We start from the raw sequence: 72,089 nt of genomic DNA, 5'->3' as shown, positions 1-72,089 counted from the left end.
TGTTTCCAGAGGGTCAAGAAGAAAGTTTTGGAGGGCATAAGTAACATCATGTTTTTTCAAGATGATATCTTGATATATGGGAAAGGAAATGAGGAACATGGCCGAACATTGGTGGAGGTTTTAGAGAGATTGAAGGCGAAGGGACTAACGGTAAAAAAAGAAAAATGTCGTATTGGGGTAGAGACAGTTTCTTGCTTAGGCCATGTAATATCTGGTGATGGTATTCAACCAAAATTGGAACTAGCACAAAGTTTTGTGAATGCCCCAACTCCAAAGGATAAGGAAGAAGTAAGGTCATTTTTGGGCCTTGCTGAGTTTTATTCCAAATTCGTCCAAGGATTTGCTTGTGTGACTGAGCCTATTAGAGCATTGTTGAAGAAAGGGACACATTTTGTGTGGTCTAGTGATTGTCAGAAGGCTTTCAATGAGATTAAGGTTGAAATTGGGAAGATGCCTACTCTGGGGCATTTTGATGTTAACAAAAAGACGGTATTGACTACTGATGCTAGTCTCAAGGGATTGGGTGCGGTACTTTCTTAGGTGGTCCATGGAGAACACAAGACAGTAGCGTTTGCATCCAGGGCTCTTAGGGGAGCTGAAAGTAATTATTCTTGCATTGAGAGGGAGGCCCTAAGTATTTTCTGGGCTGCACAACATTTTACATTTTATTTGTTGGGAATTCCTTTCCTAGTTAGGACGGATCATCGTCCGCTTGTCCAAATATTTTCTTGCAGACATAGTGAACATATCACGCCCAGGATTAAACGCTGGAGTGAAGGTCTGCAAGAATATAATTTTCGGGTACAATACATACCTGGGTCCAATAACAAGTCTGCAGACTGTCTTTCTCGGTTGCCTTTAGTGGAAGTGGGTGGTGACAATGATGTTGAAAATGTGTGTTGGGTTACGGAGTCTTCTATGACGCAGGAAGCATGGACGGATGGTGTGGAGAGAGATAAAGAATTGGGATTGTTAAAGTTGTGGGCTAACCAGGGCTGGCCAGATTACAAAACGTTGGATCAAGAGATGCGAGCATATTGGTCTGTCAGGGATGAACTTTCATTCATAGGTGGAAATCTTATGAGGGGTGAAAGAATTGTTCCGCCTGTGGAATTCAGAAACAAAATCATAAACACAGCTCATGAGGGACACCTAGGGAGAAGTCTTACCAAGGCTCGGGTGAGAGAGAGATACTGGTGGCCTAGCATGGATCGTATGGTTGAAGATGTGGTCAGAGATTGTGTGTCCTGTGCATCTAGTGATAAGTCTCATGTTGTTAGTCGGGCACCATTATCCCCTGTTGAGGTTCCAGATAGAGTTTGGTCAAAGTTAGGACTGGATATTGTGGGGCCTTTTGAGTTGTTGCCATCACATGAGCGGTTTGTCATTTTGCTTGTTGATTACACTTCTAAATGGGTAGTCACAAAATGTGTTTCCTCAGTGAATACGAGGACGGTGATCGATTTCTTGAAGGATGTTTTCGTCTCAGAAGGTGTGCCTAAGTTTTTAATTACTGATAATGGGGTGCAATTTGTATCTCATGAGATGCAAGAGTTTCTCAAAGATCACAACATCGTGCATCAGAAAACGGCACTGTATGCACCTCAAGCAAATGGGTTGTCAGAAAGAATGAATCGTGTGGTGAAGGATTGTGCACAGCGCTGCCTTAACTCTAGGGTTTCGTTTAGTAGCGTGTTGAGGGACACATGGTGGGCACACCGTACGACGCCTAATGCAGTCACTTAAGTGTCGCCTTTTGAGGCTTTGAGGGGAAGGAAGGCTAAGTTGAATCCATCTTGGCTGCCTGTGAGCTCTGGTGTGGTGGTTCCTGTGGAAGTGAAACATAGGAGAATCTTGGATTATCAAAACAAGTATAAGGTGAGTTACGACTCAAGGATGCGAGTGAAGAGTAAGAAGTGGAACATTGGTGATAGAGTGATGGTGAAAGACCCTAGACACACACTGAAGGGGAAATCTTCGTTCATTGGTCCTTTTACGATAATTTCTATTAGGAAAAATATTGTGAGAGTGAACACTGGTTGTGTGTGGAGCATGTCCAGGTTGGTGAAGTGTTTGAGGAGATCCACGGATCTGTGCCATCCTGTTGGGGATGGGTGGGGGGTTGGAGAAAATGCTGATGATGGTACTCTTGCTCGAGAAGAGGAACAAGTTATGAGTAGAGATTCTGTTTTCAGGAGAACTACTCGAAGAAGTGGGAATCTTCCTGTTAAATTCAAGGACTATGTTATGAAATGAACCTTGCATTGTAATGGGGTTTGTAATTTTTAATGCCTGTTGTTATCTTTTATTTTGTTCTGTTGTCATTGTTATTTTAGTTATTTTATGGTGAGGGAGATGTGTTGTAATCTGGTTAAGAATGCTGCTGAGCAGAACTATGGTATGTCATAGAATGTTGGGGTGGGGGTTTGATCATTACTGGAGGAGCTGAGCTGAGGCTTGACGGTTGATGCTGGATCTGTACATCTACTAATACATCTCCATTCTGATCAATCTACTAGAAGGAGTCTTATTATTACAGATTTTGTCCAGGATACTGATCTCAGGGCGCGAGACTCGGGCAGAAGAAAATAATATTTTTTTCAGACATTTAATTCGGCTTCTGCCTGGGATTGGGAATGGTACAGCAGTACCTCAATTTACATCTGGAGATTGGGAAGTATGTCAGAGCTAAAAGGAAGGCAATTCAGATGGCATTTATGGATTTAACCAGTGCCTTCAATAAAGTAATTTGTATGAAGCTCTGGTTGATCATGGAAGCCGTGGGGGTTGAAAAACTCCTAATTATCCTGCTTCGACAATTGTATGAAGACACAAACACCGGTGTATGTTCTAGGTACAATGTAGAAAGTACAGAGTGAATTCAATCTACCTCAGGGATCCTTCTGGCTTCCTTTCTCTATACCATTGACTTAAATGACACTTAACCAGCCAGGGAAAAGACAAGCCACAAGAAGGTAACCCTGGTTTTATTACACGCAGATTGTGCTGCCCTTTGATCAAGTATAGCGATTGGCCTCCAGGTCCTGTTAAGTGACTTATTCTTAGCTCTTGAGTATTCTACAAGGTATATGTAAGCAGTAAATCATCTGACATACAACCCTCTCACTGGGTTGAGAAGCCAGTGTGGTTGTGAGACGACAGGAGAGGTGTGAGAGGCTGATGGTGTACAAGAGGCTCAGGACATGTCAGTGACCTAATAATGAAGTGGTCAGGGGCCGAAGATAAAAAACACTCTGGACCTCATAAATAACACCCAAATTATTTGACCACTCCGAGTGGCTTCAAACAAAAAAGAGGTAGAAAATACTTTCTTTGTTTCCAATAGAAATAGCACTTTCTTCGATAAACCTGGAGATAAACTGCAGTCTGTTTTTTTACAGCAGACATAAAAAACGAAGCAAGAATAGACCTGTCATACACTTGTTAATGGCTTCATAACTTCTGAGTTCTTCCTTTGTGCACAGCCCAGATTCTGCAGACAAACTCTAATGCTTGCATGGGGTCAATCTATTGCGAAAGTTTGCTTAATATTCTTCAGAGAAAATTGCAGTAATGCTTTCTATGAAGGGAAACAAAGGTAGCAGATAGATCGCAGTGCCAGCATTAGATATTTTCCAGGAAATAAAATGCAGATGGGCACTAACCTGTACTAATCCTGCCAGAGACAACCTTGGAGATGCATAATGCATAGGAGGAAAAAGTCCCCCTGCGTCACTGAAAGAAGATCCCAATCCTGCACTAGAATAACTTAGGGAGACAACATTTAGGAGAAACTGTGAATAAACCAGGTTGATCGCGACTTTGTAATGAAGGCCACAAATGAGCATTTAAGCTGATGCTCTTTGATCTCTATTTTCAGTATGCCATGTGCTGTGCATCTCCTCTCTTATTGTCTTTGTTAGTCCTCAATGATGTACTCTGTCGCGTGTAGTAAGAAGCACCCTCCATGCATCAGGGATCAAAATCTTTAACAGGGACATCACTGGCTGGTGGGCCAGTGATGTTTTGTGGCTGTGGTAATGCTGCAAGCCTAACCCTCCATTTCCCATTTTTGGCTCGAGACAGCTGAGAGAATGAGGTTCCTCTCTGCAGTCATGGGCAACGCTGTTTAGGCTGATCATGCTGGGGGCGTGGCTGGAGCAAGACGGCACATATCAAGGCTGGTGGAAAGTTTGAAGCCTTCAAAGTAAGTCAGCTAGAATGCTCAATCAATATTCATGTGATGCATCACTTCCTGTCACACGATCCAGGCAGGTATAGAAACAGAAAATGGAATACCAGATTTTCAATTGCTGTGTTTCCTGCGTTAGGGAATGTAGTGGGCGATGAGGAGGCAGCCGTTTGCATGTATATAAAACTTTTACACTGAATTTATAATACATGCCGAGAAACGGAAAGCATATTTTGGTAAAGCAAGGGCATGTTAAGAACTCGATCAATCAATCAGGGGTTTGTGAAGTGCACTACTCACCCGTTAGGGTCTCAAGGCACTAGGGGGGATGTGTGCAGTTCCATTGATGTCATCTGAAGAGCCAGGTCTTGAGGTCTTTTCTGAACTGGAGCAGCGTTGGGCTTTGCTGGAGGTGGAGGGGGAGGTCGTTCCAGGTCTTGGCTGCGAGGTAGGAGAAGGACTTTCCACCCGCTCTGTTCCTGTAGTAGCGTGGGATAGTGGCCAGGGCGAGGTCGGGTGAACAGAGGTTTCTCTTGCGGGTGGGAAAGGAGAGACGGTTGTTGAGGTATTGTGCTCCGATGTTGTGGAGGGCCTTGTAAGCATGCGTGAGCAGCTTGAAAGTTATCCTTCTTTCGACGGGGAGCCAGTGCACATCACCGAGGTGTTGGGTGATGTGGTCGTGCCTGGGGATGTCGAGGATTAGTCTGGCTACGGCATTCTGGACAATCTGGACCTTGTGGAGGAGTTTTTTTGTTGATTCAGTATAGAGGGTGTTACTCTAGTCTAGTCTGCTGGTGATGAGGGTGTCTGTGACCGTTTTCTGCATTCAGAGGGGATCCATTTGAATGTTTTGCGGAGTATGCAGAGGGTGTTGAAACAGGCTGTGGAGACAGGTTGATCTGGTAGTTCATAGTGAGCGAGTCCAGTATGATACCGAGGTTATGTGCATGGTCTGTTGGGGTGGGTTGGTTTCCGAGAGCGGGGGGCCACCAGGTGTTGTCCCAAGCTGAGGGGGGGAAGCCAATGATGAGATCTTCTGTTTTCTCTGACTTGAGTTTCAGGCAGCTGTTCTTCATCCAGGTTGCGAAGGCTTTTATCCCTTCTTGCAAGTTGTGCCTGATGATGTTGGGTTCTTCGGTGAAGGAGAGGATGAGCTGGGAGTTGTTAGCATAGAAGACGATGTTGAGCCCGTGGTTTCTGAAAATGGTAGCGAGGGGGCCATGTAGATGTTGAAGAGGGTGGGGCTGAGGGAGGATCCTTGGGGTACTCCACATCTGGTCTCTGTCGGTTCTGAGAGGTAGGGCGGGAGTCTCTCTGTGTTCTGCCTGTGAGGAATGACTATATCCAGTCTAGGGGCTTTGCCAGTGTTGTGTAGTCTTGTGGCTAGTGTGTGGTGGGAGACGGTGTCGTAATCTGCAGATAGGCTCAGGAGGATTAAGCTGTTGTTTGGCCCTGGTCGAGAGGGTGTGGGTGTCGTCAGTGGTGGTGAGGAGGGCAGTCTTGGTGCTGTGGTTGCTGTGGAATCCGGATTGGGAGATGTCAAGGAAATTGTTGGCTTTGGTGAAGTACGCTAGCTGGGTGTCAACGGCCTTTTCGATGACTTGGGCTGTGAATGGAAGCAGCAAGATGGGCCGGAAGTTCTTGAGGTCCATCGGGTCTACGGACGGTTTCTGGAGGAGGGGGTTGACTTTGGTGTGCTTCCAGTCATCGGGGAATGTGGTTGTCTTGAGGAAGCAGTTGATCGATCGACGTAGCTCGGGTGCTAGGGCGGCTCTGTGGAAGATGTAGGGCAGAAAAGGGTCAGAGGGTGCTCCTGAGTGGATGCTCTTCATGATCTTTAGGGGTCTTTTGTCGTGAGCAGGGTCCAGGTGAGTACGGGGTGGGAGTTGAGGCTGTGCAGAGGTCTTGGTCGTCGAAGTTGTTATAAGGTGTCTTGATCTTGAGGTGAAAGAAGGAACTGAGTCTGTCGCAGAGGTCTTGGGGGGTTGGGACGTCTGTTGTTTCGCTGTCTGGTTCGGCAACTTCCTGTATGATGGAGAAGTACTGAGCTACTTGCTGCCCAATTCAGATCACTGACAGTTTTGTCCACTAAACCAAGATTACATGAAAAGTGTATGTACTATACTGTGGAATAAAGGTGAAGCCAACAAGTCTTCTGACAGTCCAAACTATGGTACAGGATGTGGGAAGAATCATTGAGACAGTGGGGCATATTTTCAAGAACTGACCCATCAACATCGATGCATCAGATTTCTTGCGCCAGACGCAAATGCCCTAACGATGCAATGGATGCGCTGTATTTACGATACAGTGCTCCATGTCGCAAGGATTCACAGATGTGTCAAAATTTCTGATGCATCTTTAGGCGCTAAAGTGGCGTATTGCTGGAGTTGGTCGTAAGACTGATGCAACTCCAGCAATGCGTCAGAACACAGAGGTGAGTTCCATGTTAAAAGTTCTGTGTCAATCCTCATGCCTGGTTTGAGGACTGGTAGGTATTTTGACACAGTCAAGTTAAAGAGTAATACAGTGAAAAGTTGTAAATGTCACTGCGTCAGTTCTACGTGACATTTAACGTGGGAACTCCTAACCTGCATACGTTGTAACTGGCGCAGGAATGTGACGCAGGCATCTACAAACTGCCGCATTGGGCCCAATGCGTTTGTGTCTACATTTGGAGGAGTGTGGAGCACTGATTGCGCCGCCGCTGCGTCAAAAAAATATATAATGCTGCAGCGGTGCTTGTTCCTTGCAAATTTGTCCCATTGTTTTGGTAAACATAAACTGGCAGTGACCTTTAAAACGTTTTGGGGAACAATTGTGCCAGACTAAAGATAGGTGTCTGACAAAGCAGGTCTTTTATAGCACCTTTTGGAATGGGTAATTTTCCAATGCAGGTATAATGCACACAACTCATCATTACATTTAGAAAAGGGCAACAGATTTTTCGAGCTAGAGCATTACCTTGCCGTCAGCAGATAGGCCGCACCATCGAAGGAAATAGCCGAGGAAATTGTATTAGGTCTAATGTAAAATGCCGTGAAACGATCGCACAATAAGACATAACAGCACTGATTAAACATACTAAACAGAATTCAGAAATTAGTTTCCACATTCACAGTAATGAAGCTATCGTATCCTTCAATTCAAAAATGCAATTAGAAGAATGCAATGGAATAACAAGGCATCAGTAAAGCACACCAAAAGGACCATTACCTTTTTTTCTATTAAAATTGTGGGAAGGGGCGTGTTAAGGGATGGGGCATAGAAAAGGTTCGTGCAGAAAAGCAATAAAATGAGGTTAAGGAGACAAAGTCTCAGGGTTTCCTTAGTAGGAGGGCGGGTACCCATGCGGGGTCGGTTGACGTGAGACCAGATTCGAGCAGGCGGAAAAACTGTAAACGAAAACTCCACATCAATAAGAGATTTAGCAGAATTTTATTTCCAGCTTCTGTGGTGGAAACAGCATGTCGCACACGGTTGATTATCAACACCAGCTCCCGGTGGCAGGTGATTCGTTGTTGCAGCAGCAGAAACCAAGGCAGGCTACATCTTTAACTGGAATTGAATGTTCTCTGTCTTTAAGTGAAAGCTCCAGTGTTGTTGGGCAAATAAATTTAAACCACTTAACATGGCAGAGAAGGTCAGGCGAGCTTATTAAAGTGATCATAGCGTTACGGCTATTGCAATTGACCGCTGTTCTCCAGAATCACCAATAATCAGGGGCCGCGAGCTGTGTTTGCCGAGAAAGGTCATCATTCATTTTTTGCGAAGCATTAATATCTTTTGTTTGTTTGGCTCAACATGAAACAGGAATCGATAGAGGTAATTCACAGAGCAATTAGCCCCTCATCTGTCAACCGCGTCTGAGTGTATTTAACAAAAAAAAAGACCTGTGGAAAGCTTTCAAAGGAGGAGAATGCCTGCACAAGCAGCGATTTGTATTTATATATTATAGACGACACAGAGTGTACGTATCTGGGAACGTGAAGTGTCGAATTATTGTTTGGAAAAATAATATAGAGCTTCACCCGCAACGGGCGGGAAGTCTGTGAGCTCACAATGCGGGGCTGTTCATTGACCTGTGGCACGAGACCCTGCTCTAAGCGTCTCGCGCGGAAGAGAAGCACGCGGAATACCTGGACCCAGGCCCGAGCACAGCTCGAGTGAATTTATTGAAGATAGCTTACTATGGAAGTCTTCAGGAAGTATACCCTACCTTGAATTAAATGGTTTTAACCTTTTCACCCACTGCATTTCGACAGATTTGCCCAGCCGAAATGTATCCTGCTGACATTGATGTGAGGAAAAAGCTGACCATCCGATTTTACAGCCAAGTTTATAATTCTGACGCAGGTATTTGATTGGTTGACGAAGTCGAACAAGGCATTCGTAACCTTAATGGAGGCCTAGCACAGCAAGAAAGCTTTCCCATGTGCTAGCCCCACATTTCTTGTTGTTGCATCCAAATGAGGGTGTGAGCTATTGGTGGACAAAGAGACCAGGTGCTAGAGGGCGTAGCCAATGACACAGACACACAAGGGACTGAAATGGGCAATTAATGTGCTCATGGCATGGGCAATTATCGAGGCGATATAGACATTTAATGAGAAGATGACATGAAAGAAGAATGACCTGATAATGTCAATCAAAGAGCTAAGGCGGTATCCGATGAACAAGTGTCCTGGCCATATTAGGAGCTTGCCGGAGGAATTAATGAAGTGAAGATGAGGTAACTAATGAACTGATGATAAGAAATATTCATAAGCTCTGATGGTACACTTAATGAGCCCCCGGGCAATTAAACTCCCTAGAAGACAAATGTATAGTTAACTTGTAATGTTACATCAGAACTACAGTTTTAATGCCACTATGGTGACTTGTGGCACCAATATGGACATTAAACAACACCACAAATCACCAAAGGAAAGACATTAATATACACATAATATTTAAAATATTTCTACATGGCCATTTTGATGAGCAAATATGTTAAAATATGTGTGCCTTCTTAGCTAGGGGCATATTATCAAGCCAGGCGATACAATTATCGGCGCTTTAGTGGCAGAAAACTGCCGCTAAAGCGGCGACAATGGGGTTGATAACATGCCGCAGAGAATTCCCAGAGAAGCCCATGTTGACACCAGAACATGGGCTTCTATGGGAATTCTCTGCGGCATATTATCAAGCCCATTATCGCCGCTTTAGCGGCAGTTTTCGGCCGCTAAAGGGGCGATAATTTTAACGTCGTTTCTTGATAATATGCCCCAGAGGAAGCATGGATGAGTGGGGCATTTGAAGAGTGTGTATTTATAAGTATTTATCAATTTTCAGTATTTTAGGCAGTTCATCCCGAGTAAGAAAACAGCAAGTTATGATACTTACTGACACTACAATGGCTGACTATAGACTTCAACTCAGCCACCTTTATTAAAACACATTTAGGAGTGTTTAATAAAGGGTCTTTCCTTCCTCATTCTTACAGCAACTGCTAGCCAACCTCAGAGGAGCGTTGGATGTGAAATTATGTGCTGCTTTAAACCTCTATGAACAAATTCACAGCAAGTGAGATCACATTTCCTATACCCAATGACATCACAAAAAGTGATGTTTCATGAATTTTGACCACAATGAATCACAGAAAACATCACTAAGTAAAAACTACAGCAAGTTTAAGAGTAGCAAAAAAGTAATTAAGCAGATAAAAATAAATTTTAGTTACTGCCCATTTATTAACACTGGTACAGTTTTGACATGTTGATTTATTATTTTATTTAGGAGTTTTACGGTGCTCAACCTTTGCTTCACAGGATGATTCAGTGCGCTTTACATTTCGCTGTACAAGAAAAAGGTTTTTGATAACAGGAGTCCAATCAAATGTGGTTCGAGACTCTTACCTGATATGATTGTCTCACTATCCCAACTATTTAATTTAGTATTGATCACTCCCTTAAAGTGATTCTAAGTCTTCAGCCGAATAATGTCTTGAAGATTTCGGATTTGAAGGTGGATAGATGCTACTGTCAGGATGGGATTTAAAACGTTCTATAGTGTGATAGACATAGATTTCCATTCATGTGTCACCCTCTTTCAATTGTATAAACGTGTGCTGTTGGATAGGTGTGTGTTAGCTGATCATAGGTTCTTGGCTGGGGCATTCTTCCAAACTTCTTTTGCCGGATTGGATTTGAGGGCTTTATTTGGCTCTGGGCAATGAGAAACTGCTAACAGTTTTTAGTGGCTACCCTCAAAGTGTGAAAGACAGCTAAACCCAGCAGTTCGTCAAGGTGAGCCGGCGCCGGGAGAGACGACTAGTCGGGGATAAGCTCACCTTGACGAATGTTTGAGTATAGGGAGCTGTCCTCGCTCCCCTGCCAGTTCAAGCATTGTTTTAATAAAACTCGGAATCTCACTGGGAGTAAGTTACTCAACCCACTAGACCTGAGCATTCACTCAGATTGCAACTACTCTCTACTCCACAAGTAAGGAGGTAGGGAGAGTGGACAAGGGATCTATTTTTCTTAGTCCTGATGAAAGCCGGAAACATCGCATAAGCTGGCTGATACTTGTCGACAGTTTGCAGATTGGAGGGGTAGGTGGTTCATTAAAGCCCACCATACCACCATCTACTGGTTTTTGAATGACCTTTGTAATCTGACCAAGGAGTCTATCATTAAAGGGTTTTCTTAGAGATCCCTTGGTCAGTTTTAAATATTTTCTCTGTACCCTTCCTTTGATCCCGCACTGTTTTTCCATTTGTTTGTTATGTCTCCCCCTCCCTATTGCTCCACCTCCAGTTTTGTCTTGCGCGGAGGTGTATTAGCAGCCCTATGAAGAAGCATGCCACAGATTTCTGTGGGTGAGGGCAGTATTAAAAACCTGGGTGTTTTTTCCTCTATATCACAGCGACATTACCTGCACAGCCCCATTTCTATGTGTGTGTAGACTTTTGAGGATCCCCCAGTTAATCAGTAGTGGGAACCGGGGACCCTGGCCTTAGCAATTTCCACAGTTTGAACCTGAAGTCGAATTGCAAAGATATAGCAACAAGTATACATCAAATACACAAATTATTAAATGTTTTATTAAATTCACAAACAAAATAATTGACCAAATAAAAAGGTTAATGTTTATGGAAAGGTAGCAATTTGCAAATTTTGGTTCTCTTTGTAAAAAAGATGAAGCAATATGCTACACCCTAAAAGATCACACTGTCTTTTTTGCTCCTAATGAATGCTCTCTTTTTGTCGGCACATACCAGTGCTTAAATTGAGATCATAAAACATCAATATCAGATTATGTTTGCTGTTCTTGTGCTGCTGCCACAAATTAATCTAAGGATACCAACTTAATTTTTAGCCTTTTATTTCAAATTTCTTCAAATTTACAGAGCGTTTTAAATTTTCCATTGATCTTTTTATGTATGTGTACCATTTAATCTGCTAATATTTTTACATTTTCTACACAGTTGCACACCTCTAAATAAGCGCTGCGGACCCCAGGTTAGCTGCTGACCTAACTCCTATTGGTGCATTTCACATTTAAGTGAAATTACAGTATAATGATGCAGGTAGTACACCTGGGGCATAAAAGTTAATGTAATATTTGGGCTGCAGTGGTTCATGGAGGTGCCTTTACAGCATCCATATGAGCAACTTCAGCATTGACATTTGTATGAGGTTGAGGAATTTCAGTCATAAGTGATGTTTTTCCTCAGTGCTGTAAACGGCATGCTGTAATAGCTGTTATTTCATGATTCATATTTATGAAAATGACCATCATTACTGCCATCTGAGGCCTGAGCATGTAGGATGGATGTACACTTGATAGGTGTCTGTAACCTGAATGGTAGCTTTAATCTGAATCTGTGACATCTGTCAAACCTGAGACATAGCTTTGCTGACTGTGGCCAAATACTAGGAGATCTGTGTAACTTCACATTTCCTTATACTGCCCCTTCCTATTTTCACTCATGTTATGATATAATTGACTAAGCCCTCATCTATGTTAAGGTGGGCAGCCCAACAATCGCCAGTTCAACAGAGGCCCTGTCATTGGATCAGCTCCCCTGGGAGAAGACCACCACCACAGTAAGACACCTCTGCCAGTCTGGCAGTGATGCCTGTGCTTTCAGCGCACCAGCTGGTTGGGCAGAAACACTGAAGGCACAGGTGAATGATGAATGGGTGGTATAGTACTTGTGTGGTTTGCTTAAAAGAAACTGCCAAAGCAGGATGGAATAACCTTTTTATAATGTAATGTGTAGTGTGTATCCTACTTGCCTCTGTGCTGGTACTAGTGCGTAATGCTCTGCATGTAGAATATGGAACCGATGAACTGGTTTCCATTTTAGGAAGTTAGGAAGCACTTTATTTTATCCTGCAGAGGTTTCGACAGAAAGAGGAGCTTGGTGATGGGCTCACCAGTTGTTCTTCTTACTTGGCATTTGTGGTCGCAGCAGTCCTTGTTGCATGAAGTGATCAGTGACTCGCACTCCCATACACCACAAGCGGCTCTCCTGCCACAGGCTGCTACAATCATTTTCTTTGTTTTTCTTCCTTCGACCTATGGTACGATAAACAATGTGCTTGGTGATGTGCATACCGTATCATATATTAAAGTCACCTTTGTGTATTTCTATTTGCATTTATTTTATTTGGCATAGTTTGGTGTGTAGCGTGGAAGAACCTGGAAGCTTTTCGTTTTTGGGTTCTGCAATTCTTTTTTGTGTTCAGGTTAAGGGAGACATTAAGCAGAATGTTATGCCTCCTCCGTTCTTTATAATGAATCCTGTTGAACCACCTATATGGTGGAGGAAGTGGAAGTCTGTATTTACTTCTTGTGGAGAGTTTGACGCACTTCATTAAGTGCAGAGCGAAAGATGTCTCTACTACTACATTGCTTGGGTTCTGAAGGTCAGGAAATATTTCAACATCTACCTGATCTCGCACCCAGTGAAAGTAACAACTGGAATGAATATGAAATTTGCCTAAAGAAATTAGACCTAAGGTGTCCACAGTCTTAGAGAGGTATCAATTTGGCAAATGGTTGCAATGATCTTTGGAGTCTGTAGAGGTATCCATGACTATATTATGAAAATCAGCCTTAAATGTAATTTTAGGGGAACAAATGAAGAACGTTTGAGAGACCAACTCATGTTGGGGTGTTGCTTAGAGATGCAAAAGAGTCATTTTGGCAAAAGGACAATCCCTCACTTACTGAGGTGGTGATTATGGCAAAAACTTATGAACACAATTTAGCTTATGTTGATGAGATAAAAAAGGGGTGGTGTGAATGGAAAAGACATTTCTGTACAACCTATCAGTCATTACAATAAAAATGATGATCAAACAAATGGTCAGAATGAAAAAAAGTTTTTGTAAAGGATGAAAAAGAAGTAAAGAAAGGTCAGGGATGATGTTACAGATGCAGGGAGGTTGCTATTTTGTGAATTATACAACTATGTGGATTGTAAGTCTATTTGCAAAGCTTGTGGTAGAAAAGGACATGTAACAAAGTGTTGCAGAAACTCCAACTTGAAAAAAAAGGTGGCAGAAGTTGTGTATGGTGAGGAGGATTCTTCATGTGATGAGTTTGTTTCACAGGTGAAGGATGGTACGAATGGTCCTGTGGATGTGGTGCAGGTTGATTGTGTAACGTTCTCTGTGCTATTCAATTCTCGGGCAAAGATCACTTTGTTTCCCAGGGAATATTTTTATAAAGCCTTAGCAGTCAATGTCAAACTATTTAAGCTGGACATTTGTGCAAAGGGATATGGTGGTGAGCCCATCAAACTGTTGGGCTATTTCAATGGGTCAATACAGTTCAAGGACAGGTTAACAGCAGGCAAGATTTGTGTCCCCATTTTTTTTTTTAAATATCTTTATTGCATTTTTCATCATTTCCATGAGACAAGCAAATCAAGCATAGATGCATGTTACACATCCTACAAGAAATAAAATGTATCGCTACGTCATTGCGTACTTCACTCCAGGCGTTACCTCTCAGTAACCATAGCGCTATATGTATCTACGTTGCAGGAGTTGACGTGCTTTAGCAGACTAGTATGGATATATGAAACCCACGCATACTGTCGCCTCTGATTGAGGGGCAAGATCCGTCCATCACATATGATTTCTCCCAATAATAATTAATCAGATGCAAAACATGCCTATCATTACAATGACGCAAGGCCCATATGCAATACAATTGAACATCATCATCTGTTGCAAGATATCTTCATTTTTTAACAGTTAAACCACAACTGATAAATATAAAATAAAAGCAAAAGAAAAAGAGATATCCAATACATAAAGGAGCATGTATCTTGCGTTGTATGCGTCGTTCAAATTAGGTCATGTCAGGGGTCGTGTGCATTTAGCGGAAGTGAGTTGCTTTTCCTGGCTAATGCACAGTTGCGTGGACACTAAGGTATCTGGCATCTGCAGTTGTGTCTATGGAATGTCATGAGGGGATGTGGGGTCATTGCCTAACTTGACAGCCATGGCTGAGGTGTCCTGTGAACGCGACCCATCCGTTCCACCCAGGCAGCGCTTCAGGCATCATCTTCCACCTGTTGCATGGGTGGCGCACGCGGTGCCGCATTGGTTTGTATAAGGGCCTTCAGAATATCGTCGCAAGCCTGTGCGATAGGAAACTTACGCAGCCCAGCCGTTTCTTCCCTATGAAGAACAGTGCTTTCCGCCTGTGCCCAACTTTATAAGGATTTCAAACAGTGGGGTGTTTCCAGAGGGTCTTTGTGTTTCCATATCTTGGTTATCAATCGTTTCGCAGTGATTAAGCCTAAATCACAGAATCTAGAGCTTACTTTGTTGGCTTTTGTTCGTTTATAAAAACCCAGAATGCAAACCTCCCATGTGTTTGGTACCTCGGTGTTGGTGCTGCTTGTGAGAGTTTCTATTATCTTGTGCCAATAAGATTTGAGCAGGGGGTAGGACCACAGCATATGCAGTAGGTCAGCATCTAGAAGATGGCATCTCGGGCAATCGGATGAGGTGATGTTAAAGTATTTATTGATCTTGTCCGGCGAGAGATACGCTCTCTGTAATATATATGTTTGTATAAGTTTGAAGCTTGAGTTGCGTGGCATATGTGTGACGCTGGCTAAGACACATTCCCAGTCTTTATCTGTCCAGGGTTGACCTCTATCCTCAGTCCATCTCGCACGGAGTCTCTGTGTTGGTTTTAGAACGTGTGTGAGCAGGGCCTGCACTAGCCAGTGGATCACATGTGATCCCTCCCCCATCACATGCAGGTATTGCAACTGCTGATGTGTCTGCGGCTCTATTGCCAAATCTCCCCATTTTAGTGTTAGTGTTCGCATAATGGCTGCATGCAGGAGGAACTGACTCACCGGCAAGCCAGTATCTGCCAGCAGGGATTCAAAGGGCAGCAGAGCACCGGTGTCTCCACTCCTGCCTCAGCACTACGTCCGTTACAAAGTCTCTGCCTCTGGGTGTCCCGACAAGTGGCAGTATTGGGGCATAAGGAACTGTATCTTTTGTTAGTTGGAGGCTTCTCCGGTAACATCTATGGGCCAATTCTAGATGTATCTGTGTCGGGCGGGGAAGTTTCGCCAGTGGGTGGAATAAACTGTAAATTTGTGTCTGTGTCCATGAATATGATTCACTCGCAGTATCTACCAGGTTCTTGCCGCTTAGCCCTTTTGCGGCCCGTTGTAGCTGCGCAGCTAAGTAATATAATTCTAAATGAGGAACTGCCAGGCCCCCACTTTCCGGTGATGCATACAGTTTCTGCAGCGCTATTCTGGGCCGCCCCGCATTCCATATTAGACCCCTGATTAACCCTTCCAGCTCCCGAAACAGTCTCACCGGAGCATATACCAGAAGATTTGCAAAATAATACAATAGCCTGGGTAGTACTATCATCTTAGTTAGAGTGATACGACTCATCACGTTGAGCGGCAGAGTGTTCCAGAATTGTACCTGTGCCCGTATGGAGGAGATGGCACGCACCAGGTTGCCTTCCAGTATGTCTGCCGGGGATCTGTAGATGTATATGCCCCGGTATCTGAACATGTTCGGATACCAGGCAAGCGCCGTCCCATTAATTATTATATCAGTCGCGCCCACATCCTACCGAAAAGAATAGGCTACAGATTTGGCCCAGTTTACCTTAAGGCCCGAGACTTCCTTGAACCTACGGAATATCTCGGATATTGCTGGCGGCATAACATGCAAGTCCCTCATATACAGCAACAGGTCGTCAGCATATAGAGTCACCGAGTAGAGACCATCTTCCAGAGGTATGCCCCAGTCTGCTCCGCTTTCTCGCAGCATAGCTGCCAGAGGTTCCATGGCGAGGAAAAAAAGCAATGGGGACAGCGGGCATCCCTGCCTAGTTCCACGTCTGACCCTAATTGCGTCAGATATGAGATTGCCTGTGCGGGCCCGTACTATCGGCCGCTGGTACAATAATTGCACCAGTTGTAAGTACCCGTCTCCTAAATCGTATTTATATAGCACAGCTGCTAGGTAGGGCCACTCCACCAAATCCTTCTCCGGGTCCAGTACAAAGCATCCAGAGCATGGCCAATTCTTCGTTGCATATTTCTGAACTCTAAATAACCTGCATATATTAAGAGAGGTGCTCCTGGTCGGGACAAATCCATTTTGATCGCTATGGACCAAAGCTAGTACAAACGGAGCAATTCGCTTAGCTAGGGCGGAGGCAAGGATTTTATAGTCCGTGTTCAGCAGAGCCAACGGACGATAGGAACCAAGGATTTGTGGGTCCCTGCCTGGTTTCAGGAGGGAAATCAGTGTCGCCTAATTTTGCGTGAGTGTAAGAGCCGAGTCCTCTAAAGCCGCTGCGTATACCCGCAACACCTCCAGTACTAATATGTCGGAATAGGCTTTAAAAAATTCAACCGGTAGTGCGTCCGGGCCCGGAGATTTGCCGTTCGATAGTGAGAAAACCCTATCTCGTATTTCGTCCGGCAGCAAAGGAGCACCCAGGTCATTTTGCTGATGCTCTGTTAGCCAAGGCAGCGTCAGAGCAGAGAGGAACTCCTGTATGACCGCGTCTGTGACTCACAAGCAAGACCTATACATCATGGAGTAGTGCTCTCAAAGACATTGTGAATGTCACTTTGGGTATGCACCTTGTCGCCATGTGCATTTTGTATAGATGTCACTGGTGTGGTAACTGTATCTTGTCGTATTAGCCACGACAGAAGCTTGCCAGGTTTGTCTCCCATATGATGGGTGCGCGCCGAGTGCGCTGCATAATTCAAATTGCGGAGCCGGTCAAGTAATCTGGAATGCTCCCCTCTGATTCGCGTCAAAGACCCATCGTCGCTCTCTATTGCCTCTTCCTCCCTTTGGAGCAGATCCTTTTCAAGGTGTGTGAGTTCAGTTTCCAGCTGCCTGCGTATACCCGCCTGTACACTAAGACATTCACCTCTAACCACTACCTTAAACATGTCCCATTCTACTTGTGGCCTTGTGGCCGTGTCAGTATTTTCCTCAAAATATTGTGTAGTATGTGTGGCCATCAGGTTCCGGAAGGGTGCATCCAGTAACATATCTGGTTGCATCTGCCAGGTTGGGATTGGCGGCCGGGGGCGTTCCCACAATACCTCTAATATATGCAGGTTGTGATCCGAATGTGTCCTGCCTAAATAATAGACTACAGATATATGTGGGAGTAGCTCCTCCGACAGCATGTATCGGTCTAACCGTGCATGTAAATCATGAGCACCGGAGTAGTAAGAATATACCCTGTCATGAGGGTTACGGTGTCTCCAGACGTCTCTGAGATGCCATTGTCCTGCTCAGTTAATCAGTGCCTTCATGGCGGTGTGTGTGGTTGCGCCCAGAAGGGGTCGATAGGAGTGATCTAGTGAGGCGCCTCAAGTACGCTGTTGTAGTCTCCCCCCAGAAACATAGGTATGTCATGCCATGGCGCTAAGACATGCGACATATCATCAAAAAAGGCTGCCTGGTCGGTGTTGGAAGCATACAGTGATGCAATCATGACCCGTTGGCCATCCAGAGTGCCCCTCACCACCACATATCTGCCCTCTGTATCTGTCAATGATTGCGTGATTTTAAGCGGGACCCCTGGGCGCACCCAGATTAGCGCGCCTTGTGCATATGCTGAATATCCCGTAGCGTATAATTGGCCACGCCAGCGGCGGTGCAAGCGTTGGATTTCTGATTTGGCCAGGTGTGTCTCTTGTAAGAGGGCTATTTGAATGTGATGTCGTTTAAGGTATGACTATATTTGATACCTATGTGAAGGTGTGTGCATGCCCCGCACATTCCATGTACCAATCTTAAGCGGAGACATATTTTCTAAAATGCATTAAGCGACCAAAGCAGTCCAATAGTTCTATACTGCGTAAACGAACCAGCAATGCACAACTTTCCCAACATAATGACTCTTGGCATTTTGTGTAGTGTGAGATCGGCATACAATAAAGGATATCTCATAATAAACCAAAACAATGACATAAACATAAGGAATTCCAAAAGGGCGATGGTGCAACAAGCAATTGTCCAAACCCCCGGGGGGTGCGCTTCGTACTACGTACATGTGATTTACTAAATATGTGTACAGTGCTTCAGAGGCTCCCCGTCTGCAGGCATGATACAATATAATGTAAGCAATCTATGCATCCCAGTTCAGGAACACCCGCTAGACGAGCAATGCATACCGGTATTTGTGCTGCAGTGACCAAGCATTAGACCAAGACCCTCCCCCCTCTCCAATAACATGATCCCACTCACCGCTCCATAAGGGACTCGGAAACCGTACAGCGGCTATTACATACAATCTCAGCAGTAGCGACTGCATACTTCTATACATCACAATACCTTAGTTTGCAGTCCAATCAAGGATAGAGTCTCGCAATGTTCATATGATGATGTCAGCTGTCTGCGGCGTGACGTCTGGCTGCTCAGTCGAGTCCTGCGAGTTTTGCAGTCCATATACTCGCTCGTCATCACTGGATAGGTCGCGCTGGCTGGAATTTGATGCGTCATCAACCCCCAAAGAACCGCTGATCTCTGCTACCGCCTGCAGGGCATCTCGCTGTCCACTAAGAATCAAGTCTGTATGTGGTCCCATTACTGGCGAGGGCGGTGTCCGAACTCCTGTCGTTCTTCTCTCTCTCCGCCGGTGGCGGAAGGGGCCCACAATTTAGGCAGAGTGGTCGACGCAGAGGCGTCCCGAGGTCCCGCAGCAGTAAAGGTGTCCAGTCAGTCTTCTGCTTCCTCCGATGTGGCAAAGAAATGCGTCTTGTCACCTGCCACCACTCGCAAGCGTGCCGGGAAGAGCAAAGAATATTTCAGTTCATTTTACTGAAGGCGTTTCTTCACTGCCATAAATGAGTGCCTTTGCCTCTGCACCTGGATGGTATAGTCCGGAAAGAACATTATTTTATGATTGTCTATTTGAATATCTTGCAGCTTCCTGGTTTCCCGTAGGATGGAGTCTCGATCCCGGTAGTTGAAAAGTCGGAAGAGGGGAACAACATTTACAACGCAACTTTTACAACGCACTACACTTACAATGCATTTTTTACAACGCAACATCCATTACAACGCATTCCATTACATAGCATGACACTACAACGCATTTTAAAAAACTACCTTTACAACGCATTCCATTACATCGCATACTACCTTTACAACGCATACCATTACAACGCATAATATTACACTACACTGTCCAACACTTACCCTACTGTTGCACCCCCTGGAGTTAGAATAGTAATTTTTACCCCTATACTATCCAACACTTTCCCTACTGTTGCACCCCCTGGAGTTAGAATAGTAATTTTTACCCCTATACTATCCAACACTTTCCCTACTGTTGCACCCCCTGGAGTTAGAATAGTAATTTTTACCCCTATACTATCCAACACTTACCCTACTGTTGCACCCCCTGGAGTTAGAATAGTAATTTTTACCCCTATACTATCCAACACTTACCCTACTGTTGCACCCCCTGGAGTTAGAATAGTAATTTTTACCCCTATACTATCCAACACTTACCCTACTGTTGCACCCCCTGGAGTTAGAATAGTAATTTTTACCCCTATACTATCCAACACTTTCCCTACTGTTGCACCCCCTGGAGTTAGAATAGCAATTTTTACCCCTATACTATCCAACACTTACCCTACTGTTGCACCCCCTGGAGTTAGAATAGTACTTTTTACCCCTATACTATCCAACACTTACCCTACTGTTGCACCCCCTGGAGTTAGAATAGTAATTTTTACCCCTATACTATCCAACACTTTCCCTGCTGTTGCACCCCCTGGAGTTAGAATAGTAATTTTGACCCCTATACTATCCAACACTTACCCTACTGTTGCACCCCCTGGAGTTAGAAAATTAATTTTTACCCCTATACTATCTAATACTTACCTTAAATGCAATTTAATATTATGCGTTGTAATGGTATGCGTTGTAAAGGTAGTATGCGATGTAATGGAATGCGTTGTAAAGGTAGTTTTTAAAAATGCGTTGTAGTGTCATGCTATGTAATGGAATGCGTTGTAATGGATGTTGCGTTGTAAAAAATGTGTTGTAAGTGCATGCGTTGTAAAAGTGTGCATTGTAACGACATACATCCATCGGAAGAGCATGGGCCGTGGGTTTGATCCCATGGGGGGTTCTCGCAGGGACTCGGTGTGTGCGTTCTATGACAAAGTGAGGCGAGAGGGTTCCTTCCGGCAGTAGGCCTTTGAGCCAATTTTCCATGTGCAGCGTGGGCTCCCTTCCTTCCCAGCGTTCCGGCACACCCACTATGCGCACGTTATTCTGTCACGCCCGCCCTTCAGCGTCCTCAGCTCTGTCCTCCAGGAACTCCACTCGGTTGAGCAGGTCTCATACATGTTGGTCTGTCTGGGCCACTTGTGGTTTGATGTCAGTTAGCGCAGTTTCCAGGACGGTGGTGCGGTCTGTCAGTTTCCAGTGATCGGCATGTAGATGAGTAAGGTCGATTGCCACCTTGTCGATTTTAGATTCCAGGGAGGTGCGGGTCTGATTGATAGTTTCTTCCAGCCGTTCCATCGCAGCAAGCACCACGTCCAATTTATTCGCCGTTTGATCTGCGTGTCCGTGCTTCGCCATTTTGTCTGTTTTAGGTTTGGGTGGTAGTTGTGGGGCCTGGGTTCCTCCCGTCCCGGTCCGCGCCCGGGTGCCACCAGACATGGGTCGTCAATATCGCACTCCTGTGCCACTGTGTATATAGCAGGATTTCACGTGATGTCCCTGGGGCGTGTGCTTGACAGCGGGGCCTACGCCGATGTCAGGAGATCATGAACGGCAGTAGTGACTGTCTCACAGTCCAAGACTGTGGTGGCAGGGCGCCACCGCTCCGCTCAGATGTGTTCACCTCAGCTTAGTCACCAGCTGTAGCTCAAGGTCATTTGAGTTGCTTCTAGCGGCAGCAGCGACGTTCGCTTCAGGGAGGGGCAGGTACAGTGTGCGTCTTTGGCTTAGTTGTCAGCAGGCACCAGCCAGTCTCACTTCTGGTCACTTAACCAGCCGTCTCGCACAGGATCATGCAGGCACAGCACGCCAGTTCGGAATCATTTTTGTGTCAACAGACCCTTGACTACCAGGGTAGTGGTGTGCACCCCCACGTCGGCGTAGATTTCTGTGAGCAGTATATCAAATTTACATCCACGCAGCCAGGTAGCAATATCTCAGCAGGCTCACAATCGCCGTCACTCTCAGGCACTAGGTAGGGCTGTCGCAAGTCGCCACCACTAACTACCACTCAGCTCTCACATCAGCCCCAGCATGGCGCTTCTCACCGTATAGCCACAGGTGTGGATCAATACAACACCGCCGCCATCTACAGTGCCTCATGTGGTGTCCCAGAGGGCATAGCCAGGCCAAGTCCAGATCTGTGGGTTCAGCAGGTAGCTCTGTAGTGGGGGCTCATCTCATTTGGGAAAGTGGTGGGATCAGTTGTGGTTTTTAGAATCTGAGTAGTCCCAGCACCAGATATATTCCTTTAGTCCCAGCACCGGCTATCAGACCGCCCGGCGGACCTACGTGGCAGCCACACGTCGACAGATCAGTGGGGGCCCCAGCCGTGCCGCGGCACACAGCGATGCATGGCACTCAGGATGGTAGTGGGGCGGGCAATCACAGTCTTCCCCCGTATGCGGGGCTCCCCCACAGTGAATCGGGCGCATGCAGCGATCGCGCCTGCCGCTTCACCTCACTTTCCGGTGCGGCTGGCGATCTATGTAGGGGGTGCCACGCAGCTGCAATATGGAAGTAGCCCAACTGGGGCCGCAGCCCCACCTTATCCTCCGCTGGTATTTCCATGCTCCACAGCGGGGCAATCAGCGTACGGCGTCCCACATCAGCGGGGGCCACAGAGCACGATCATGACATGAGGGCAAGGGCTGAGCGAACAGTCCAGGCGGCGCCACTGCACACGGCGCGCTCCCACTTGACCAGGTAGTCAGCAGCTGACCCAGCAATCACGGTCAGCAAAAGTCAGGTGAGGGATGCAGTGGGGGCCTGATCTCGCCACGCCTTACATCTGTCCCGTTAGGCGACGACAGGGCGAGAATCCACAGCCCATCCACGTTAATGTATTCTCACTGCGCCATTTGCTGCGGCCTTGTGGGCGGAGCCAATCCCCGGGCTTGCCTGATGCTTGCCTGCCAGTGGGATCGTGCCTCGGCCGGCTCACCCGGGTGATGGTCGCGGGATGGGACCCAAACTGGATAAAATCAGCAACAAGGGTCCAGGTCCTGCTCCTGCTTTGTTTGCGCCCAGCAGGGGCTCCCGAGGGTGTCTACATATGGACTGCTGGGCCTGTTTGGTGGAGCCTCCGGCGGAGCTCTACCCGGGCACGTCCTCCTCCATCTTAGCCGTAGCCACGCCCCCCAAGATTTGTGTCCCCATGAGGGGTGACTCCCTCTTCAGTTGGCTTCACCAACACCACTTAAACGTTTATCTTGATCCCAATAAAGCTCCTTCAGTAAGACTCAAGCAGGTGGAAGAGGTTGGTGCTGTAAGCAGTGCTATACCACACTATGAACAAGAACTCTCTTAAGTGTTCCAGGATAAACTGGGGTGTTTGAGAGATTACATGTACAAAATCAGGTTGAAGAAAGGGGCGCAACCGGTGGTGAGCAAAGTGAGGGGTAAACCATTGATGGTTAAGGATATGATGAAGGTTGAGTTAGGAAAACTGGAAGAGAATGGCATAATTGGGTAGGTAGATGCCACAGAGTGCAGGTCCGGTGTCTAAGGAAGAAGTGATTACATTTCTTGGGATGACCAAGTATTACAATAAATTTGTTTGTAATTTTGCAGAAAAGACTAAGAATATGAGGCTGTTGATAAAAAAGGTACCATGTTCAAATGGAATGAGGCGTGTGAATTGGAGATCGAAGAAATTAAGCAGAATCATAGGAAAGTTTCATGTCTACAGAGGTGTGAGCGAGGTCAAGAAACAATCATCATGTCTGATGCCAGTGCAAAAGGGCTTGGTGCAGTATTGCTGCAGACACACAATGGTGTGGAGAGGACTATACTTTTCATTTTAAGAGGGCTAAAGAGTGCAAGGTTGAATAACTCTGTTATCGAGAAGGAGGCTCTGGCAGTGTTCTGGGCCATACAGGAAATTAAGGAAGTTTGTTTGAGGCAATGAGTTTATGATAAAAAGGGAACAAAAGCCTTTTAGAGAAATGTTTGAAAAGAAAGGATTAGATGCTGTCTCTGGAAGCATTAGACATTGGGTTGCTGCTTTGCAAGAAATTCAATTTGTCATGACACATGTACCTGATGTCAAGAATAGCAGTGCTGATTGTTGGTACACAGTGCTGCTATTCAATATGATGTAGGAGCTGAGGATGAGGATTTTGAAGTGTGTGTGACCAGAAAGAGAATCTTTAAGGAACAAGAATGGGTAGACGAGTTGAGGAAGGATGATGTCATTCAGCAGGTGTTGCATAGAAAAAGAACAAGTGAGGTGGTCATAAGAAGGATCAGGATCTTTTCCAAGGATTTTGGAGGGTTAAATATGAGCTGTCCATTCATGGTGAAATACTTTTAAGAGGGACCAGGTTAATACCACCATCTTCTTTGAGGGAAGGATTAATCTCGCTAGTGCATGAAAGTCATCCTGGGATCTCAAAAACCAAGGAGAGACTCCATCTAATGTACTGATGGCAGGGGGTGGATATCCAGGTTGAGAGAGGTGTGAGAGAGTGTGTGCAGTGTGCCAGTGCTGAAGGAACCTTGACGAGGGGTAGCCTTAAACGTTTTAGGCTTGATGAGGCACTCCAGCAGCAATAAATATTTCATTGATTTAATTGACATGTATTCAAGGTGGCCTGAGCTGGGGATAACCAACTCAGTGGAAATAGGTGATATTGATTAACTTTCTGGAGCAGCTTTTTGAAAGAGAAGGATTTCCCACCTCTATTTTAACGGAAAATGGTGTTCAACTGGTGTCACGTGAGATAGAGAAATTTCTTGGGGACAAAGGCATCAAACTGAGGAGTTCCACCCTTTATCATCCTGAAGCAAATGGTATGGCGGAGAGACTGGACAGGGTTTTAAAGGAAACTATACAACGGGCTGTGGCAAGTAATGTATGCTGGAAGAGGAAAGCAAGTTCTAGGTAAAATTAATAACTATAGGATCACCTTTTGAATTGTTTAAGAATAGGAGGGCGAACACTTTGATTTGTCCCTCTTGGGTGAATCACAAAGGGGGAGAAGGAGTGAGTGTGGATTTTAATGCATAAAAGAAAGAAATGAGAGAAGGCAAAAAGAAAAGCTTTGCATGACGGTCGGGAGGCAGTAAAGAAGATGAGGATTAAAGTTGGTGATGTGGTCAGAATCAGGAATCCCCTCTCAGGGTGCTCAAAGTCTCAGTCAAAGTTTTCTGCCCCACTTAAGGTCATAAAGGTGTTAAAAACGAAAGAGCATAGGATGTGTAACATGGGAAGAGTGGTGAAGATCAGGAATGGGTCGGTAATGTTTGAGGAAAACTGGGTTGGTGATAAGATGTGCGTTGAGTTAAAAAAAGAAGTGCAGTTGCTAGTGTAGTGAACATGGCGCGATGAGAATTTCCAGGTCACTAAAAAGACCTGAATATCTGAAGGAGTTAATTTAGTTTTATTATTTTCTTCATATTGTAAATTTTATTTAGGAAGATGTAATTCATTATCTGTTGTGTTAAGAAGAGGGAGATATCTGCTAACCTCTTCACATTGTAATGTGAAGCGTGCATCCCACTTGCATTTCTGCTGGTAAGAGTGCATTATGTTCTGCATGTGGATTATGGAACCAATGCACTTGTTTCCATGGTCCAGGAATGTGAGTATTTGAAGGAGGGAGAGGAGATGCGAATCGAGCAGAGGCAAGTGTGGAGGCTGAGGTCTATGTCTGGAACTTAAATAAATGTTCAATCAATCAAAGCATTTATATAGCGCACTACTCACCCAGAGGGTCTCAAGGCGCTGGGGGAGGGGGGTCCGCTACTGCTCGAACAGCCAGGTCTTGAGTTGCTTCCTGAAGGCGAGGTGGTCCTGGGTCAGGCGGAGGTGGGTCGGGAGGGAGTTCCATGTCTTGGCGGCGAGGTAGGAGAAGGACCGTCCCCCTGTGGTGGCTCTTCGGATGCGGGGGACGGCGGCGAGGGCGTGGCCGGTCGATCGAAGCTGGCGTTTGGGAGTGTAGAAGTTGAGGTGGCTGTTGAGGTATCCTGGGCCTTGGTTGTGTAGGGCTTTGTGTGCGTGGGTGAGGAGTCGGAAGGTGATTCTCTTGTTGACCGGGAGCCAGTGCAGGTCTCTCAGGTGTCCGGAGATTTGGCTGCGACGGGGGATGTCCAGGATGCGTCGTGCTGAGGCGTTCTGGATCCGCTGGAGTCTCTTCTGGAGTTTGGCGGTGGTTCCGGCGTAGAGGGAGTTGCCGTGGTCCAGACGGCTGGTGACGAGGGCCTGGGTGACCGTCTTCCTGGTCTCGGTGGGGATCCACCGGAAGATCTTACGTAGCATGCGCAGGATGTTGAAGCACGACGAGGAGACGGCGTTGACTTGTCTGGTCATGGAGAGGGAGGAGTCCAGGATGAAGCCCAGGTTGCGTGCGTGGTCTGTTGGTTTGGGTGCGCTGCCTAGGGCGGGGGGCCACCAGGAGTCGTCCCAGGCGGAGGGTGAGGATCCCAGGATGAGGACTTCCGTCTTGTCCGAGTTCAGTTTCAGGCCGCTGTTCTTCATCCATTCGGCTACCTCTTTCATCCCTTCGTGAAGGTTGGCTCTGGCGGTGGCGGGGTCGATGGTGAGGGAGAGAATCAGCTGGGTGTCGTCGGCGTAGGAGATGATGTTGAGGTTGTGCTGGCGTGCGATGTCTGCGAGGGGGCTCATGTAGACGTTGAAGAGGGTTGGACTGAGCGAGGAGCCGTGAGGAATGCCGCAGATGACTTCGGTGGCTTCAGATCTGAACGGGGGGAGGCGGACTCTCTGTGTCCTTCCGGCGAGGAAGGAGATGATCCACTCCAGTGCCTTCTCCTGGATTCCGACGTTGCTGAGTCGCTGCACTAGTGTACAGTGGCAGACAGTGTCGAAGGCCGCGGAGAGGTCTAGGAGGATGAGGGCTGCTGTTTCTCCGTTGTCAAGCAGTGCTCGGATGTCATCGGTGGCTGCGATCAGGGCAGTCTCGGTGCTGTGGTTGGCCCGGAAGCCAGACTGCGAGAGGTCGAGGGAGCCGTTCGTCTCGAGGAAGGCGGCCAGCTGCTTGTTGACGGTCTTCTCGATGACTTTTGCAGGAAACGGGAGCAGCGAGATGGGGCGGTAGTTCTTGAGGTTGGTGGGGTCGGCTGATGGCTTCTTTAGTAGAGCGCTGAGTTCGGCGTGCTTCCAGCTCTCCGGGAAGGTAGCGGTGTCGAAGGAGGTGGTGATGATATCCCGCAGGTGGGGTGCGATGACAGCGTCGGCCTTGTTGAAGACGTGGTGAGGGCAGGGGTCGGTAGGAGATCCGGAGTGGATGGAGTTCATCGTGCGGACAGTGTCATCGGTGCTGATCAGGGTCCAGGCGCGGAGGGTGATGGTGGGGGGCGGTGGTTCGGTCGTGGCGTGCGTCGGTTGAGTGCTGAAGCTGTTGTGTATGTCCGCGATCTTGTTGTGGAAGTAGGAGGCGAGGGATTTGCAGAGGTCTTGCGAAGGGGTGATGTCGTTGTTTCCGGCGTTGGGGTTGGAGAGCTCTTTAATGATGTTGAAGAGTTCCTTGCTGTTGTGTGCGTTGTTGTCCAGTCGTTCCTTGAATGCGGTTTTCTTGGTGGCGTGGATGAGTTGGTGGTGTTTTCGGGTGGCGAGCTTGAGGGCAGTCATGTTGTCCGGTGTTGGGTCTCTGCGCCATGTTCTCTCGAGGGCTCGGCAGTTCTTCTTGGAGCTCTTGAGTTCGTCGGTGAACCATGGGGCTTTCTTGCTACCGGGTCTGCTAGGCGGGGTCTTCAGAGGGGCGAGGTCGTCTGCGCAGTTGCTGATCCACTTCGCGAGGTTGGTGGCCGCCTGGCTTGGGTTTGTTGCGCTGGTGGGAGGGTTCATGCTCAGGGAGGTCGCGAGCTGGTCGGCTGTGATCTTGTTCCAGCTTCTGCGTGCAACCTGTTGCTGGTGGTGGTGGATCGTGGTCCTTCTGAAGCTGAAGTGGACGCAGCTGTGGTCCGTCCAGTGGAGTCCGGTGGTGTGGCTGAAGGCGATGTCCTTGCTGGATGAGAAGACGGGGTCGAGTGTGTGTCCGGCGTAGTGGGTGGGGGTGGCGACCAGCTGCTTGAGTCCCAGGTTTGCGAGGTTGTCCAGCAGGGTGGTGGTGTTGCGGTCGCTGTTGTTCTCCAGGTGGAAGTTGAGGTCCCTGAGGAGGATGTAGTCAGCAGAGAGGAGGGCGTGCGGGCTGATGACGTCGGCGATGTCTTCGCTGAATTGTGTGCGTGGTCCCGGGGGTCTGTAGATGAGGGTGCCTCTGAGGGTGGTCTTGGGGTTGATGTGGACCTGTAAGTGCAGGTGCTCGGCGGGTGCGAGGGTGTCGTCGGTGTTGGTCGTGATGCGGATGGTGTTCCTGGGGATGATGGCGATGCCTCCTCCGGTCTGGTTGATGCGGTCCCTTCGGATGATCTTGTAGCCGTCTGGGATGGCGATGGCGATGTCGGGCGCTGAAGAGGCGTTCATCCAGGTTTCCGTGAGGAAGGCGACGTCTGGTGAGGTTGTGTCGAGCAGGTTCCAGAGCTCGATGGCGTGTCTGTGGACGGAGCGGGTGTTGAGCAGGATGCATTTCAGGTGGCTGCTGCTGTTGCTCGTCTTGGTCTTGGTTGGTGCTGGAGTAGTGCTGGTCCGGATGCAGGTGAACTTGCAGGCGTTGCAGCAGAAGGGTCTGTGGGTGCGTCTCGGGGTGGCTCGGTAGCATCCTGGGATTCGGCCGGCGTTGAGTGCGTTGAGGGTTGCGGCGTCGTACGTCTGGCGGGTGGGCTGGGGTCTGCGGGGGCCAGGGGTCCTGGCGCTGGGCGCGGGCCAGGCGCGGACGGGCGCAGACGGGCTTACCTTTGGCGCACCTTCGGCGCTCAGTCGGCGCTCGTGCTGCGCGGTCGCTCTGGGGGCGTCATAAGAAGGGGGACGAGAGGGCGGGTCAGCTTGGCGTCGGGAGCAGCTCGGCCAATGGGCCGGTGGTGGGCGGGGCCTGTGGCGAACTGCGGCGGGAAACTGGCGAGCGGGCGGCTCTGCTGAGGCTGGTCCGCTCGGGGGGCCAGGGGTGCGTCTGCGTCGGAAAAAGGCGGCAAGGCTGGCAGGCAGGAGCAGGAGGCGGCAGGAGGAGCAAGGGGGTGACCCGGCCTGGTGAGAGGCGCAGCGGTCACTCCCGAGCACTCCTTGCTGTCCCCTTAAGAAGGGGGACGAGAGGGCGGGTCAGCTGGGCGGCGGGAGCGGCTCGGCCAATGGGCCGGTGGTGGGCGGGGCCTGTGGCGAGCTGCGGCGGGAAACTGGCGAGTGGGTGGCTCTGCTGAGGCTGGGCCGCTCGGGGGACCAGGGGGGCGTCTGCGTCGGAAAAGGCGGCAAGGCTGGCAGGCAGGAGCAGGAGGCGGCAGGAGGAGCAAGGGGGTGACCCGGCCTGGTGAGAGGCGCAGCGGTCAATGTTGTTGGATTTACATCTTCCGTGCACTGAACTTTATTTCACAGGAGTCTCAGAAAAAAAAATCAATGGCCCAAACACACATAGGGCCTAATTACGATATCGCCTCCGACCGACACCATTTTGGGAAAGGAACCTTAGGTCGGCGGTTCTAACAACCCCATTAGGATGAGACCGCACATTGTGCGGTCGCAAACTTCCATTTTTCAATGAGAGCTTGTGTGGCGGGCTGAAATCGCCCGCAGCACAAGCTCCCATTGAAAAATGGAAGTTTATACACATCCATGCACCATGTGGCAGGCACCTGATGGTCCACAGGCCCAAATGTGGAGGGCCCAGGGGGCGAGAGGGCCCTGCTAGGGGCCCCCAAATTCGTTTTCCGACAGCCAATTTATGTCGACGGCAGGATTATGGTGCAGTTCCGACTGACCCGCAGACTCCTTGAGTCATCAGAACTGAGTTGGATTACCCTGGCAGTTTAAACTCCGACCGCCGTCATCCTAATGCGGTGGTCAGAGTTTAAACCTACCATGTCGGTCGGAAAGGCTCCGACCAGAGGTCAGAGGCTTTCCGACTGACATTGTAATTAGGCCCTATTTGTTTTCTCCTTCTGTGTCAGGGCCTTTTATTGTTATCCTTGCTGGCAGGCAAATCTACTGATGTCCGGTGACCTGGCGACCTAGTGTTATATGGGCTGCTAGATCAAGGATTTCTACTAATTGAGCTAGCTGAGGCTCCTACAAGAGAAACTTTGCTGCATCCTTACCTTTATGTGGAGCATTGGCAGATGGGCATTTAACATTTTCTGGAGTTTGACCGCATCTGCAGACTCTGAATGAGGCCATAGATAATCTGCAAAAACAGGGCAAAAAATAAACAGAAGGTAACAATACAAAGAAGTTGCTATAAACAGCTTATAAATTCCAGACATCTATGTCAAATTGCCTCGTCATATTATTTAAACTGCCTTTGAAACCTCTTGCTTCTTAACCATTGGTTTGGGAAGTTGCACTGACAAATGCATTGTTTAGACACCGAGGGCCATATTCACAAAGATAAGTTCACTATTATCTTGCTATTAACAAATTCCAAATGTAGTTTTACACATAGTATCTTCATGACAGCAGAGACTGTCCTATCTTTTTACACGTGGAGCTCTCACTTCTTTGTCATTCATCTGGGCTAATTAGGTCACAAACATCTTCAGATAGTAAATTTTAAAACATCCGTCTTCATTGTTTCTCTTCGACTGACCTTTCTGTTCACCCCATTATTTCGAAATAGCACTACAATGTGTGCCTTTTTTGCTCATCCATGCTTGATTAACAAAGTCATACTTTTCTATTTCTCCCCTTTTTTAAACAACTCATAGAAGTGCACCAAAAGCAGACATACCTTACAAGAGCAGCCTGCCATCTTCTCACCCTGAAGAAAATCAGCTCGAGGATGCCATCATAGAAAGCCATCCTAATTGGATCACGCACACCCGCGCCACTGCAGTACAAATAAGGCCTTCATCTTTTTGAGCTTAGGTCATGCATTGAAAAAATGATTGCACAGAGCATGCTGTGTAATTAGAGAAGCCCCCCAATCTCCCAGTGAATTATCACACAGGATGACAACTTGTTATCACCAGCACTATTCTTCCAGCCTTTTCAGTTAAAGATCATTAAGTTAAATTAGGTCTTAGATTCTGCTTACCACATCTCAGTGAGCTCTTTAATCTCATCTTCTTCTTTACAGAAAATTGTGCGATTACGTGATATTATTTTAACTTGAAGCAAAGGTTACATCACCAGCCATTTTCGGAGTGGAATGACGCGCTTGCAGACACATAGCTTGCCTTCGAAGAAAATTGCCCACCTAAACTAAAATAGCAAGTGGTGAGGGCTTCGTTTGGCATTTGTCAGAAATGGGCAGCAGTGTGTACTGTAAATCTGAGATTCCTAGTTCCTTTCTGACACATCCTGGAACGCTTTATGAAACAGTTAGACAAAAAACGGAGGAGCGTCTGTGTCTTTTACGCCTTTTTTCATCCGCCGGAATATGAGGATTATTTTGTCTCTCATGATTTTACAAATCTTCTATTTCATCCTTTAGTTCCTGTACATAGGCAGTCTAATTCCTAACTTGTTTCCTAAGAAAGGTTCTGCCTTATTCAGTATGAGTGGTTTCTTTTTCCCGCTCATCGATACCTTGACGTTTGGTTCAATGTGATAGGCTATCGCTAAGACAGGTGTTTTTGTTAAGTTATCAGCCTTAGTTTCAGAGAGGTACATCTGTGTCTTGTTTTTTGAGCTTGGATCAGAATATGCATTTTTCACACTTCGCTCATGCCCTGCTTCTTCCTTTGCTGAAATAGTGATTCGTGCTGGACAACAGCTTCCATAGATTATTGCCAGATAGAAGTATTTTTTTATGATACTGTGGGAGCAACTGAGTGAAACTCGCGTTGACAGGCTACTGCCACAGCACGATATGGCTCTCTTATCAGGCCTTGTTCATAATATTTCAATGGGCTGACAGTTATTTGGCTCGTAGGGATGTTTTTAGCCAGGAGATTCTCATAGGTGTGTCTTAAGTAAGTCTTTCACTCTGATTTTGACTTCCGAATATGCATTGTTTAATAGTGCCTCAGGGCACCATCTGGGCCTTTATAGTTCTTGGCACCCTGAGAGCTACTGAGTATCCCACTTGTCTCATGAGAAGTATTATCATGCACTCATATTTTTCCATCATTCCAGCTGTTTTAGTTCCCATCTAGACTTTTATTATCTAGGCAATACGTGATCGTAATGCTATTGGTGACCATGTACCCATTCTCAGAGAGGGCACCTGTACTGTCAGCGGTTTAGCTACTTGTATTTGATACTCCTGATAACTGTGTGTCACTGATCAATCATTGGGTAGGTGATCACTGAATGAGTGCTGAATACTGGTAGTGCCTTGCTCAGAATGATTTTGAAGTAAGTGTCAAGAACACTTGCCATGCTCTTTGTTGCCAGGAAGTTTCTTCCATATTTTCTAATGTCCCCATTAAGTGCATGGACTGCAACAGTCTTAAACTCATGAAGGATGGCAGTCTTAAGAGCATCAGTGAGGCTACATGGTAAATTGCTCTGCTCCCCTTTCTGTAGCTGGCATGGCTGACATGGTATTTCATCCCCATCTTCTTTAGTGCACCCAGGACAGCCAGTGTTGGAATCCACCGAAACAGATCGCTTGTTCAAACACCACCCACCGCCTCAAGCCTCGGCAAGCAAAACAAGGAAGTCTGGTGCTGCTGTTGGTGCAGCCTTCTGACAGAGAGTCTGAGCACAGTGTTTTCCATTGTGTGTTTCCATGATGTCTCATCCTGTCTCGTTTTAGGCTAAGCACCATTTTGGGGGCTTTTTGACCCAGGGCCGGATTTAGCGCTGGTGGCGCCCAGTGGGACAATCTGTTTTAGCACCCCTCCCCCCCCCCATGACCTCCTCCACAGATTTCCTAACTACCACCTGGCAAAAAGGCCCCTCATCTCTCCATAGCCTCTCTCTCGCATACATTTCATTTGTTTTAAAGCACTGGTAAAGGCTGGTTTTACTAATCCACACAGCTATCCACTTTAAATACAGATCTGTTCTTTGCAACATGCATATTAACCCTTTGTGCTACTTTATGGCGAGTCAAAACTGCCACTCAACAAAACTCCTGTCTCTCTCTAGCAGGAAGATTAATCAAAAGAGTTATCTTGACATTTTTATTGCTGCCTGAAATCTGGATGCACAAGGAGCTCTGCATCAGCTGCTCTTAAATCATAATTTATTGTGAAACACAGTGCCCCCACCTGAGGTCAGCGCCTCCCTCCATCATCTATAAACATAAAACAATAATATAAATTAAAATTAAATAAATATATATAACAAATTAAAAAAAATTAAATTATTTTTAATCTTTTTTAAATTAATTATATACTACATTAACTAAAATAATACAAAACACATTAGATAGCGGAGGGAATACAATTACTATTCCAACTCCAAACAGTGCAACAGTAGGGAAAGTGTTGGATAGTGAAGGGGTTAAAATTAGTATTCCCACTGCAGTAATTGCAACAGTAGGGAAAGTGTTGTCTAGCATAGGGATAAAAATTACTATTCTAACTCCAAACAGTGGAACGGTATGGAAAGTGTTGGATAGAGTAGGGGTACAAATTACTATTCCCACTCCAGTGAGTGCAACAGTAGGGAAAAAGTGTTGGATAGCGTAAGGGTAATAATTACCATTCCCACTCCAGAGAGTGCAACAGTAGGGAAAGTGTTGGATAGCGTAATAGTAAAAATTACTATTCCAACTCCAAACAGTGCAACAGTAGGGAAAGTATTGGATAGTGGAGGGGTTAAAATTAGTATTCCCACTGCAGTAATTGCAACAGTAGGGAAAGTGTTGGCTAGCGTAGGGATACAAATTTCTATTCCCACTCCAGTGAGTACAACAGTAGAGAAAGTGTTGGATAGCGTAGGGGTTAAAATTACTATTCCAACTCCAGAGAGTGGAACAGTAGGGAAAGTGATGGATAGCGTAGGGATAAAAATTACTATTCCCACTCCAGTGAGTGCAACAGTAGGGAAAGTGTTGGATAGCGTAAGGGTTAAAATTACTATTCCCAATCCAGAGAGTGGAACAGTAGATTAAGGTGCCGATTACGATCCGGTAAAAACCGGGTACGAACCGTCGGACGGAGCATATTCTCCGTCCGACGCGTACCCGGTCTTCAAAATTTACAAACAAGGAATTACGATTCGCACGGGAACACCATTTCCGTACGAATCGTAAAAAAGCCCGACCGAATAAAATAAACCTACAAATGCGATCCGGGAAAGCGCCGACGTGACGTCGGGACACGCGCAGCCTGCCATTCACGAACCAGGAATTACGATTCGCACCGACGTCATCCCGCACGGTGAATATTTTCTGGCTGCCAAAAACTGCCGGGAAATCAGGACGACGCGAACAAGGACCACCAGTACGCGATGGACAGACAGGACGACGCGAACAAGGAGGACCAGTACGCGACAGGACGACGCGATCAAGGAGTACCAGTACGCGACGGACAGACAGGACGACGCGATCAAGGAGGACCAGTACGCGACGGACAGACAGGACGACGCGAACAAGGAGGACCCGTATGCGACGGACAGACATGGACCCGAACCTACGTGTCATCCCGGCCCTCATAGCAGTCGACCTCCTCTACAGGTTCCGACGCAGATGCCGCAGAAGGTCAGAATAACTAAGGGAGGGGGGAAAGTTGGGTGGGGTGGGGGTGGCAGGACCAGGGCAGGCCACAAAACCCCCACCAAAGTCACACAGCACACATGCCCAGGACATACCTGACTCCCATGCCCTGGTCACTACGAGGGGGTGGGGGCGTGTCCAGCTAAGCCAGCGACCGCCACAACGGAAGTCCGTCACCACGCGAACCGGCAACACAACCAGACCGGTACGTCCCGTACCCACGCCTGAAGAGCGTGGGTACGAGACGTACCACGCCCACACCCACGTCACCCCAACAATGGTGGGACGGATCGTACCCACGTGCCAAAGGCCTGGGTACGGCCCGCACAAGCATCACATAGCGTGGGGACGGATATGTATGGACCCTACCCCCACCCGCGTACGTATGGAGCGTACCCCCACCCCACCAGTGTAAGTACGACTCGTACCCTCACCCGCGGACGTACAGACCGTACCCCCACCCCCACCAGTGTAAGTAAGACACGTACCCCCACCCCCGTAGGCATGGAGCCTATCCCCACCCCACCAGTGCAAGTACGACTCGTACCCTCACCCCGTATGCATGGAGCGTACCCCCACCCCAACAGTGTAAGTACGACTCGTACCCTCACCCCGTATGCATGGAGCGTACCCCCACCCCACCAGTGTAAGTACGACTCGTATCCTCACCCACGGACGTACGGACCGTACCCCCACCCCCACCAGTGTAAGTACGACACGTACCCCCACCCCCGTAGGCATGGAGCCTACCCCCACCCCACCAATGTAAGTACGACTCGTACCCTCACCCCGTATGCATGGAGCGTACCCTCACCCCAACAGTGTAAGTACGACTCGTACACTCACCCCGTATGCATGGAGCGTACCCCCACCCCACCAGTGTAAGTACGACTCGTACCCTCACCCGCGGACGTACGGACCGTACCCCCACCCCCACCAGTGTAAGTACGACACATACCCCCACCCCCGTAGGCATGGAGCCTACCCCCACCCCACCAGTGTAAGTACGACTCGTACCCTCACCCCGTATGCATGGAGCGTACCCCCACCCCAACAGTGTAAGTACGACTCGTACCCTCACCCCGTATGCATGGAGCGTACCCCCACCCCACCAGTGTAAGTACGACTCGTACACTCACCCGCGGACATACGGACCGTACCCCCACCCCCACCAGTGTAAGTACGACACATACCCCCAGCCCCGTATGCATGGAGCGTACCCCCACCGTGTATGTTCCAAGCATACATATCCAGAAATAGGAGGTGTGTGTGCAGAGTCCTCCCAGCAGTGCCCTGAGACAGGAGGGGTGGGTGCTGAGTCCTCCCAGCAGTGCCCTGAGACAGGAGGGGTGGGTGCAGAGTCCTCCCAGCAGTGCCCTGAGACAGGAGGGGTGGGTGCCTAACACTCACAGCAGTGCCCTGAGACAGGAGGGGTGGGTGCAGAGTCCTCCCAGCAGTGCCCCGAAACAGGAGGGGTGGGTGCAGAGTCCTCCCAGCAGTGCCCTGAGACAGGAGGGGTGGGTGCTGAGTCCTCCCAGCAGTGCCCTGAGACAGGAGGGGTGGGTGCAGAGTCCTCCCAGCAGTGCCCTGAGACATGAGGGGTGGGTGCCTAACACTCCCAGCAGTGCCCTGAGACAGGAGGGGTGGGTGCAGAGTCCTCCCTGCAGTGCCCTGAGACAGGAGGGGTGGGTGCAGAGTCCTCCCAGCAGTGCCCTGAGACAGGAGGGGTGTAACACATGTGTGTGAGGCTGGAAGTAAACACATGCATACTGCCTACAAGGGAACATGTCCCCATGAACTCATGTCAACAGACTCCATACACATGTACAGTGATCACCAAGGATGCCACGAATGTTGCAGGTGGAGACATGGCCCTGCATGCATGGCCAAAGTAGAAGGGCTCCGTCACACACACAGCTCATGTAGACACAGCTCTGCGCTAAATATTGGGAACACCCTGCAGGGAAGATATCAGGGTACACAGAGGGAGGAATACACCCTGGGACAATTGCACCATGCAGTAACTGCTTACATGAACAAAGAAAGTTAGCTAACACCTTGTGATGGCACACAGATCCCAGGGTCCCCCCAATGAGCAGCCCACTACTACATTTCCCACACACCCAACACATAAACACCACCCAAAACCATGTAGCAGCCCCACCAACACCAATACCAGCATAGCAGTAGTGTCAGAATGAAAAAAAAGTAAAGCTTTATTCAGCATGATCACAGTGTCCGTGGATCGCAGGCAGTTCAATATTCACAAAGCCCATAGGGCAGTCAATAAGTCTCAGCTGGATGGGGGACACAGTGGGATGCGTGTCCCCTAGCTTGCCTGCACAGTTACATGCCGTCGTCTTCTACAGGGGTGAGGGCATCAGGGGGGGGGGAAGCACCAGGCACCGCAGGGACATCAGGGCAAAGGGTAGGCGTTGTGGGTGCAGGGATGGAGGACTCCACCACAGGGGGTGGGGCAGGGCCAAAGGCGGAGGCCAGGATGGCACTACACACCTTTGCAAGGTCCTCCAGGGATTCCCCTGCACCCGAAGGATCCACAGGCCCCAAGGAGGGGGGGGTCAGAGGGATGGGTCGCAGCGCCACTGTGGGAGGGTGTAGACAGGGGTGGGGAATCAAGCACCCTGACCGGGGACCTCCTTGACCGCTTGTGGGGTGGAGTCACTGTGGGGCTCAGGGACAGAGCGGCCATGAAGGAGTCTTTGGGGGAGAGGTGGCCAGGAGAGCTGAGGGGAGGGGATTTGGAGGGAGTGGACTGGGTGGAATGCGGACTCCCACTCTGGCTGCGTGTCACACGTTTGCCCCCCGACCCAGTGGGTGTGCCTACCTCACCCTGTGTGTGCGTGTCAGGAGGAGTGCGGTGGACCTTCCCTGCTGGTGTGGTGCCTGTGTCTGTTGATGTGGGTGCATGCCGACGTCTGGGTGTACGTGGGACAGGCATGGGAGTGGGAAGTGTGGATGGGGCAGGGGTAGGTGGTGGGAGGTCGCGCTGCAGGAGACCCACTGCTGCAGTCAGTGTCGAGTCTATCGACCTCAGCAAGCTGCGTTGGTCAGCCTGCGATGAATTAATGCCCTCCAAGTATGCCTCGATGTTGTTGAGGGTCTGGCCGTGGGCATGGAGGACATTAAGGATCGCAGCCTGACCAACCTGCAGCTGCCGCTGGATGTCCACAGACTCGGCATAGGCGGCAGCAGTGGAGACAGGGGCAGGGGGTGCGGTGCCTGGCATGAAGGAGACATGCGGTGACCGGGCACGCTGGGAAGGGACACGAGCAAGTGGGAGGCGGCTGATGGGAACGGAGGGGGCGGTGCGAGGTGTTGTTCCGCTGTCAGCTGCTGGTGCAGCCTCCGCCCACTCGGAGACATCCTCCTCGGACCTGTCAGCTTCGTATTCTGACGTGCCAGTCGACAGGTCCTCGGCCGCACTCTCCTCCGCCTCTGTCCCACTCGATGTGCCAGCCACGATGTCACGGCTGGCACTGGTGCTCGGTCCCTCCGCCTGGTCTGTGTCCATGTCTCCCTCTGTGTCCCCCGACGATGCTGTGGGCAGGGTGGAGAGACAGAAATTAATCAGACACCTGTACACATCTGTCACATGAGTCCAATCTACATAGGTTACATTGCATAGCCTGAAAAGGAAGATCCCTAACATCCACTAAACAAGGTACCGATGTAGGGCATGAAACACACAGTTGGTTGAGCCACCATGCCACTGAAATACCATGGAGAGCATGAGACAATAGCAAATGACAGGAAACGGAGTCTGACATAGCACCCAGGCCCTGGGGACAATCCAGCACTGCATCTGCACCACACAGCGTTGGCGAAAATAGGGATGACCTGGGACCATATCCATGAACTTGAGACACATGCTGCATAGGTAATGCTGAAAACATGCCCAACATGACTGGGTCACTGCACCTTGAGTGTATGTCCAGACAAACATCACACACTGCCCAGACCCAGCAAGAAGAAATCAGGAATTGATATATGGGCTTTGCCCGCCCCAACCACCCCCTACACGAGGCAAATTGTTGAGACACAGGTGGCACCAACATCTCATAGTCTGGGTGATAAACACAGGGGCAGGCAAAATGCAAGATTGGACGCCAAACACCCAAGGTGCGCCTGTACAAATAATGAGGTACCAGTGCCCATCCTCAGATGAGTATAACAAGACACACAGGCACTGGCAACTGTGAGTATGAAGAAGGACATTCAGGTCAGGCTGCACAGTGGACACCTGTACAAAATTTCACGTCTATATACATGGTGCCAGGGAACAATGGCACAGAGCACAACCTACGCTGTAGACACTGAGAGTGTCCACGTTTTGGGATGACACATACAACACCGAGGAAAAGGTGCCCCAGGGGACAGTAGTGGCCACACAACTCCATGCTCCTGAATGGTAATGACTGCAACACACGCCACCATCCCTGCACTATGCGTATCGCACACTCATGCACATCATGTCACAGGCCACTACATAGGACATGCGCGCTGTAAGGCATGACACTTGAGAGACTAACTCCCATGTCTGGACTCAGCATCAGTGCCAACTGACATGGAACCCACATGCAGTGAACTGGACAGGGCACAGGCAAGGTCCCAAAACCTGTTACACACCACCCCCACACATGATGCTACAGGCATAGTTCTCGTGGACAAAGCGCCAGCCTACATTACCTTGTGAAGGAGTGACTACACACAGACCAGGGAACACATTGCAAGGAGGGGAAGGGTGGCAGGAGCGCAGCGCTATACTGGGGCAAACTGGATCTGCACAGCACCTTTAAACCCTGGCAGTGAAGTCATGCTACTGTGCCCTTACAAATGCCGGTGACACACAACAAACACACATGTACCTACCCCCTTCCGGCTGCTGCATCTCCTGTAAGCGCCTCTCCAAGTCTGGAAAGACCACTGGCAGCACACGCCTGTGGAGGTGGCTCAGATGGCGGCGCCCGCGGTTCTTGTGGCTCACAGGTGAGTCCCCCAGCAGGACCCGTGCGATCCTCCGCGTCCAGCACTGGATATCCTGCCAGCGTTTCCTCACCTGGGACAGGCTCCGCCTCCGACCATCCACACCCCTCACGGCACTGACGGCGGTCAGCCAGATCTGCTCCTTGGCAGTGGCGCCTACCTGTGAGGAAGAACAAGTGACACCACATCAATACACCAGCCACATGTCACAGAGAGACATATGAGAACAAATTAGCTGGTTACAACAAGGCATGTCATGCAGCCAACGCATTGCACCTTTGTCATAGGGACATGATCCTCTGGGGAGGGAAGAAGCAGTACGTGCCATTGTAGGTACACAGGTGGAATGATGGCAATGTCACAATCAATGATCAAGGCTCACACTGTGCATCACACCCACCCCTCCTGGCTCAGGGCACTGCTGGGTGGACTCTGCACCCACCCCTCCTGTCTCTGGGCACTGCTGGGAGGACTCTGCACCCACCCCTCCTGTCTCAGGGCACTGCTGGGAGGACTCAACACCCACCCCTCCTGTCTCAGGGCACTGCTGGGAGGACTCAGCACCCACCCCTCCTGGCTCAGGGCACTGCTGGGAGTGTTAGGCACCCACCCCTCCTGTCTCAGGGCACTGCTGGGAGGACTCAGCACCCACCCCTCCTGGCTCAGGGCACTGCTGGGAGTGTTAGGCACCCACCCCTCCTGTCTCTGGGCACTGCTGGGAGGACTCTGCACCCACCCCTCCTGTCTCAGGGCACTGCTGGGAGGACTCAGCACCCACCCCTCCTGTCTCAGGGCACTGCTGGGTGGACTCTGCACCCACCCCTCCTGTCTCAGGGCACTGCTGGGAGGACTCTGCACACACACCTCCTGTGTCTGGCCAGCACCTCAAAGCAGTCACATGCCACAGGCCACTGACGCCACCTCAGCAGAGTACACAGACACAGGACATTCACCTGCCATTGCCAAATGCAGATACAAACCTCACTACACATGTGCCACTAGATCGGGGGGGCTCACAGGTGTGGGGCTGGCACTGCACGTCAGACACACAGCACTGCTCCCTGCTCACATGAGATGTGCAGGGCATATCCAAGCCTCATGCATCTGGGGTGGTCCACTACACATATGCACCCACACAAATGACATTGGACTTACACACACAGATGTCCAGGGGACGAACACATCATGTGGACACTCTCAGCATAGGTACAGTGGACAAACACACTTCTGTAGGTACAGTCACCTGTCACACTGGGGTAACCACAGAATCACAGGAGGACTGTAGTAGCTCCATACCCTGGAGGATTGGACAGGCACAATGTGTAATGCCACATGCAGTGAATGTCACAGTAAACACAATGCAAGTGAGGAGAGCAGACATGCACCACAGCATGCTCTGGCTGGGAGACATCAGGCATCCCCCCCCCTGGGACCCCCCCTACAGTACATAGCATGTGTGTCACACCAGGACACAATGCCAGAAGTCACAGTCACAACAAAGGGACAGTCTGTGCCAGTGGCCTATGCACTCACCTGATACACTGGTCGCCCATACAGAAGGGGGTACTGTGGGAGGATCACATCCAGCAATGCCAGGTTCTCCTCCAGGGTGAATGGCGTGTCCTCTCCACAGCCCTTGACATGGTTCCAGGGAATCAGTAGCAGCAGCTGGGTCGACGAATTCAAAGATGTGCAGGCAAGTTCTCCCTCATGGGACCTGGCTGCCTTATATCTGCCTTTCTGCCCTGTCTCATGCACAGGAGTACAGAGTGATTGGTCACTCACATTTGCATCCTATGTTTCCACCAATCCCTTCAAACCTAGCAGTCTGTGTGTACTCTATCGATTTCATTCTCCTGCATGATGTCAGCCCCCCAAACACATTGCAACAAAGTAGATTAATTCCAACTGACTTCTGCTGTGCACCTTCCAGAACAAATTCAAAATTTGAACTTGGTCTCCATGACAACCAGCATGCATGTAGGCCTTAATACTTGTCCCTCATGTGTCCCCTATGTAATTTGGAGCTTCACACACAGGTATGGTGCGTTCCGGGGCCCTAGGGCACCCCAAATGCATTGCAACGGCCCGTACACGCGTGCCTACGTTCACTATCACTATGGGTGTCCTCGCGTATGCGTACTCGTAGTGGTACGGCCCGTACACACGCCTGTACGCTCCCTATCACTATGGGTGGCGTCGCGTATGCGTACTCGTAGTGGTACGGCCCGTACACACGCCTGTACGCTCTCTATCACTATGGGTGGCCTCGCGTATGCGTACTCGTAGTGGTACGGCCCGTACACACGCCTGTACGCTCCTTATCACTATGGGTGGCCTCGCGTATGCGTACTCGTAGTGGTACGGGCCGTACACACGCCTGTACGCTCACTATCACAACGTGTACGCATACGCGAGGCCACCCATAGTGATAGGGAGCGTACAGGCGTGTGTACGGCCCATACCACTAGGAGTACGCATACGCGACGCCACCCATAGTGATAGGGAGCATACAGGCGTGTGTACGGCCCGTACCACTAGGAGCACGCATACGCGACGCCACCCATAGTGATAGGGAGCGTACAGGTGTGTGTACGGCCCGTACCACTAGGAGTACGCATACGCGACGCCACCCATAGTGATAGGGAGCATACAGGCGTGTGTACGGCCCGTACCACTAGGAGTACGCATACGCGACGCCACCCATAGTGATAGGGAGCGTACAGGCGTGTGTACGGCCCGTACCACTAGGAGTACGCATACGCGAGGACACCCATAGTGATAGGGAGCGTACACACGCCTGTACGCTCCCTATCACTATGGGTGTTCTTGCGTATGCGTACTCGTAGTGGTACGGGCCGTACACATGCCTGTACGCTCGCCATCACGATGGGTACACATACGGCAGCACTCCCATAGTGAAATGGTAACGTACACAGGCCCTCTTCGCAGCAGTACAGTGGTTTTCACACATCACAGTAGTGACAGGCGGCACACAGGTAGGGATAGGGCGGATATACTTGTCCATGGATGGACATACTTGTCCATAGAAGGACATACTTGTCCATGGATGGACATACTTGTCCATGGAAGGACATACTTGTCCATGAATGGACATACTTGTCCATTAAATGACATCGAGGCATCGTCTGTGCATTACTACATGTGTGGGGCACAGGTGTGACGGCCTGTGATGTGGAACATGACTCCTGAGTCGAGAAGGCACCAGATGTATGATGAGATGTCTACAGATGTACTGTGCGATGGTGCAATGTGTGCCAGGCATGCCCTTGACTCATTTGACATGTGTGCATGTCGTACTGCACACTTGGAGTGAGCGTCACTGGCATGGCACGGACACCAACACACGGAAGTGTCCCCTGATGCCCGGTACAGGGGTTACCACACCTGACTTGTCACTACCCACGGTGCACAATGTGACTATGTCATGTATGTGTGGGGGCTTCCCATCAGGTTGATGTTGGAGCACCCTCAAAAGCTGCAGCCGTTGCAGCAACCAACATGTGTCTGTGTGTAGATTGACATTGCACACTGTTCCGCACACCATGCCACATGTGGTATCGGATGTGAGGTGCACATGTATGCATGGGACACGGAGTAGCGTGACAAGGACATGTCTGCATCCTCACAATGAATGTGTGGTGAGTCATGACATGTGCACCTTCATGGCAAGGTGTGTGGGCTGTCCTAGTGTGATGTCATGTGACCTGTGGCTCTAGTGTTCCGCTACCAGTCTCTGCAATCGGCATCCTACTTCTGCTGATGTGTGGGCGTATGTCACTCCTGTCTTGCGTCTGGCTGTTCACTTGCACTGGGACACAGCTATTCCCATGCCAGCTATTGGCGTGGCATGGGGAGGTTCTCAATCTCCGTGTGTAGCTGGGTCTTGGTAGGAGTGTCACCTTGCATCCATACGTGTCCTGGGCATGTAGCACATACCTGACTCCCTATGTAGCATATGTGTATTGACAGATTAACATGTGCTCAGTACATATGATTTGTTGTCGTAGTGCACTCACTCTTCCTTGTCACTTCCAAATTACTGCAGAGCGCCGCCTCTTGCCCGACCAATTCTGGACTTGGCTGCCATGCAGGAGAATGACAGCATCCGGCTCTACCGCTTCACCCAACCGTTGATTCTGGAGTTGACGGCGAGACTGGCACCACACCTGCAACCGCAGCACAGGTATCCTACGGCACTGACACCCCAGCTGAAGGTAATGGCTGCCCTACATTTTCTTGCCACGGGTACCTTTCAATATACCATAGCTAATGTTGGTGGCATGTCCCAGAGCATGTTCTGCCGTGTGCTGCATGATTTCTTAGAGGCCATGTTGATTCACCTGGATGACTTCATCAAGTTCCCAACCCCTGAACAGATGACTGCGGTCAAGCGTGGATTCTATGCCCTGGGAGGGATGCCCCATGTCATTGGGTCCATAGATGGGACACATGTAGCTTTGGTACCACCACACGCACGGGAGGTGGCGTACCGCAATCGAAAGCACTACCACTCCATTAATGCCCTTGTGGTGTGTCAGGCCAACATGGTGATTTCACATGTCTGTGCTCGTTTTCCAGGATCAGCACACGATGCCTACATCATGAGGCGTAGCAGGATGCCTGAAATGATGATGCAGCTGCGCAACGAACGGGCATGTGTTGTTGGTGGGTACAGTCTGTCTGTCCTGTATTTTGCATAACCTACCAGCACAACCGCTTCACCACTTCTAACAATTTCCATGTGCTTCCCATGTAGGGGATGCTGGCTATCCCAACATGCCTTGGCTGCTCACACCTCTCCGCAACCCCATCACGCCGGCCCAGCTCCGCTACAACACCGCCCATGGCCGGACAAGGCGAGTGATCGAGAGGACGTTTGGCCTGCTGAAGAGCCGTTTCAGGTGCCTACACAAGACCGGCGGCGCACTGCCATATGCCCCGGCGAAGGTCTGCAAGATCTTCATGGTCTGCTGCATGCTGCACAACATGGCAGTTGAAAGAGCTGTGCCACTCATCCTGAATCAACATGACGAGGACCATCCACCCATGGAGGACAAAGGGCTTGGCAATGGGGCTAGTGATGTGGAGGATGTGGAGCCGCAAGAGGACATCCGGACTCGGCTCATACGCGACTTCTTTGCTTAGTGGTGAGTACCAGTGTCTGAGTGTGCACGCATAGTTCCCCGTGTGGCATGTGTTGTGATGTGTGTGTCCACCTGCATGTATGGCACGTGAGTCAGAGGTGTGTGTGGGTGTGTCACTGGAGTGATGGTGGCAGTGATGGTTGTATTTTCCCTGTCATAATTGTGACCTAGCATGTTGTCATCCATACATGTGTCGAGTAAATGCACATGCAAGTGGCTGTGCATTTTTGTGGCAGACTACTTGTGTGTCTATCTTCCCCAGGTACTTGCGCATGCCGTCTGCTGCTTGCATTGTTGTGGCACTGCTATTCCTCATGGACATGACATCGTGGGCTGACTCAGCGTTACAGGCACGGACACGTTTGGAAGTCTCCATAGGGTAAGGGATGCATCTGGGGTGTATTGGGTGTGGCAGTTGTTCACGATGTATGCACACTGCCCCTGTCGATGTTTGGTTCCTCTGCAGCCATGTAGCATCACCATGGGACACGACATGCAGCTGTGTACACCTGAATAGATGGTCTGCCTGGTTGACAGTCATCAGTGATGGGATAGGGGATTGTGATGATGGCATCAATGTGTGTGACACTGCCCTCGGACACATACGGTTAGCATTGGCTTGACATGGTGTGGGACTTCCACATCAGCGGATCTATGGTGTATGGCAGGCTCTCCGTGAGCAGCTGTGGGTGTTTAGCTGTTAGCCGACACTTGTGTGCCAGTTCCATGGCTATCACGCATTTGTGCTGCAGAAGGGGGGTGCCAGTGTTGAACCCACATGTTACTCCACATGATGTGTTCATGTGTACTTCAAGTTGCCTCTGCAATCCCGAAAACATGACTAATAAAGGTGTCCCTATGCCTCCAAGGTGCCTCTTCTCAGTCAATGCTGGTGTGTTGCCACGGTGCATCCAGCATGTCTGGCATGGTATTCCCTGATTGTGGCTATGTGTCAATGTGTCGAGTAGCAAGATGCAAGCTGTGTGTGTGGGCTGAGACTGTGTATTGGGCATGATGTCCATGACTGTGTGGGTATTGTGACATGTGCCATCCCCATGCATCCAACGTTGTCCAGGACCCCATTCTCTGCATCCACCGGACTCAAGCTTGCAGGACATGGTTCTGCCACCTGTCTACACATACCTGGATGCCCCCCAGGACACTGGACTGGATCCCTGACCTCTGCGCATGACTGTTGCTGTACTCAATGTGTCTGTCAGCACGGTTGTTCGGCCACCCCCTCAGCTGGTTGGGCCCATCACGGGTGTGTATGGTGCTCCATGTCTGTCTTGCCTAATACACTGTGACCCATGTGTCCTGTGCCAGACTCAGGCCCCAGGGTGTGGATGGTTGAAGACAAAAGATGACTCAGGCATGTTTAGACTTTACATGACACATGTTAGGTAATAATGCAACCAGCAGGCATCTACTCTTCATAGTGTGATTTATTATTGGGGGGGGGGGGAGAAAGGGAGGGGCTTTCCGGGAGTTTGGAATCCAAAGTTCAGTAGGGGAGTTGGTGTCCTTGCCATTTGAAATCCTCAGAGTCCATGCCACAGTCTTTGTCAACATTGGGCAGCCAGTGACCAGCAGGGCCATGTGGCAGATAATGTCTCTTGATGCTGTGATGCTGTTGCTCCAGTGGGCCAGGTGCCAGGCCAGGTGTCCTGGGAGTTGGTGATGTAGCGCCGACCCTCACGGTCCTTTCCGTGGACGACCCGGCCTCCTGCGGGGACCCTCAGCAGCAGGCCGTGACGACGTCTGGGATGCTCCGTCGGATGTTTCCTCCTCCTCCTCCTGATCCCTCCCTGTGGGTGGTGATGTTCTCCGCCTTCTGGCACAGGGAGGGTCGGCCATGTTGTCGGCCATCCGACGGAGTGTATCGTGAATCCCCTGGAACACCGTCACTTGCTCAGCCTGTCTGGCCTCCATCCTCCGTTGGTGTTGCAGTAGACAGGCATGTTGCTCCGCATGTTGCTGGGCCTGCTGGGTCTTGATCCCCTCGAGGACAGACACAACCTGGGCCAGGCCCGTGGTGTCCTGCCGGTATGTGTCCAGGATGTTACGGACATGGGAAAATACCGGTTCCCCAGCCAACTGGTCAGGCTCGCGCCTCCGCCGTCCTCCACTCCCACCACCCCTGCCCACTTGCACCTGGCCTGCCCTTGTGGGTACATCGGGTCTCCGGGACCCCTGAGGGGTGGCATTGGCGTTGTCGCCTGCCTCCTCCTGGGTGCCCGGGACACCGTGCCCCTCCTGGCCAGCCTGGCTGCATTGTGGTGTTGGGGCAGGGATCCTGGGTGTCTCCTGGGATGTGGCAGGAGTGGGGGTGGTGGTTGGCACAGTTGTACCTGACGCAGGTGCTGCAGGTGGTTGGACACCAGAGGGGCCAGGTCGGTCGGGGTCGTCCACAGAGTGGTGAGAGTGGTCGCTGCCGGTGGGATCGGGCTCCCGCAGATCCGGGTCCTGTGAGTCTTCCCCCCCAGTGTTGGGGGGTGAACCACGACGTTGACCTGTGTGTGAGAGAGACAATGTTAATTTTGGTCCATGCAACATCCATGTTTCATCTGTTTCAAAGTTGGCACATTTCCTCTTGGAATTGGGATCTGTCTTGCATTCCACTCACAGTGCACTTGTGCATGGGTGTGTCCCTTGGGCACCACTTTGGCCCCTTTAACTATGTGTGGCACGGTCTTACTTGCTGCGTCAAGTGTGACTGCAGTCAGCAGTGGAGTGGGCAGGTTTGGCGAGCCATGCATTGGCGCCTTCCGTGTAGCACTGTACATGTGCACATGGAGTGGATCCACAGACTTATATGATCCAGGTAGCTGTCGTTGTGCTCGTGAACAGGTTGTGACATGGCCCTGTGTCTTGCCATGGTGAAGAGGGGGGGTTCTGGGACTGGCCACCCTTGTCTACATGCACGCAGTCTACCTGCTGACGAGCAGACATTCGCACACGCCACACGGCTGATTTGGTCTCCCTGTGTCTCGCTCCCTCTCTGTCCCCCTCTCCCTCCCTCTCTGTCCCCCTCTCCCTCCCTCTCTGTCCCCCTCTCCCTCCCTCTCTGTCCCCCTCTCCCTCCCTCTCTGTCCCCCTCTCCCTCCCTCCGTGTGTCAGCCTCCTCCCTCTGTCCGTCTCCCTCCCTCTCTGTCCCCCTCTCCCTCCCTCTCTCTGTGTGTCACCCTCTGTCACCTCAGCCCAGCTTCCTGGGCACACACTGTTAGCAGATCTTTGAGTGGCCCTTGGCTTGTTGATGTGAGTTTGTTTCTGATCTCCAGGCACCCATTGGGTGTGATGTGTGTCTGTGCGCTGCTGCTGTGGTGGTGTGTGCTGCCACTCTTTCACAATGTTGGCTGTTCATTAGCTGCTGTCATGTGCAAAACAGTGCCTTCACCCCCATGTGTTGATGCAAGGCGTCCGCCATTTGCTGGCGAGTCTTTCCTGTGTGGGGACACACTGTTTGTCTGGCTGTGACCTGGGCCATATGGGCAGAGGGCATTGTTGTCTGCTTCTGAGTTGCACTATGTGATTTTTGGGGCCCACCCTCCCGCCATCCGGGTTACCGTGTCATGTGTTGGTGTCTTCTGTGGCCTGTGACTTGACATTGTCCAGCTGGGTGCATGGGGCATGGTGGCAGCAGTGGCATGTGCGTGCTCATGGATTGTGGTTGAGTCATGCGATGGCTTGGGGTGGTTGCGTGCCTGTTAGTGATTTTGGTTGTGGATGCCGTTCCCCCCATGTGAGGTGCGTTGTTTGTGTACTCACCCGGGTCTCGGAGTCCTTCTAATCCTTCAACTGCCTCCACCGGCAGTATGGCCATCACCCTCTCCTCCCAGGGCTGGTAGTGTACGGGTCTGCGGGAGGGCCCTCCTCCGGTGGCGTTGGCCTGGTCGTGTTCCTCCTGCCTCTTGGCTCGGACCCTCCTCCGCAGATTGGACCACCTGTTCTGGCATTCCTGCCTGGTCCTTCTGGTGTCCGCAACAGCATTCACAGCATCGACGATGGTCTGCCACATGGCTGTTTTAGCTGCCATGCTGGTGTTTCTGACCAATGTTCCAAAGAGCTGTGGCTCGACTCTGAGGATTTCGTCGACAAGAACCTCCAACTCTCGGTTACTGAACTTTGGATTCTTGGTAGTGGGCATGGTGAGGGCTGTGGGTGTGGATGGTGGGGGGGGTGTGGATGGTGGGGGGGTGTGTGGATGGTTGTGGGTGTGTGGGTGTGGTTGTACAGGTGTGTGTGTGAATGTGATGAGGGTGTGTTTGTGAAGGTGGTTGGGTGGAGATGTGCAAGTGTAAGGTGTGGTGAAGCTTGTAGTAAGGTGCTGTAAGTTGTCTGTGGTGTCTGGCAGCAGTGAGTCTGTTGCAAAGGCTCATGGTTTGTGTGTGTGGGCCCTTTTTATTGGTCCATTGGTGGGTGTGGCTGTGTTTGAAGTTTGGGTGGGTGTGTTATAAGGAGTGGTGGTGTTTAGGGCCTCTGTTTGTTTTTGGCAGTTGCAGGTCAGTGAATGTGTGTTTTATGAGTGTTTGTTGGCCATGTTTAGTGGCTTTGTGCCATTCGAATAGTGTATTCTTGTGTTGTTTTGTTTTGTCCTGGTTGTGTACGTGCGTTTTGAGCGTGTGTACGGTGTGTAGATGGGCCATTTGGTTGTACGGTGCTGTCCTTGTGTGTGGCTTGGCACGACTCGTACATGCGGTTGTGATGTTGGGGCATGGGGTGCGCTCCATACTTAGGAGGTTGTGGTGGGGGTGCGACTGGAACGTACTGGGGTGTGGGTACACGGTGGTACGACACGTACAGGGGTGGGGGTATGACTCGAACGTACTGGGGTGTACTTAGACGGTGGTATGACACGTACTGGGGTGGGGGTACGACTCGAACGTACTGGGGTGTGGGTACACGGTGGTACGACACGTACAGGGGTGGGGGTACGACTCGAACGTACTGGGGTGTGGGTACACGGAGGTACGACACGTACAGGGGTGGGGGTACGACTCGAACGTACTGGGGTGTACTTAGACGGTGGTACGACACGTACTGGGGTGGGGGTACGACTCGAACATACTGGGGTGTGGGTACACGGTGGTACGACACGTACAGGGGTGGGGGTACGACTCGAACGTACTGGGGTGTGGGTACACGGTGGTACGACACGTACAGGGGTGGGGGTACGACTCGAACGTACTGGGGTGTACTTAGACGGTGGTACGACACGTACTGGGGTGGGGGTACGACTCGAACGTACTGGGGTGTGGGTACACGGTGGTACGACACGTACAGGGGTGGGGGTACGACTCGAATGTACTGGGGTGTACTTAGACGGTGGTACGACACGTACTGGGGTGGGGCTATGACTCGAACGTACTGGGGTGTGGGTACACGGTGGTATGACACGTACAGGGGTGGGGGTACGACTCGAACGTACTGGGGTGTACTTAGACGGTGGTATGACACGTACTGGGGTGGGGGTACGACTCGAACGTACTGGGGTGTGGGTACACGGTGGTACGACACGTACAGGGGTGGGGGTACGACTCGAACGTACTGGGGTGTACTTAGACGGTGGTACGACACGTACTGGGGCGGGGGTACGACTCGAACGTACTGGGGTGTGGGTACACAGTGGTACGACACGTACAGGGGTGGGGGTACGACTCGAACGTACTGGGGTGTGGGTACACGGTGGTACGACACGTACAGGGGTGGGGGTACGACTCGAACGTACTGGGGTGTGGGTACACGGTGGTACGACACGTACAGGGGTGGGGGTGCGACTCGAACGTACTGCGGTGTACTTAGACGGTAGTACGACACGTACAGGGGTGGGGGTACGACCCGAACGTACTGGGGTGTGGGTACACGGTGGTACGACACGTACAGGGGTGGGGGTGCGACTCGAACGTACTGGGGTGTACTTAGACGGTGGTACGACACGTACAGGGGTGGGGGTACGACTCGAACGTACTGGGGTGTACTTAGACGGTGGTACGACACGTACAGGGGTGGGGGTGCGACTCGAACGTACTGGGGTGTACTTAGACGGTGGTACGACACGTACAGGGGTGGGGGTACGACTCGAACGTACTGGGGTGTACATACACGGGTGGGGGTTCGACACGTACACGGGTGTACATACGGGGGGGTGTACATTAACGGGGAGTACGACTCGAACGTAAGGGTGCTGGGGGGAGTGTTTGGCGCGTATGCAGGCACATATCTCCATGGTTGCAATGGGAGTTCGGTGCGGACGGTGTTTTTTCCATACGGTTGTAAGATCGGACGCACGGGATGGAGCGTGATTCCTCGGTCGGACTTGACTTTTCACATTTGTACGGTAAATCGTCCGAGGACGTGTCGGACACATTTTCCGACCCGAGGACGTGTGGGGAATCATTCCCAATGCGGTTCGTATGGACTTTTTACCATGCGAATCGTGATTGCCAGTTCGTACGGCAATTGTACGATTTGTACGGTAAAAAGTCCGGATACAAGTCGCACGGGGAATTTTTTTGCCGGATCGTAATCGGCACCTAAGTGTTGGATAGCGTAGGGGTAAAAATTACTATTCCCACTCCAGATAGTATAACTGTAGGGAAAGTGTTGGATAGAAGGGGGTTTAAATTAAAATACTTATTAATTTTGTTTTTTTTCAATTAAGTAAAAATTAATAATTAATTACCCATAAAAAAATACAAACCAATAAAAACAAAAAATAATTACTTAACTAACAATAAATTACTTCCCACCCTATTCCCCTATAAACACACAATAAGCTCATAAAATAATTTAACACAATTAATAAAATATATCAATTAATCAAATATTAAAAAATAATTACCAAATAATAATTAATTAATTAAAAAAAATAAACACCAATAGATTTAAATTAATAATTACTTATATATGATAAATTACTTCCCACCCTATACCCCTATAAACAAACAACCCCCTCCATAAAAATATTTAGACAATTAATATAAATATCAATGAATCAATTATTAACCCCTTCCCTGAGGGGGTAATTCCCCCGCGGTTTGGGCAAGGGGGCCGCGGCGCCGCTGTGCTCATGACGAGCTCAGCTCGTCATGACTCACAGTGGAGCTGTGTTCATGAGGAGCTGAGCTCGTCACGACCCCACCCACTGATTGATTCTCCCGCACAGGCAGGGAATTAATCGCACGTGGGCGGGCCACGGCAGTTATGACGAACTCAACTCGTCATGAGCACAGCTCCACTGTGACTCATAACGAGCTGAGCTCGTCATGAGCACGGAACTGGTTAAAAATTAATTACCAATTAATAACTATTTTTAAATAAATTCATTATAAATACCATTCAATAAAAAATAATAATTACTTAATTATAATTTAATTATTTCCAATACTATTCCCCTCTAAACCCACAAAACACTCCTCATAAAAAATAACACAATGAATATAATTATTGTTTAATTAATTATTAACAATTAATTACTAATTAATAAATAATTACCAAAAAATAAAAAATAAATAAAAAATAATGATACATTAATTATAATAAACTACTTCCCACCCTATTCCCCTATAAACACACACCCGCCCCGTATTTTGTTTTACACAATTAACATAATTCTCAATTAATAAATTAATAATAATTAATTACCAATTAATAATAAATCAAAATGAATTAATTAATAATACCAATAAATAAAAAATAATAATAAATAATTATAATAAATTACTTCCCACCCTATTCCCCTATAAACCCACAACCCGCTCCGTAAAATATTTACACAATTAATATTATTATCAATTTAATCAATCAATAATAATTAATTACCAATTAATAATTAATTAAAAATAAATTAATTATCATAACAATAAATAAATAAAAAATATATTATTTACAATAAATTACTTCCTACACTATTCCCCTATAAACTGACAACCCATGCCGTAAAAATATTTACACTATTAATATAGTTATCTATTAATCAATTAATAATAATTAATTACCAATTAATAATTAATTAAAAATAAATTATTTATCAATACCAATAAATGAAAAATATGAATTACTTAATTATAATTAAATTACTTCCCACCCTATTCCCAATAAACCCACAACCCGCTATGGAACTAAAACGTAAAATGTAATTTAAAATAATTAATAATTAAAATGAAAAACTAATTTACTATAATTAAATTACTTCCCATCCTATTCCCCTATAAACCCACAACCTGCTACAATACTAAAACACAAAATTAACAACTTCTAAACATTTAATACATATATTTAAAAATAAATAAAAAACATAACATTTTTTAAACATATACATATAAAATATATACTTAAACACATAAAACTAATATAAATGTCTATATTATTGACATCTATATTATTGAAAACTATATTACTTACTTCGATATTAATAAAAACGATATTGCTTACCTTAAGGTCGATATTCTGGTCACTGATATTCTTGCTGTCGATATTCTGTCCCTCTGATATTTAAAACTCGATAAAAATGTAGGTCGATATAAAAAACTCAATATTTTGACTGCTCACCAAGTGAATGCCCATCCTCCTAATCAGGTTCAATGTACCTGTGGAGCGTAGGTGTCTGAGTGGTTGGTGGAACTTGATGCAACTGTTTAGGTGTGTGGGGCCTAATTTGTGCAGTGCCTAAAATGGATGTGTGAGGAGTTTTAAATTAGCACGTTTGTGTATCCGAGCCAATAGTGTGATGGAAGTTCTGGGTGAGAGGTTGAGGATATGTCTGACTGCCGAGTTCTGGATGGTTAGTATTCTTCTTGTAAGTTACTTGGTGATCCAAGCATCGAGGGTTCTCCTGTCATCCAACTTGCTGGTGACTAGGGTGAGAGTGACACTTTTTTCTGGTGTTGTTTGGTAGCCATTTGAAGATCTTCCTCAGTATCTTGAGGGTGTGGAAGCAGGATGCAGTGACGGCGTTGACTTGTATGATCTTGTCAAGTTTTCTGTTGATGATTGTTCTGAGGTTCCTGACATGGATGCTGAGTGTGGATGTGGGTCTGAGGTCACCTGGCCACTAGTTGGAGTCTCATGGCCAGATGTTCATGTGAAAGATCACTACTTCTGTCTTGTCTGTGTTGAGATTGAGATAGTTAACTTTCAACCAGTTACAGACTTTTGCCATACAGGCAGTGAGCTTGTTTCTTTTGTTGTGGGTCTTGTCTGAGAGAGAGTATGAGTTGTGTGGCTTCAGCATGGGACAGGATGTTGATGCTGTCTGCATAGATGAGGCCTTCCTCCGTGTGAGATGCCAATCTCATGCAAGCACCTGACGAGGATGAAGTGTGAGACCATGTCTATTGCCACAGAGTAGTCCAGGAGAATGAGGATCATGAGAATATCATCTGTAGTGGTGATGAGTACTATTTCTGTACTGTAGTTGGGTCTGAATTTGGACTGCATGGTGTCGAGTAGCAGGTGGTTTGTGAGGCATGGCTTGATTAGTTTCTTTAAAACCTTGGCAGCGGATGTTAGCGGGGAAGATGTGATTGTAGTTGGAGTGCGTGGTTTGGTCAGCCAATGGTTTCTTGAGCAGGGGCATGGCCAAAAAGGGTTTACACGTGTTTAAGAATGTGGCTAATTTGATGATGGGTGTAAATGAATTGCTGATTGGTAGGAGTCTTTTGGTGATGGCATGGTGGGGGCAAGGGTCAGATGTGGCTCCCAAGTCAAAATTCAGTCAGGGTTTGTTCTTTGGCTGTTCTTCAAACTGGGACACATATCACCCATATCACAAATAGGTGGTATATCTGAGGTCAGTGGGCGCTGCCTGACTCTCCATTGTAGGCTCCAGTCAGATTTCTGAATTTAGGTATTCAAAGAGGGGCAGGTGTGAATGATTTCTGCAACCTTGCTGAGATATGTTAGGCTGACCCTTGCACTGGCTAGGTACCTCTAGGGGTCCTGTAGGAGTCTCAGACCCTAATCTGTCAGCAACAGTGGCCCCATGTTCCAATTCCTGTTGTCTTCACTGAGTGGTTCTGAATCATATAGAGCACTCAACCTGGGAAGCGTGTCACAGGTGAACGTCTGGTATACCTGGAGCTGGTATATGGTTGGCGTGACATCTGGGTGCCATCTTTGTTTATGGTGTGAGAAAAGCCAGGTGGGGACAACAGGGAATCTTTCAAACCCTCTTCAGTGGATCTTACTTTCACACTAAGGAACTGCAAGGAAACCTTCGTTATTCTGTTTATTAGAATTTGCTTACTGCACACTCATGGCTGACACTCCTTGGCTACACGGAGGTAAGCCTCTGCTGATGCAATACCCGAGGTCAGATTACAGTAGACAATGACATCATCAAAAAGCCCCTCCAGAAAACATTTGTTCACAGAGGCAGCCACCAGGCAAAATTCGCCACAGTCTATGGTATCAGCATCAACCTCTGGTACCACATTAGATATGATCATACACTGAAGCAGTCTAATCAACTTCAAACACCAGTTTAATGAACCAAGTTATAAGGCAACCCCACCAAGTCGTGTTCTTTAAAACAGGGACATAGAACGCTATATACACAATACGATATTAATGTAGATTTAACCTTATTTTTCTTCTCACAGCTCCTGAACTCATTGATGTATCCGATTTGTAAACTTTTGTTTTATGAACTGTGTAGTCAATTTTTAGATATTAGGTAATTCTGTGTGGGGATTCCTGATTATAATGTTTCAAAGGAATAGGCAGTTGGAATGTTCACAGGAGGTTTTTCACCTATTCATATTTAACAGATCTACATGTTTCTACAGTGCTCCACACCCTGCACATCCCCTTCTTTAGAAAGATCCCACATCTCCAAGAGACTTTTGGCTGGACCACACTCTCATCCTGACTTCAAACACTATTAACCATTGCCATCTCTGTTCGACATTACATGTATTTAACACCATAGCCCCTGTGAAAGGTGAATAACATTTGCTCCTTTCTTCCCATAAATTCCACCAGGACATAGATCCCTCCACATGAATAATACTCAACTACCTCACCTCAACATCTTCCATTTAGCAACGCTCATGCAACATGCCACACCTTCATCACAGCTAGGCCTGGCGACCCTAGGAAAGCCATATTGTAAGCAAACCTCAGGCTTGACCCCCACACACAAAGTTAGTATGTTGCAGCTATAGTTAGGGTCCATGCACAAATACAAGCTTGACCTTTACATCCTATTCCACAAACTTATACGTTACATTTTCATTCCCACAGTCTATTGTCTGTAAAGATTACAATACCCACTATACCGAATTTGGCAAGATTAGGGAGCTGCTACATTTTCTCTCCCCCTCCCAACTAGCATATATCACTCATTGCACTTCCTCTTATACCAGCCTGACTGCTGCATACACTTCTGGATCAGGGATGATTCAATCCACATGTGAACCTAAAACACTCAACGTACTCTTCATGAATGTCAGTAAAATTGACTACTTCAAGTGCACAAAATTACTTATAACCGCTTATCCTAATGCATTGATACCGCATTGCTCCAGGATACATATTTGTCTCTGACAAACTGAAATGAGACTGGGTGGTTAGGACAGTGTTAGAAATGGGGGTCTCTAGTTGGCAGAGGCAGGTACCTTTGACCAAATAGGGACCCTTGCTCCTAGTCAGGGTAAGGGGGATACACACTTTAGATAACCCCTGCTCACCCCCTTGGTAGCTTGGCACGAGCAGCCAGGATTATCCAAAAGTCAATGTGTAAAGTATTTGTACCAACACTCAGAGTAACACAGTGAAAACACCACAAATGGACACCACACCAGTTTAGAAAAATAAAGGAGGATATTCAGAAGAACGTGTGCTAAATATCACCCAAAAATGCTAACACAACTTTACACATCGCAGCCTATTGTGGGAAAATAACCATGTGTCAACGTGGAATTCACAACAAGGCGGCACCATGCGATAGTCTGCCGAAACCGTGGCCACTGTCCGCAATACAACCACCTCAACGGAGTTAAAAACACAATCCACAACACAAAAAAAGTGTGTTGAGCCCATTCTTTGATGAGGAAAGCAGGGATAAGCACCGAAAGGCCCACGACACACGGCAGGCGGGTATAAGCACAACAAAATCCTGAAAAAGAAGGACAAACCAAACATAAAACAACAGCCAGGCACAATGGAGGCAACCCGAGCCAGCAGACAACCCCACAAACCCCATTGGCAACAAAACATTGTACATGGCAGGCCATCTTGGACAAGGTGAATGCAGCCTGAGATCAGAGGAGGATAATGGAAGAAAACCAAAACATCCAGAATGATGCGAAAGGCACAAACAAGCAGAAACCTGCCAACAACAAGAAAGCAGCAATGCACACTGGAGGTGGGAGTTCCGCGCCACACCAGGAGCTGGATGACATGGAGGAAATGGTGTCCACCACATCAGCCTCGAGATAATTGCAGGACTCAGGGACCGGAAACTGCCCAAAACAAGAGACACAACAGCAACAGGGAGAGGAACCAGCAGGGACTCGGGGGCGGGGGAAGATGGGCACAATGGCACACATGCACAATTAAGCACAGCACAACTGCAGACAAACCATGCCCAAGAGTAACAACACCAACATGGAGCACAAGTCACACAACCCGGCAATATCACACCACTGAACAAGCACAGAAGTGAAAACCACACTGCATGAAAGGGAGAAGGGTGAGCAAAATCAGAGCTGAAGGGACATCTCACACACAATGCAGCACACACACATAGGAAGCAGAACCTCTAACATCGAACACAATGTGGTACAAACACCAACATTTGCACAACCGAACACAGGACACAATTGCACCCGCCTGTGGCTGGTAAACATCTATACGCATCTGGATAAGCAAGAAACAGGGACATGATAATGCACAAGTACAAACCCACAGTCCTGATGGGGTAGCAATGCACGTATGGCAAGGAGCCAGAGAGTCCCTGAAACACACAATGGCATACAAATCAAGACACAACACAGTTGGAGACAAGTGAAAGTGCAGAAACTTTATCAACAAGTGCGTGTCAGTACGGCCAATAGAAGTGCCACGCTATGCAGACCAATGCAGCAGCATGTCTGAATGAGGAATGTAGGAAAGCGCCCATGTCCACCTCGGGGGAGTCCATCACCAACACAAGTCAGTGCCAACTCGCATTGGTTGTCCGTGCCTGGATCATGAGTCCAGGCCAATTCAGCCATGACCACTAACGTCTTGGGACATGTGACCAGACTCCCAACATGCAACCAGGCGTCGGGACAAGTACAATGGGTCACATCCAGTTGTGGCTGCAGGTACCTTGTCATTCGTCCATGAACACGAGTGCAGCTGCGTGGGCCAACATCTCCAATGAGCGATCGTTGTCCACAACATCTGACATGTCGTCGACGTAATCCATCAGCTGACCTGGACAGATGTGCTGACTCCAACCACTGGACCCAATGTGCACCAAAGCCCAATCGGGTAGTGGCTCAATGTGCTTACTACACAGGATGACTCGTGCAATCTCCCAGGTCCAGTTTCCAGCCTGCATGCCAAACATCCGTGCATGCCATGAAACGGCATCACGGTGACATTCCTGGTCGTGGGCCAACAGGGGGGGCACACACACATCGTAATCCAGGTCAGCTACCATTATGTTGGAGAGGCAGACATCCATGGACCACTCGAATATGCACGAACGACAATGCAATACAGGCTGAATGCAGGTGACGTCCACAAGGCAGAAGCTCAGCCGGTAACTGATCCACAGCACTGCCAGTACATGCAGCAGACATGCATGGTACATGTCCACGTGACTGGAGTTGAGCATGTGTCCGGGATGGTCTGCCATTGCATCAGTGGCTCTGCTTGAAGTGGCACTGCCTTGCCCAGCGCCAGTCCTGTGGATGAAATGGCACAGCTCAGTGCAATGAGCAGTTTCTGTGTGCAACGGGTGCAGGTCTGGTGTGGGGTGGGAGTACAAGTGAAGGCCATTTCATGCACGTTAACTACGACCAAGGACTTCTGCGTGTGGGATGTGTACACATTGGTCTCACGTCGGCCAGTGCGTAGTGTGGGAGTTGCAAGCAAATGCTATTGTATCTGTCAGGGAGTGCTGGCCACATGCAAGTTCCTGCTCAGAGCTGCAGATGTGCTACCGCCTGATAGTTTAGAGAAAGGACCTTTCATCGCTACAGTAACTTCACCATCTGCATGCATACAGGAAATGTACAGAGCCCTGTCGTGGGTGTGGTGGGATGTCTGCGACCCTGGGAATCATGGATGATATGCCCAGCACGTGGCACATGAGCGGCCGCACTGTGAGCCACGTTGCCACACAGCTGCTCCTCCCTCCCACGAGCCCCCACTCTTGTGTGCACTGTGCGGTTGCATCACGTCCACTCCTATGGCACACCATTGTGATGCCTGTCTGCGCATGTCCAGCGGCATGCCAACAACACCGTGACGCTGGCCTTTGAAGATGTGCAGCCACATGAGTGTAGGCCAATGGTCCGGACAGGGCGGACACAGGTATACAGCCCATGGCTGGCAGTGATCGTGCTATGAATGAGGCCAGGCAACTGACTCATGCATCCGCAGGACTGATACACATAACACTTGGCATGCATGTGCCAAGACCCCGACCAGTCTTGCGCTCCTACATGTCTCCGTACATGCGGGCCCGCCCTCCTGGTGCATTCCACATTGCAACGACTTCTGTGGCCCTGGTGGCGACAACACCCCAACACAGAGACACACTTACTGCACTTCCTGCCCAAGGCCAGGTTCGAGCCACGCCCTGTTCCCCCTGCCGAATCAGCACACCCCTCCGCTGACCTGACGTACACCGGACCAGCACACGCCGCTTGTGCATGCAGGGGGGTGCGTGCGGGGCTACATGTCCAGGGTCACTGCCAATGTGAGGTGACATGGTAACGTCCGCTGAAGACAGCACACTGTGATGTTGCAGGGCCCGTGCCCATCCTGCTGACACAATGAGCACACAGACACACTTGCTCAGATGGTGTGGCTACGGGCACGTGCACATGGCCACATTTATTAGCAGGCACACATACCGAGTGATACCTGTGTTGGATGTGTGTGGGGTGTGCGCACACCAGCCGGCAAGGGCTGCCTGGTGCAGTCAGAAATCGACAACAGTGTACATCGTAAAGGACACAACCATTCAACCATAAAGGCCCCATGACTTTGCTGCACAGAGTTAGTGGCACCAGTGCTGTTAGGGGATGCCGCCTGAGATGAGGCGTGTCCAATGGTGTGGACTCCTCCACATCTTACCCAAGACAAAGTTCCACATGTGTGACCTACTGGACTGCCATGTAGGCCTGAGGCAGCGGTCAGCATGGGCCATTCACCGAGTGTCGCTGGCTTAGGTTGGATGGCCCCACCGGCCTGCGTAGTTCAGGTTCAGTGGCACCACGGGACGCAAACTTGCGGTGAACAGGGTTGATGGCACCAGATCAGTTGTCAATAGTGTTCGATCACCTCCGTGACTCTGATCCGGCTTTCGTCCGGACTGAGCCGCATCTTCCTCTTACTCCTCTCCATGCGTTCACTGGTGTGGACTCTGCCATTCATGATTCACGACTATGTGCTGGATGTGGGACCTACTGGTCCGCAGGGTAGGCCTGAGCCGTCATCCATGTGTCGCCGACTTGCATTGAACAGGGTTAGTGGCACCACGTGTCGCCGGCTTGCGTTGAAAAGGTCTATGTTTGATCGAATAGAGTCTGGTGCTGTGGCTACTGCCACGGACTTGCGGTCACTGCCATTCAGGACTCAGGACATAGTTCCACATGTGGGACTTACTGGGCCGAAGGGGACGCCGGTGGAGTATGTCAATGAGAAAGGAGTAATGTGGGCCAGTGTCAGGGGGCCAGCGATGGTCTGCGGAGGCCGCATGACTGGTGCTTGGAGCTTGCACTGGCACGTGGTTGGCCCACTTTGACACATGCCGGTGTAGGCAGGTGAGCGGAACCTCGTTGGTGTGCTGGGACAGGCATGACGGATCTGTGGACCAGCGGCCCAGGGTGCAGCAGGCGCACAGGAGTGAAGGCCCCGCCACACTTGGCGCCGGACTCGTGGCGGGCTGAGAGGCGCCGCCCTGGCAGACGCGTTGTCCATTCCAAATGAGAACCAAGACCAGTGCAACGGGCTTTTTGTTCACACCTCTACACAGGCCTGGCATACGCAGGTCCAACCCACTATGCACGCGCATGCAGGGGCGGACGTAACGTGCAACATTTCCACGTTCTGCCCCACAGCCTCTGGGGACATGGTAGCGTCCATTGGCCACTATACTCCATGCACCAGCAGTTGATCTCCACATGGCCATTTCTGTGGTTTGCACTCTGTGGTCTGTCCGGCACCTCCACACCAAACCTGGCTTGGGTAGGTTCACATTCCTTAGTCCCTTGCCACTCTCGCACATGCCTTCTCCATGTGAGGAGAGGCTCCTCACATCCTGCTATTGTGTTTCTGTGGTGCCAAGCCATGGCTGGGTTGTGGGCATGGCAAGGCCGGATTCCCAATGGAGTAGTGTTGTCGTGTCTGGTCGGTTGGCATATTGTGTGTCATGTTGAATGTAGTGCTGCGTGACCATTGGCAGTGTCGTGAGTTGCATGACTGTGGGCTGAAGGTGTGTTGTGTGTTTATTTTGGACTTACAAACGGGCACTCTATTTACATGTGTGCCATCCTGGGAGCGCTGCTTGATGATGGACTGTCGGGAGATGTGAGTTTCATGCACTCTGCCTGGGGAGTTGGCCACGACATTATTGAGGAGTTCCAGGCGGTCCACTATTGCCTGCACATTCATGGTATGCGTGTGCTTTCTGTTGTGGTAGTTGTGTGCAGTGTGGGCAGGGGTCACAAGAGGTACATGTGTGCAGTTGATTGTCCCTGAAACGTGAGGGAATCCAGCTATGGCGTAGGGGCCTTGCTTGGTCTCCAGCTGCTCCTGCGCAGTGTGGGTGACGTGGGGTTGCTGGGGTACTAGGCTGATGTTGGCATCCAGGTCAGGTGTGATGACCTTGGATGGGGCTGGCTGTATGACTCCTCTGACTGGCAGTTGTGGATGGTACCAGAGGCCGGCATGTGCTGCGCAGCTGGCAGCTTTGTCTGCGGAGGGATGTTGGTTGTCCGCTGGCTTTGTACCATCAGCAGGTGGGGGATGTGGGTCAGGATGCGGGGGATGGTTGTCCTTTTGGGCCTGTAGTGGGCAATGTCCTCCTCTGGCGTTGGTCAGGGCGGCAGGTGCGTTTCAGATGGGTCCGCTGTCTTTGTGTACGCTGCTTCTGTGGTGTTGCCGGGGAGGCGGGACGGATCTTTATCTAAACTACACAAGATCAAAACGACAAAAATCCAACATACAGAAACTCAGGTGCTACTGCTCCCACCACTCCAAATGCAGATAGGTCTATTCAGCCTAGTGCTGACTCACCCAGCCTCCTGGAGCCACCCCAGCCCCTGTCACTCTCAAACCAGACAGTCAATCCACAAACAGGCAGAGGCACACAGAAAAGTTGAACAAGAAAATATCCACTTTCTGAAAGTGCTATTTTCAAACACTGAATTTAAAAACCATCCTTGCTAAAAGATGTGTTATTAAGTTCTGAGTTCAGAGATACCAGATTCCAAATTTCTATATTGCTCCTATGGGAAGATATGCAGGAAAACATTTTACACAGCATTCCCCATTCTGTCTATGGGCAAGATAGCCTTTCAATAGTGAAAAACGAAATTGGCAGTATTTCACTATCAGGACATGGTACCCACACTAGTTCATGTCCTTCCTTTCACATACACTGCACCCTGCCCAGGAGGGTACCTTGGGCCTACCATAGGGTGTCCAATGTGTAAGAAAAGGGAAGAGTAAGGCCTGACCAGTGTGATTCTGGCCAGGTCAACATGGCAGCTAACCAACTGTGCACAGGCACTGCAGTGGCAGGTCTGAGACACCATCTTAGGGCTACTCCTGTGGGTGGCACAATCAGCGCAGAAGGCCCACTAGTACTATTTGAATCACCAGCCCTGGCACACTCAGTGCACTTTACTAGGGACCTTCTGGTAAAATAAATATGCCAATCATGGATAACCAATCACAATAACATTTTTAACCAGGGAGCACTTGCACTTTGGCACTGATCAGCAGTGGCAAAGTGCCCAAAGCATGTAAACCAGCAAAATACGAATTCCAGCACAGTGTCAAAAATACAGGAGGTAGAGGCAAAAAGTCAGGGGAAACCATGCCAAGGATGCCAGGTCTAACATGCAGTATCTAGCAGTCGCTCAAGGGGGTCATCTGGGATATCTCACCCAACACCCTCAGCCCCAAGAAACATGGGGCGATCATACTTACAAGAAAAATACTAGCATTCAGAATCATTCAGGGCCTTATTACGAGTTTGGCGGTGCAGGAGTGGGACCACCCTGCTCCCGCACTGCCAAACTCATGTTTGAACTACCCACCAGATTAGGAGTTTTCTCCTGTGTGGCTCGAAGATTTTTAGTGTTCCCATGGTGCTGTATAATAGGCACAGTAATGGGAATGTCAATATAAGTATCTGCAGGGCATGGACTGCTGCAGTCCATGCTGTGCAGGTACTGGTGTGTGTACACACGGCGGACACATGTTGCTCCATCTGTGTGCATCCACATAGAGTGAAGCACCCTTTCTTTCCTCACAAGACACTTTTCATGGCAGTCGCACTGCCATTAAAAGTGTGGCGGTGAGGAAACTCATAATATGTTTGGTAGGGCTGCAGCGGCCACACTAATCATACTGTGGCCTCAAGACTGCTGTGCTACCTACCTGGGATCTCTGATACCTGGCAGTTGTGGTGGTCCCAGGGCAGCCCGACTGCCCTGGTCAATATAGGGCAGTCGAAAGACCGGCTCTGCCATGCCCCCATGAGCCTGGTGGCCTGTGAACCGCCAGATTCGTAATAAGGCCCTAAGACTTGGATTGATCCAGAGTGAAGACATGTATTTGCCCAAATGTATCTCTCCCAAAAGAAATCGATTGTTGGTTCGATATATACCCTTAGTGCATGAAAAGCCCAGTTACTCTCCCAGTTCAATAGTGTATTGATATAAATTAGGTCAACACATATTGTCTAGGTAGGGATCAGAATGTGGCTCTAAATCCCATCTTGGACCATTCTGGCCCTGTAGATTCTGACAATGCCAATAGCAGAGCATTGTTACATGTGTCTGTGAGACAACAGGTTTGTAGACACCTTGAGGTTGTTAAACCCCAATGGCAGGGTCACTCCTTCCTGTCATATGCACCTGGGCCTGATCGAGAATTGACTATTTTCTGACCATCAAACATCTCATAGCAGCAAACCACAACTGTAGAATACTAAAAGGGGTGCTGGCAGACCACTACATTTTTCTCTTGTCACTAGAGTATGGATTTGTACTTCCCACAGTCAGGCAATGGTCTGGCCAGCCCCAAAAGCTGCAATATGTGTTCTTGTGATGTAAAAAAGCTCCATTAGCAATAGGAAGAATAAAGAAGAGCAATGTAAGTATAATTTATCATAAGGACGTTCACAAAGACTTGAACCATATTGCCACAAAGAAGGCAGCTATACAGGCAAAACATTCTTTAATTTCTCTCCTCACTTCTTCTGCGGAATATGCTTTATTGAACCCAGGTGGTGACACTATAAGCATGAGGAAAAGGCAAGGAAACAGCTAGCAGCACAACTGAGAAAAAGAGAAGCATATTTAGCGATATGTGATGGTTATTATAGTTAATAATTAACCACAGTCGATCTCAGACATATATTTACAGCTACCAACCAGTCACTATCAATTTATATATTCAGCATCTGGAGAGAAAGGCATCTTCTCATCTCTGGCAGTGCTGTGCCTATTGGAGGGATAGAGGGGACAACTGAATGGGGAAGTGACTAAGTGAAATAGCTAACACTCTCTCTGATCTGCTGTTAACCCCTTCGGTGCTCAGGACGGCCGGGAGCAGTCCTGCCCCACGGTGCTCGTGTGTGCAGGACGGCTCCCGGCCATCCTAGAGCATGACCCTGGAAATCCCTCTGGTGCAGACACCAAAGGGATTTCTATTTCTCCCCTGTAGCCTCAGGAGCTGGGGAAGATCTTCCCCAGCTCCCGAGGCCCCCCTGTTTCAGTGAAATGAGGATCAGCACGCACGTCGCGCTGACGTAATTTCATTGAAACTGAAACTGAAATGAGCCCTTAGGCTTACTCAGCCCCCTGAGCAGGTAGAAAGGTGGGAGAGGTATCATTGGAAAGGGGAGAATCCCCAAGCAGGGATCCACCCACTAGACACCAGGGAGGGTGGAGCGGCCCCTTGGGCAAGGGCCTTTGCTCCCCCAAACAAATTGGCAATATTCAGTCTTTCTGCCCCCCCCCCGGGGGGGCAGAAAGCCCACATGACGCCAGGGATTTTTTTATTGGCATATGTAATTAGGGTGGGTGCTGCCCAAAACGGGCATGCCAATGTCCCCACCCCCGCCACCATTACAGCCTTTCTGCCCCCCATGGGGGGCAGAAAGCCCACTTGACAGCAGCGATCTTTTGTTTCCATATGTAATTAGGGTGGGGGCTGCCCAAAACGGGCATGCCAATGCCCCCACCTCACCACCGTTACAGTCTTTCTGCCCCCCTTAGGGGGCAGATGGGGCAGTAGCCCCCAATCTGCCCCCCATGGGGGGGCAGAAAGCCAACTTGACGCCAGGGATTTCTTTATTTGCATATGTAATTAGGGTGGGAACTGCCCAAAACGGGCATGTCAATGCACCCACCCCCACCACAATTACAGCCTTTCTGCCCCCCCGGGGGTATATGGGGCCAATAGCCCTCAATTGCCCCCAGGGGGGCAGAAAGCCCACTAGAAGCCAGGGATTTTTTGGGGGGCAATTTTAATTAGGGTGGAGCTGCCCAAAATGGGCATGCCAATGCCCCCAACCCACTAAAATACAGCCTTTCTGCCCCCCTGGGGGGCAGATGGGGCAGTAACCCCCAATCTACCCCCTAGGGGGGCAAAAAGCCCACTAGATGCCAGGGATTTTTCTTTGGGCAATTTGAATTAGGTTTTGAATTAGCATTGGCATGCCCAAAATGGGCATGCCAATGCCCCCACCCCCCTACAAAAATGGCAGTCTTTCTGCCCCCCCCGGGAGGCGATGGGATCTGTAGCCCCCAATCTGCCTCCCCAGGGGGCAGAAAGCCCACTAGAAATCAGATTTTTTTTTATTTTAATCGTGTAGGGGTAAGGGCTGCCCAAAATGGGCATGACAATACCCCCACTGGTCTGACACAAATTTCCTACCACAAAGCATTCCCCCAGGTCTCCCGATAAAAATGGTGCCTCACTCGTGTGGGAGGCCCAAGTACCCGTGACAGGCAAGGGTCAAAACATTTTGTGATAGGCAATTTTGATGTTGCCTCATTGCGTTTTGGGCCAATGCCTGTTACGGGTACTTGGGCCTCCCACACGAGTGAGGCACCATTTTTTATTGGGAGACCTGGGGGAACGCTGGGTGGTAGCAAATTTGTGTCAACTCGGTGATGTCACAACTTTTCCACACAAAAATGTGTGGAAAAGGTGATTTTTTCAGCTAAATTTCAGGTTTGCAGGGGATTCTGGATAAGAAAAAGTTGGGAGATCCACGCAAGCCATACGTCCCTGGAATCCCCTGGATGTCTAGTTTTCAGAAATGTATGGGTTTGGTAGGTTTCCCCAGCTGGCCGCCGAGCACGGGGCCAAAAACCCAGGTGACTCCCCTTGCAGATCCAGGTCGTTTTGTGATAGGCAATTTTGATGTTGCCTCATGGGTTTTGGGCACTTGCCTGTCGCGGGTACTTGGGCCTCCCATATGAGTGAGGCACCATTTTTATCGAGAGACCTTGGGGAACATTGGGTGGTAGGAAATTTGTATCTGGCAAGTGATACCACAACTTTCCCACACAAAAATATATGGAAAAAGTGATTTATTTCAGCTAAATTTGAGGTTTGCATGGGATTCTGGGTAAGAAAACGTTGGGGGATCCACGCAGGCCATACCTCCCTATAATCCCCCGGGTGTCTAGTTTTCTGAAATGTGTGGGTTTGGTAGGTTTCCCTGGCAGGCCGCCGAGCACGGGGCCAAAAACCCAGGTGACCCTCTCTTGCAAAACCAGGTCGTTTTGTGATAGGCAATTTTGATGTCGCCTCAATACGTTTTGGACTCTTGCCAGTCCCGGGTACTTGAGCCTCCCGCACGAGTGAGGCACAATTTTTATTGGGAGACCTGGGGAAACACTGGGTGGTAGGAAATCTGTGTCAGCCTAGTGATGCCACAACTTTCCCACACAAAAATGTGTGGAAAAAATGATTTTTTTCAGCTAAACTTTAGGCTTGCAGGGGATTGTGGCTAGGAAAAAGTTGGGGGATCCACACAAGACATACCTCCCTATAATCCCCCGGGTGTCTAGTTTTCAGAAATGTGTTGGTTTGGTATGTTTCCCTAGCAGGCCGCCGAGCACGGGGCCAAAAACCCAGGTGACCTCCCTTGCAAAACCAGGTAGTTTTGTGATAGGCAATTTTGATGTCGCCTCAATATGTTTTGGGCCCTTGCCTGTCATGGGGATTTGGGCCTCCCACACGAGTGAGGCACTATTTTTATCGGGAGACCTGTGGGAACGCTGGGTGGTAGGAAATGTGTGTCAGCCCAGTGATTCCACATCTTTCCCACACTAAAATGTGTGGAAAAAGTGATTTTTTCAGCTAAATTTGAGATTTGTGGACGATTCTGGGTGAGAAAAAGTTGCGTGATCCACACAAGGTATACCTCCCTATAGTCCCCCGGGTGTCTAGTTTTCAGAAATGTGTGGGTTTGGTAGGTTTCCCTAGCTGGCCGCCGAGCAAGGGGCCAAAAACCCAGGTAACCCCCATGCAAAACCAGGTTGTTTTGTGATAGGCAATTTTGATGTTGCGTCAATAGGTTTTGGGCCCTTGCCTGTTGCAGGTACTTGGGCCTCTCACACAAGTGAGGCACCATTTCTATCAGGAGACCTGGGGGAACGCTGTGTGGTAGGATATTCGTGTCAATCCGGTGATGCCACAACTTTCCCAAACAAAAATCTGTGGAAAAAGTGTTTTTTTCAGCTAAATTTGAGGTTTGCAGGGGATTCTGGTTAAGAAAAAGTTGGGGGATCCACACAAGCCATACCTCCCTATAACCCCCCGGGTGTCTAGTTTTCAGAAATGTGTGAGTTTGGTAGGTTTCCCTAGCTGGCCGTCAAGCACGGGGCCAAAAACCCAGGTGACTTCCCTTGCAAAACCAGGTCGTTTTGTGGTAGGCAATTTTGATGTCGCCTCAATAAGTTTTGGGCCCTTGCCTGTCGCGGGTTCTTGGGCCTCCAACACGAGTGAGGCACCATGTTTATCGGGAGACCTGGGGAACTCTGGGTGGTAGGAAATTTGTGTCAGCCCAGTGATGCCACAAAAATGTGTGGAAGAAGTGATTTGATCAGCTAAATTTGAGGTTTGCAGGGCATTCTGGGTAAGAAAATGTTGGGGGATCCATGTAAGCCATACCTCCCTGGAATCCCCCGGGTGTCTAGTTTTCAGAAATGCATAGGTTCACTAGGTTTCCCTAGGTGCCAGCAGAGCTAAGGTTCTAAATCTACAGCTACGCACTTTGCAAAAAAAGGGTCAGTTTTCACTTTGAAAATGTGTTGTGTCCATGTTGCGTTTTGGGCCATTTCCTGTTGCGGGCACTAGGCCTAACCACACAAGTGAGGTACCATTTTTGTCGGAAGACTTTGGGGAATGCGGGGTGGGTAGAATTTTGTGGATCAACGCAGATTCCAGAAATTTCCACCACAGAAATGTGAGGAAAATTTATTTTTTTGACAAATTGTGAGGTTTTCAAGGGATTCTAGGTAAAAGAACCTGGTGAGAGCCAGTCAAGTCCCCCCATCCTGGATTTCCCTGGGTGTGTAGTTTTCAAAAATGTATAGGTTTGCCTAGGTGCTGGCAGAGCTAGTGTTCAAAATCTACAGCTAGGCACTTTGCAAAAAAAGGGTCAGTTTTCAGTGTGAAAATGTGGTGTGTCCATGTTGCGTTTTGGGCCATTTCCTGTCGCGGGCACTAGGCCTACCCACACAAGTGAGGTACCATTTTACTCTGAAGACTTTGGGGAATGCGGGGTGGGTGGAATTTTGTGGATCAATACAGATTCCAGAACTTTCCACCACAGAGTTGATGAAAATAAGTTTTTGGACAAATTGTGAGGTTTGCAAGGGATTCTAGGTAAAAGAACCGGGTGATAGCCAGTCAAGTCACCCCATCCTGGATTTCCCCAGGTGTCTATTTTTCTAAAATGTATAGCTGTCCAGGATCCATTTTTGCTTTCATACCCATTTCTACCATTAACTGGAAGGAGGTTAAAAGCACAAAAAATAGCAAAAATAGGCTATGTCCCAGAAAAATATAAAAACTGTGTAAAACATTTTGGTTTTCTGACAAAAGTCTGCTTGTCCCTGAAAGCTGGGAAGATGGTGATTTCAGCACCACAACCCCTTTTTTGATACCATTTGCAGAGAAAAAAAAGACGCTTTCATCAGTAGCCCTTTTTTCCACTTTTTCCCCCAATAAATAAATTAGCTGTATTTTGGCTAATTTCTGGGTCCCCTCCAGGGGAATCCACAAACCCTGGGTACCTTTAGAATCCCCATGATGTTGGAAAAAAAGGATGCAAATTTGACGTGGATACCTTATGTAGTCAAAAAGTTACAGGGGCCTAAGCGCGAACTACCCCAAATATCCAAAAGAAGGCTTAGCACAGGGGGGGAAAAGGCCCAGCAGCGAAGGGGTTAAGCAAATCATCAGGGAAAGATGGCTAATTAGTTAGTCAGTTAGTTAGTTTTACAGGCTGGCCAATGAACATCAGATAGTAGTCCTCTACAGTGCTTACAAGGGGCCTGAACTCAAGGCATTCTATCTTCACACTCCACTAAAGCACTAATCACAGTCCTCCCTAAGCCAGGAGGGAAAATCTCAACTGCTTCACCTAAAAAACATTTTTACTCATCAGTGCTGACGTAAATATACTGATGAAACACCTGGCATCTAAGCTGATTTGAGTGATTACTACCCTTATCCAAACAACAAAGGCCAGCTTATTCCTTGGAAGAACATCGCGCAATCACCTGAGAATGCTCTTTTATCTGCTATGGTTTGCCCAAGGCATCCAAAGATATACCAAGGCTTTGTTCCAGTGGTGGCTGGCACAGATCGGGTGTGGTGGGGTGGGGGTGAGTGGTGGGATGTCAAAAAAGTTTTAAAAACATACCTTATCACTGCGTCTCTCCTCCGGTTCGGACTCGGGCCGGAACAGAAAGCAAGAATCCTCCAGGCTCCCCTGAGCCAATCACAACACTGCACTGCAGTGTTCTGATTGTTCTGAGCACCATGGTTCGGTGCTCATCCAGGGAGGAGAGGCCTGGGCATGTTCTCTACCCAGGCTGTAATGCAGCCTGGGTGGAGAACATGTTAAGTGCGCATGACTGTTTCGTCTCGGGCCAGCCAGTCATGTGCACATGGCATGGGCAAACCACTCCTGCTCCTGTTTAAGCAGCTCAGCCCACCCTGTCTCCAAAACAGCAGGAACAAATAAAATGATAATAACATTGAGCATTGAGTTAATATAATTCTTTTTCTTTAGTTACATTGCTTAAAAGCAGTGGGGTGACGCTCCTTCACCTTAGCGGAGGAGGTGCCACTGCACCCTTTGCCCATTAAAGGTGACCCACTGCCTATATTTGCTACAATTGCCAGGCATTAGAGTTCTCTGTACCATTTCACCATCACCCAGGGATGATAGAGTAACATCAGTTGTATCCCCACCACTAGCTGGGACCTACTTCTCCGCAAGAGCTACACTAACCATCCCCAATGACTGAATACCAGTAGGGGGCTGTGTCCACTTAGGACACTAGGGATCCCCCTTGAATTGTCCTTCCTGATTACATTTAAACACTTCAGGGGTCCCTTACCTGCAGACTTACCTGTTGGGAACCACTTTTTCTTTTCAGTAGGGGTTGGGAAACCTGACCCTGGGAACTAGTTTGGGCCCCTTTAGAGAACTCCTTACCTTTTTCCCCCCTCTTCTTCTTCTGTGGACCCTGCCACACATGGCTGTATCTCCCAATCATACTTCTTGTGGACCCTGGCGCTGACCCAGAGGTCCACCTCCCTAGCAACCTCTCTGGGGTCTGTGAGCTTACTATCAATCAAGTGCTAGCGCAGTTCTGTAAAACAAAGACTAAACGTGCTCTTGTGCAATCAAATTCTACAGCCTCTGATAACTTGTCACATCACTGTCCTTCACCCAACCAACCAGTGACTTTCAAAAATATCCACCCAGGTCTGCGGAGAAAATTTCAGACTGTCCCTAAACCTCTGCCTGTACTTCTCTGTGTTCAAGCTATATTTCCTGTTAAGGGCCTCCTTCATGGCAGAATACCTCATTCTGTCACTCCCCTCAAGGGCCAGTAATGTGTTCCTTCCTTCAGTTGGGATATGTTCTCACAAACTTGCCCCCCAGTCCCTCTTAGGGATCTTGTGCATTTGTTAAGCTATCTTGTGGGCCTCAAACCACAGATCTATGTTGTCTTCCACTCCATAATCAGGCACCTGACCCTTGGGTATGTGTACTCTCTTCTCAGAGGACACTGAAGATATTCTGCCTCCATCCATGCTGGGCTCAGCCCTTTTGCTGTAGCTGTTAAATCTAGGTCTCTCAAGCTCAGGTCTTGAGCTTAAATCGTTTCTTCTCCTCCATGTCAATTTTCTTTTCTCCATATCCAATTTGAGTTTTGCAAGCTCTAACTTGAGCTTTCTTTCTTTCCGCCTGTACTCCAACTCCACTGGAGACAGGCCTTTAAAGGGAAACACTGCTGCTGGCTCTGGAGGAGGCTCTCTCTCCATTCAGGCTGGTGCCCTGCCCCACAGGTAGTGCTGGTTCCTCCTGCCACTCCAGATACAGACTTTGCTCCTCATTCTCCACAAAATCATTCCCCTCCTCTGGGTGAACAGCTGTATGCCTGGCTGCTAACCAGGTCCCCAGACCTTTTGAAGCTCCTCCTTTTTAGTGAGGCCTTTAAAAGAACACTTGAAATGGAATCACTGCAGAAACCTTTGAGCTCGGTCACCGTGTAAGTTTCCAACTTTTACTGCTCAAACACCAATACTACAGGTACATCTGTTGTCTCTCCAGATTGAGACATGACAGTTGTAAAAACAAAAA

This window comes from Triturus cristatus, chromosome 3_1 (assembly GCF_964204655.1).
Source record: "Triturus cristatus chromosome 3_1, aTriCri1.1, whole genome shotgun sequence".
Lineage (NCBI taxonomy): Eukaryota > Metazoa > Chordata > Amphibia > Caudata > Salamandridae > Triturus > Triturus cristatus.
Note: the sequence above shows the minus strand (reverse complement) of the source record.